Source organism: Ceratotherium simum, chromosome 37 (genome assembly GCF_057802395.1).
Source record: "Ceratotherium simum simum isolate JZ-2026a chromosome 37, ASM5780239v1, whole genome shotgun sequence".
Taxonomy (NCBI): domain Eukaryota; kingdom Metazoa; phylum Chordata; class Mammalia; order Perissodactyla; family Rhinocerotidae; genus Ceratotherium; species Ceratotherium simum.
Genome location: NC_141936.1, coordinates 29,128,620 through 29,200,708, shown reverse-complemented (window position 1 = coordinate 29,200,708; position 72,089 = coordinate 29,128,620). Strand labels below are relative to the sequence as shown.

Below are 72,089 nucleotides of genomic sequence, written 5' to 3'. Positions count from 1 at the left end.
CAAATGAAAGCAAATGCAGATATGATGATTTTAAAATAAGAAAGATCAATCAAGGAGTTAGTTCTAGGATGACAATCAGTTTTGGACCATGTACCCCAATACACTGAAGATGCTTAGGAGAATGGGGATCATTTATCTGTGTACAGATGTTATTGTCAAAACCCACGTAATTTCCCAAAAGATAAGTAACACATTAATGTTGTACTCAACTGAAGTCCCCACTATGGAACTAAGAACAACTCCATTCCAACAAACGAATGCCAAAATGCATGAGTCCTAATACCTACTAACTCTCTTATGATGTTACATTTCCAGTACAACAATCCAGTGACCATAGCTACTTTTAATATGTAGGATGGAACATTTCTGACAGTGACACTGTAGAAACTGGGCATTTTCTCAACTGCAACACCTCCCCATGCACTTCCTCAGAGCACCCACCACTTCTTTGTTCCTCAGGCTGTAGATGAGTGGATTGAGCATAGGAGTCACTATGGTGCCAAGCACAGCTCCAATTTGGTCTTGCTCAGGTGTATGGAAAGAGGTTGGTGTCATATATATGAAGATGGCCTGACCAAAGTAGAGACTCACCACTGTCAGGTGGGAGGAACATGTGGCCAGGGCTTTGTTCTTGCTCTTGCAAGAGCTCATTCTGAGGACACAGAGGAAGATGAGAGTGTAGGAGGCCAGGATGAGAATAAATGGGACCAGGAGAAACACAATGGTTGACACAAATTTCACCATCTCATAGGCTGATATATCCACACAAGATAGTCTCAGGATGGCAGGCATCTCACAAAAGTAATGGTTAATCTCCCTAGAACCACAGAGAGGAAAATTAATTGGGTAGATAGTGTGTACAAGGGCAGCAAGTGTTCCCCCAATCCAAGCTGAAACAGCCATCTGGAGACAGACCTTGGGGCTCAGGAGGACTGTGTATCTCAGGGGATTGCAGATAGCCATATAGCGGTCATAGGCCATGAGAGTCAGCAGGATGCATTCAGCAAGGCCAAGGGTTAGGAAGAAAAAGAGCTGAGTGGCACAGGCAAAATAGGAAATGTTCTTCCTCCCAGTGAAGTAGTTGATGACCATCTTGGGGACTGTGCTAGATATGTAAGCCAGGTCTATGAGGGAGAGCTGACTGAGCAGGAAGTACATGGGAGTGTGGAGGTGGGAGTCCAGCCAGATGAGGAAGATTAGTGTGGAGTTTCCACTACAGGCAATAGCATAGATGAGGAGGATGATGAGGATGAGGAAGTAGGGATGTCTGAACCAGGGAAAGAGCCCCAGGAGGATGAAGTCAGTTGATGTTTCATTCTTCTGGTCCAGGTCCATGTTTTTATTCATACTGAATACTTGTAGAAGCAAAATAGTATAACAGGGGAGGCAGTGTTTTGCTAAAATAATTTAATCTCTTGGTCAGCACCCTCATCTCTGTATATGTATGGCTAGGACTCTAAAACAGTATATTGTCATAAAAGATAAATTTAAAAAGTCCATCAAATCAAAATTCCTTTACCTAGAAATTATCAATGTCATATCCTACAGTTGGCTTGCTTTGGGTAAATGAGTATTCAGTCCGTTTGACTATAATAATCATTAACTTGACCATTATTCTCCTCATATATTTGAAATTTTTTATAAACTTTAGGCTGTTGAAATTCTTATATCTTGCATGTTGCTTTTCTGAAAGTCTTACTCTACACACCTCCACCTCAAAGGATATCTTGAACTTCTCTTGAGGCCCTCTTACAGCCATACTCAAGAAGTTTTAATTGTCAGCCAAATGAGGTAGGTTATTGATTCTATTTTACTTACTCACCTCTATAATTCTTATTGTATTCAGTTTCTCCTTTTTGTTCTTACTTATTGTCTTAGATTTAAACTTTATATTTTCACTTAAATAATTTTCTTATTCAATTAACAACTTAAAAGACAGCAACCATATTCCTTTATCCATTAATCTTTCAGTTATTGTTCATTGCCCATGGAATAAAAACTCCTTCAAAATACATTTAAGATGTTGATTCAAGTCTTGCAAATAAATTCTAAGCTCTCACATTTGTAGGATGTGACAAAGACATATATCTTCAATTATCTGATGATAAATATCTTATAATAATTCAATCCTGAGATCAATGAGTTGATTTCCTTTGTGAACCCTGATGATTCACATGTAATGTTTCTTCTCTTTTCAAGCAATAACAACCAGAAATTTTGCTTTCAGTATCACTTACATACTTGAAATACTTTGTGGTATCAAATCTTATATCACCAAGCCTTCCTTTATTTAAGACAATGAAAAAATGTATAATGTCTGACTGTCGATGGAAAAAGGGCAGAAATCTCATTGTCACACTTTCAAAGTAGAGTAATTATAAGCTTATGGCAATACTTTGACCCTGAGGAATTTTGTTTCCTTAAGTTAAAAGAGATCCTGTGCTGCTTTTCTGGGGTACCCTGAATCATGATGCTTCTCTTTCTGCCTATTTTTTTTTTTTTGACATATGTGCTTTCCTTAACATAGATATTAGTTCTCTGGGGAGTGAAATGGTGGGAGAATATCCTTGAAAATGATATTCCATGGTCTTCAATTATCACATGTAAAATATGACATTATGTCTACTGGTTTAACATACAGGGAGTCTTATTAACCATGGTAGATTCAGTTAATCATAGACTGGTAATGGAAAATAGACATAAACGCTAGAAAATAGTTTGTTCTATGAATGATAAAGTATTTAGCACTGTGCCTAGCATCTAATTGATGACCAGATTTTGAAGTGATTCCTGTCATTTCTTTGGGAAGATCTTGGTTTTATCAATATCTTTGTGAGCTTGGACATCGATAATTAGTACTAGGATTCAGTTATTTCATACACAAAATAAGAGGTTGACCTACTTGATTTATAAGGGCTCCTCTTATCTTTTTAAAAGTTATAATTAGTAAGTATTGATAAAACCATTGAAAACCTCCTTTATTACACTAAAATAATAATTTAACAACAAACTATGCATTAGCCAGATCAGATTCAGTCTTGACTAAATACACAAGTAATATACTATAAAAATCCTTGCAAAATATTTTCTGCCAAAATACACATATTTTTGTCCTCAAATGGTCAATATGGATTACCACGGTTTACTCAAGAAATAAAGAAAAAGGAAGTTTAATTCTGTGGGATATCTTAGCTAAAAATAGTGGCATTCTCCTATCTCCATCATATAAGGTCTGAAACTGAGTGATTAACAATCAAAGAAGCACTCAAAAATAATTTTTGTATGAATGGCAAAAGGCTGAGCCTATTAGAAGAGTGTGAACAGACTGCTCCCATCCATAACTCACTCTATTCTTATAAATGCCATTACACTCTTCTTCTGTAAAACAATGTTCAAGGAAAGGAGCATGGTCTTTGTCATGCAGGATCCATGCAATGCTTGTCCTAGCCTAGCATGGAATAATCCGAAAAGACGTACTGCTGGAGAACATGATTGTCTCCCCTGATAGCAGTATAGTGGAGGAAATACTATCAACAATGATAATTATAATAACAGTGGTTAACACTTATGGAGGTCTTACTAAATGCCAGAGTGCTTTGCATGCATTAACCAATTGACAGTTCATATGGACCCTACGTGCAGCCTTGAGGAACTGAGGAAGAGAGAGATGTAACAATGTGCCCTCATGATGTCACCTGTCAGGCAAAGGCTGAAGACATGAGGACTCAGGCAGTTTACAACAGAGAATACCTCCATCAAGACATTATTCTATCTCTCTAGTGATTTATGTATTTATCTAAATCACTAAAAATTTATTTTTAATTCCTACCTCTTCTAATTGTCAAAGAAACATACTCAACATATCATGACTTACTGCAAGAAGCAATCTTCCTTTTCGTGTGGTCTAAACTTACCTGTTCTTGCTTTTCAAAGGTTTCTGCCCAAATTTTTGGTGTGAAGTCTGGATGAAAACAGGACTTAACTTCCTGTGTGGAAGGCAATTGTTTTATTAATAGGTAAAAACATTCTGCTTTCCCTGCCTCCAACTCCCTAGTTACAGCTGCCTAGTGATCTTCAAGTAGCTGCTCCCACCCCCTTGTGCCCCATGGCTATTTGCATTCAGGTAGTCAATTCTTGTCTTGAGAAACCTAATTATGGACATTTTAAGATCCCCCAAAATGAATTAACTACCTTTCTGCTCCATTCCTGGGTTAGGTCTGAGATGAGCACGTGAGGACTCAGCATGATCTTCTGGATTAGATTAAGTCCTTTTATAGCTCTGTGTACCAGAGAACACAGAGCGTGCCTCATGAGAGACTATCCCCAGACTTCAATTAGTTATAGACCCAGAATTAGTGCAGGGCTTTCAGAAATCTATAAAAGATAATCACAGTCCAGTATTCCGTACTTTTTATTTACACAATAATACAGTTGGGGGTTTCTCAAAAAAATTAAAAAATATAGCTATCATATGATATATCAGTACAATTTCTGGGTAATAAATCTGTTGGATATGAGATCATTATCTATGAGATATATTTATTTTCATATTTAATGCAGTATTATTCACAATAGGGGAGATATGGAAACAACCTAAGTGTCAGTCAATGGTGAAACTGATAAAGAAAATGTTTATATATATATATATATATATATATATATATAAATGTTAGTTTCAGGTGTAAAACATAGTGATTCAATATGTGTATTTAGTGAGAAATAATCACCACAATAAGCCTAGTTAACCTCAGTCAACATACATACTTACAATTTTCATTTCTGTGATGAGAACTTTTAAAATCTACTCTCTTTGCAACTTTCAAATATGCATTACAGTGTTATTAATTGTAGTCCCCATGCTGTACATTACATCACTGTGACTAGTTTATTTTATAATTGGAAGTTTGCACATTTTGATCCCCTTTACCCACTTCACCAACCCCTCACAACCAGCCTCTGGCAACCACCAGTTTGTTTTCTGTATCTATGAGCTTCATTTTTTTTTTTAAAGATTCTACATGTGAGATCATACAGTATTTGTCTTTCTCTGTCTAAATTATTTTGCTTAGCATAATGTCCTCAAAGTCCACCCATGTTGTCATAAATGGCAAGATTTACTTCTTTATTATAGCTGAACAATATTCCATTGTATATAAACCATATTTTTTTTATCCATTCATCCATTGAAAAACACTTAAATTGTTTCTATTCTTTGGCTGTTGTAAACAATGCTGCAATGATCATGGAAGTGCATATACCTTTTTGAGTTAGTATTTTTGTTTTCTTTGTATAAATACCAAAAAGTAGAATTGCTGGGTCATATGAGTATTATATTTTTAATTTTTTTGAGGAACTTCCATACTATGTTCAGTAGTAGCTGCACCAATTTGCATTCCCACCAAGAGTGCACAAAAGTTCCCTTTTTTCCACATGCCTGCTAACACTTGTTATTTCTTATATTTTGGTATTAGCAATTCTAACAGATGTCAGGTGATATCTCATTGTGGCTCTGATTTGCAATTCCCTCATGATTAAAGACGTTGAGCATCTTTTCATATACTTCATTTCTTTAATAGAAAATGTCTATTTAGATCTGCCAATTTTTAATTGAGTTGTTCAGTTTTTTGCCATTGAGTTGCATGCATTTTTTAAATATATTTTATATGTTAATCTCTTTTCAGATATATGATTTGCAAATATTTTCTTCCATTTGGCAAGCTGCTTTTGTATTTTGTTGTTTGTTCCCTTTGCTATGCAGAAGCTTTTTAGGTCGACATAGTCCACCTGTTTATTTTTGCTTGGTTTCCTTTGCTTTTGATGTCAAATCCAAAAACAAGATCACCAAGACTGATGTCAAGAACCTTACACTAATGTTTTTTTAGGATTTTTAAGGTTTCAGATATTACATTTAAGTCTTTAATTCATTTGAGTTAGTTTTTTGTATGGTGCAAGTAGTGGTCCAGTTTTATTCTTTTGCATGTAGCTGTCTAGATTTCCCAACACTATTTATTAAAGACACTGTCTTTCCCTGTATAGTCGTGTCATAATTTAATTATATTGTCATAAATTAATTGACCTTACATGTGTAGCTTTATTTCAGAGCTGTCTATTCTGGTCTACTGATCTACGTGTCTGTTTTAAGGCCAATGCCTTACTGTTTTAAATACTACAACTTTGTGATATGGTTTAAAATCAGAAAGCATATAGCCTCCAGCTTTACTCTTCTTTCTTAAAGTTGCTTTGGCTTTTTGAGGTCTTCTGTGGTTTTCTGCAAATTTTAGGATTGATTTGTTGATTTCTGTGAAAAATACCATTGTAATTTTGATAGGGATTGCTTGAATCTGTAGATTGTTTAGTCTAATATGGGCATCTTAACAATATTTATTCTTCCAATCCATGAACACATTTATTTGTGTCTTCTTTGATTTTTTCGTCAATGTCATAGATTTCAGTGTACATATGTTTCACCTCTTGGGTTAAATTTATTCCTAGGTATTTTATTATTTTTGATGCAATTCTAAATGAGATTTTTTTTCTGATATCTTCTTTTTATTTTTTATTTTTTGTGAGGAAGATCGGCGCTGAGCTAACATCTGCCAATCCTCGTCTCTTTTTGCTGAGGAAGACTGGCCCTGGGTTAACGTCCATGCCCATTTTCCTCTACTTTATATGGGATGACGCCACAGCATGGCTTCACAAGTGGCATGTTGGTGCGCACCCAGGATCCAAACCGGCAAACCCCGGGCTGCCACAGGGAAGCATGTGCACTTAACCGCTTGCGCCACTGGGCTGGCCTCCCTGATATCTTCTAATTAGTGTAAAGAAATGCAGCAGATTCTTGTATATTGATTTTTTTTTTTGCTTCTGGAAGATTAACACTGAGCTAACATCTGTGCCAATCTTTCTTTTTTTTTTTTTTTTTTTGTTACGTGGGTTGCTGCCACAGCATGGCTGACTACTGGTATAGATCTGCACCTGGGATCTGAACCAGGAGCCGGGGCCAGCAAAGCAGAGCACGCCAAACTTAACCATGCCATGGGGCCCACTCCTATTGATTTTTTATTCTACAACTTTGCTATGTTTGTTTATTAATTCTAATAGCATTTTTGGTAAAATATCTATTGTTTTCTCTATATAATATAATGCCATGTGACAATAGAGGCAATTTTAACTGTTTCTTTCTGATTTGGATACCTTTTTTATTGTCTCCTTCTCTGGCTAGGACTGCTAATTCCATGTTGAGTAAATGTGTTCATCCTTATTTTCTTTCTGATCTTAAAGGAAAATATTTTAGCTTTTTACCATTGAGTATGCTGTTAGCTATGGGCTTGTAATATATGGCCTTTATTATGTTGAGGTATGTTTCCTCTATCCCATTTTGTTGAGAGTTTTATCATAAAAGCATGTTGGATTTTATCAAATGCTTTTCTGCATCTTGACATGATAATGTGATTTTTATCCTTCATTTTGTCAATGTGGTGTATCACATTGTTTGATTTCTGAATGTTGAATGATACTTGCGTCCCTGGAATAAATATCACTTGATCAAGTGTATGATACTTTTGTTTTTTTATTGTGGTAACCCTGGCTTATAACATTGTATAAATTTCAGGGCTACATCATTATACTTCTATTTCTGCATAGATTACATCATGTTCACCACCCAAAGATTAATTACAATCCATTAGCAGACACATGCACCTCACCATCCGTTTCACCCTCCTCCCTCCCCCCTTCCCCTCTGGTAACCACCAATCCAATCTCTGTCTCTATGTGTTTGTTTGTTGTTGTTTTTATCTTCTACTTATGGGTGATACTTTTAATGTATTGTTGAATTGGCTTTGATAACATTTTCTTGAGGATTTTTGTATCTATATTCATCAGGGATATTGGCCTATGATTTTCTTTTCTTGTGGTGTCCCTGTCTGATCTGGGTATGAAGGTAATGCTACCCTCATAAAATGAGTTTGGAAGTATTTCTTCCTCTTCTGGTTTCTGAAAGAGTTTGAGAAGGATTGCTGTTAATTCTTTGAATGTTTGGTAGAATTGACCAGTGAAGCCACCTGTTCCTTGAATTTTATTCATTGGGAGGTTTTTGATTACTGATTCAATTTCCTTACCAGTCATCAGTCTTTTCACATTTTCTATTTCTTCATGACTTGCTCTTGGTAAGTTGTGTGTTTCAAGAATTTTTTTTTCATTTCTTCTAGATTGTCCACCTTGGTGTAAAGATGTCATCATCTGGATGTCATGAGAGAATTCCTTTGTGTCTCCCCTTTAATCTACAGTGAGTAATACATCTGTAACCCAACAAATGCTACATTCAACAAAGCTGCCAAGAACATATGATGTAGAAAGGAAAGAGTCTTCAATAAATGGTGCTGGGAAAACTGGACAGCCACATGCAAAAGAATGAAAGCAGACCATTATCTCACACCATACACAAAAATTAACTCAAAATGGATTAAAGATTTGAATGTAAGACCTGAAACCATAAAACTCCTAGAAAAAAACATAGGCAATATGCTCTTTGACATCAGTCTTAGAAACATCTTTTTGTATATGTCTCCTCAGGTGAGAGAAACAAAAGAAAAAAGTAAATGAATGAGACCACATCAAACTAAAAAGCTTCTGCACAGCAAAGGAAACCATCAATAAAAGAAAAAGATGATCTACTAATGGGGAGAAGATATCTTCAAATTATATATTCAATAAGGGATTAATATTCAAAATATATAAAGAACTCATACAACTCAACCAAAAAAATGGGTTGGAGAGGATGAGGAGAGAAGGAAGCCCTCACACACTGCTGGTGGAAGTGTAAATTGGTGCAGCCACTATGAAAAGCAGTATGGAGAATCCTTAAAAAATTAAACATGGGGCCCAGGTGAGTGGCGCAAGCAGTTAAGTGTGTGCACTCCGCTCTGGTGGCCCGTGGTTCGCAGGTTCGTATCCCGTGCACGCACCATCGCACAGCTTGTTGGGCCATGCTGTGGCAGTGTCCCATATAAAATAGGGGAAGATGGGCATGGATGTTAGCCCCGGGCCAATCTTCCTCAGCACAAATAGAGGAGGATTGGCATCGGATGTTAGCTCAGGGCTGATCTTCCTCGCACACACACACGCGTGTGTACACACGCGTGCACAAGTTAAACATAAAAGTACCATATGATCCAGCTTTTCCACATCTAGATATTTATCCAAACACAGAAAACACTAATTCAAAAAGATATATGCACACCTATGAGCATTGCAGAATTATTTACAATAGCCAAGAACTTGAAATCTACCTAAGTACCTATTGATGGAAAAATGAATAAAGAAGGTGTAATATATATTATATATATTACATCTGTATGTGTGTACCTATATGTAATTACATGTCAGATATACATAATATGTATATTACATCTGTATATATACACATTACATCTCTATGTGTGTATATATATGTAATTAAGTTATATATAAACATAACGAAATACTACTCGGCCATTAATAAGATGAGATGTTTCCATTTGCAACAACATGTATGAACCTTGAGAATATTATGCTAAGCTAAATAAGTCAGATGGAGAAAGACAAACACCATATGATTCCACTCATATGAGGAAAAACAACAACAACAAAAAAATCAAACAAATGCATAGATACAAGGAACGGGTTGGTGGTTACCAGAGGGGAAAGGAGATGGGAGGAGGGTGAAAGGAGTAAAGAGGAAAATTTTTATGGTGACAAATGAGAACTAGACTTTTGGTAGTGAACAAAATATACAGAAGCAGAAATATAAGGATGTATACCTTAAGTTTATATAATGTTGTAAGCCAATGTTACCTGAATAAAAAATAAAATTTGTTGGCATATGATTGTTTGTAGTAGTCTCATGATACATTGTATTTCTGTGGTATCAGTTGTGATGTCTACTCTATCATTTCTAATTTTATTTATTGAAGTCCTCTCTTATTTTTGTGGTGAATATATCTGAGGGTTTGTGAATTTTATCTTTTCAAAAACCAACTCTTAGTTTCATTGATCTTTTGTATATTCTTTTTTATTCTCTATTTCACTTATTTCCACTCTGACTTGGGTGTTTTCTTCCTTTTACTAAAGTTAGGTTTCATTTTTTCTTCTAATTCCTTTAGTGGTGAAGTTAGGTTATTTGAGGTTTTGTTTCTTGACGTAGGCATTTATCACTAAATTTTCTTCTTCAAACTGATTTTGCTGCATCCCATAAGTATTAGTATATTTTATTTTCCTTTTTCCTAAGGTATTTTTCTAATTTCTGTTTTGATTTATTCTTTAATCCATTGGTTGTTCAGTAGCATGCTGTTTAATCTCCAAATAGTTGCTAATTTTCTAGGTTTCTTCTTGCAACTGTTCTAGTTTCATATCATTGTAAATAGAAGACGTTCTTAATATGACTTCACTCTTCTGTTTTTTTTTTTAATTTTTGCTTATTGCAGTAACATTGGTTTATGACATTGTAAAAATTTCAGGTGTACATCATTGTACTTCTATTTCTGCATAGATTACATCATGTTCACCACCAAAATACTAATTACAACCCGTGACCACACACACGTACCGAATTATCCTTTTCACCCTCCTCCCTCCCCCCTTCCCCTCTGGTAACCACCAATCCAGTCTCTGTCCCTATGTGTTTGTTTATTGTTGTTATTATCTACTACTTAATGAAGGAAATCATACGGTATTTGACCTTCTCCCTCTGACATATTTCACTTTGCATTATATCCTCAATGTCCATCCATGTTGTCACAAATGGTTGGATTTCATCGTTTCTTATGGCCGAGTAGTATTCCATTGTGTATATATACCACAGCTTCTTTATCCATTCGTCCCTTGATGGGCACTTAGGTTGCTTTCAAGTCTTGGCTATTGCGAATAATGCTGCAATGAACACAGGGGTGCATGTACCTTTATGCATTGGTGTTTTCAAGTTCTTTGGATAAATACCCAACAGTGGAATAGCTGGATCATATGGTAGTTCTATCCTTGATTTTTTGAGGAATCTCCACACTGTTTTCCATAGTGGCTGCACCAGTTTGCGCTCCCACAAGCAGTGTATGAGAGTTCCCTTCTCTGCACATCCTCTCCAACACATCTTGTTTCCTGTCTTGTTAATTATAGCCATTCTGACGGGCGTGAGGTGATATCTCAATGTAGTTTTGATTTGCATTTCCCTGATAGTGATTTTGAACATCTTTTCATGTCTCTGTTGGCCATCTGTATATCTTCTTTGGAGAAATGTCTGTTCAGGTCTTTTGCCCATTTTTTAATTGGGTTGGTAGTTTTTTTGTTGTTGAGATGCATGTGTTCTTTATATATTTTGGAGATTAACCCCTTATCAGAAGTATGGTTTGCAAATATCTTCTCCCAATTGTTAGGTTGTCTTTTCGTTTTGTTGATGGTTTCCTTTGCTGTGCAGAAGCTTTTTAGTTTGATGTAGTCCCATTTGTTTATTTTTTCTATTGTTTCTCTTCCCCGGTCAGACATGGTGTTTGAAAAGATGTTGCTAAGACCGATGTGGAAGAGTGTACTGCCTGTGTTTTCTTCTAGAAGTTTCACAGTTTCAGGTCTTACATTCAAGTCTTTAATCCATTTGGAGTTAATTTTTGTGTATGGTGTAAGGTAAGGGTCTACTTTCATTTTTTTGCATGTGGCTATCCAGTGTTCCCAACACCATTTGTTGAAGAGACTTTCTTTTCCCCATTGTATGTTCTTGGCTCCTTTGTCAAAGATTAGCTGTCCATAGATGAGTGGGTTTATTTCTGGGCTTTTGATTCTATTCCATTGATCTGTGTGTCTGTTTTTGTGCCAGTACCATGCTGTTTTGGTTACTATAGCTTTGAAGTATATTTTGAAATCAGGGAGTGTGATACCTCCAGCTTTGTTCTTTTTTCTCAGGATTCCTTTAGCTATTTGGGGTCTTTTGTTGTTCCATATAAATTTTAGGATTCTTTGTTCTATTTCTGTGAAAAATGTTGTTGGAACTTTGATAGTGATTGCATTGAATCTATAGATGGCTTTAGGAAGTATGGACATCTTAACTATGTTCATTCTTCCAATCCAAGAGCACGGAATATCTTTCCATTTCTTTGCGTCTTCTTCAATTTCTTTCAGAAATGTTTTATAGTTTTCGGTGTACAGATCGTTCACCTCTTTGGTTAAGTTTATTCCTAGATATTTTATTCTTTTTGTTGCAATTGTAAATGGGATGATATTCTTAATTTCTCTTTCTGCTACTTCATTGTTAGTGTACAGAAATGCAACTGATTTTTGTATGTTGATTTTGTATCCTGCAACTTTACCATATTCGTTTATTACTTCTAAAATTTTTCTGGTGGATTTTTTAGGGTTTTCTATATATAAAATTATGTCATCTGCAAATAGTGACAGTTTCACTTCTTCCTTTCCAGTTTGGATCCCTTTTATTTCTTTCTCTTGCCTGATTGCTCTGGCTAGGACTTCCAGTACTATGTTAAATTAGAGTGGTGACAGTGGGCATCCTTGTCTGGTTCCTGTTCTTAGAGGGATGGCTTTCAGTTTCTCACAATTGAGGATGATATTAGCTGTGGGTTTCTCATATATGGTCTTTATTATGTTGAGATACTTTCCTTCTATACTCATTTTGTTCAGAGTTTTTATCATAAATGGATGCTGTATCTTGTCAAATGCTTTCTCTGCATCGAGATGATCATGTGATTTTTATTCTTCATTTTATTAATGTGGTGTATTACGTTGATTGATTTGTGAATGTTAAACCATCCCTGCATCCCTGGAATAAATCCCACTTGATCATGGTGTATAATCATTTTAACATATTGTGGTATGCGATTCGCTAGTATTTTGTTGAGGATCTTTGCATCAATGTTCATCAGTGATATTGGCCTGTAATTTTCTTTTTTTGTGTTGTCCTTGTCTGGTTTTGGTATCAGGGTAATGTCAGCTTCATAGAATGAGTTAGGGAGCTTCCCCCCCTCCTCAATTTTTTGGAAGGGTTTGAGAAGGATAGGTATTAAGTCTTCTTTGAATGTTTGGTAGAATTCCCCAGGGCAGCCATCTGGTCCTGGACTTTTATTTTTGGGGAGGTTTTTGATTACTGTTTCGATCTCCTTACTGGTGATTTGTCTATTCAAATTCTCTACTTCTTCTTGATCTAGTTTTGGAAGGTTGTATGAGTCTAAGAATTTATCCATTTCTTCCAGATTGTCGAATTGGTGGGCATATAGCTTTTCATAGTATTCTCTTATAATCTTTTGTATTTCTGAGGTGTCTGTTGTAACCTCTCCTCTTTCATTTCTGATTTTACTTATTTGTGCCTTCTCTCTTTTTTTCTTGGTGAGTCTAGCTAAAGATTTGTCAATTTTGTTGATCTTTTCAAAGAACCAGCTCTTGGTTTTATTAATTTTTTCTATTGTTTTTTTGGTCTCTATTTCATTTATTTCTGCTCTGATTTTTATGATTTCCCTTCTTCTACTGATTTGGGGCTTGGTTTGTTCTTCTTTTTCCAGTTCCTTTAGGTGCATTGTTAGATTTATTTGAGATTTGTTTATTTGAGATTTTTCTTGTTTGTTGAGATAGGCCTGTATCGCTATAAACTTCCCTCTTAAAACCGCTTTTGCTGTATCCCATAAATTCTGGCATGTCGTATTTTCATTTTCATTTGTCTCCAGGTATTTTTTGATTTCTTCATTAACTCAGTCGTTGTTCAGTAGCGTTTTGTTTAATCTCCACTTATTTGTGGCTTTTCTGATTTTCTTCCTATAGTTGATTTCTAGTTTCATACCGTTGTGGTCAGAAAAGATGCTTGGTATTATTTCAATCTTCTTAAATTTATGGAGACTTGTTTTGTGGCCTGATATGTGATCAATCCTGGAGAATGTTCCATGTGCATTTGAAAAGAATGTGTATTCTTCAGTTTTTGGATGGAATGTTCTGTATATATCTACTAGGTCCATCTGTTCTAGTGTGTCGTTTAAGGCCAATGTTTCCTTATTGATCTTCTGTTTGGATGATCTATCCATTGGTGTAAGTGGAGTGTTAAAGTCCCCTACTATTATTGTGTTACTGTCTATTTCTCTTTTTATGTCTGTTAATAATTGCTTTTTATATTTAGGTGCACCTACATTGGGTGCATAGATATTTACAAGTGTTATATCCTCTTGTTGGATTGTTTCCTTGATCATTATGTAATGCCCTTCTTTGTCTCTTTTTACAGTTTTTGTTTTAAAGTCTATTTTGTCTGATACGAGTACTGCTACCCCAGCTTTCTTTTCATTGCCATTTGCGTGGAGTATCTTTTTACATCCCTTCACTTTCAGTCAGAGAAAATAGATTCTCTGCCCCCTTGTCTCGCTCTTCTCCTTCCGGGACACCTATAACATGGATGTTAGTGCGCTTGATGTTGTCCCGGAGGTCCCTTACACTGTCCTCACTCTTTTTAATTCTTTTCTCTTTTACCTGTTCAGCTTGGGTAATTTCTTCTAGTCTTTCGTCCAGCTCACAGATCCGTTCTTCTGTATCCTCTATTCTGCTTTTGAGTCCCTCTAATGAATTTTTCATTTCCAGTATTGTATTCTTCATTTCTGATTGGTTCCTTTTTATATCTTCCATTTCTTTGTTGACATTCTCACTGAGTTCATCTATTCTTCTCCCCAGATCAGTGAGCATACTTAACACTCTTAGTTTGAACTCTCTGTCGGGTAGGTTGCTCATTTCTGTTTCACTTAGTTCCTTTTCTGGGGTTTTGTCCTGTTCCCTTACTTGGAATGTATTCTTTTGCCTCCTCATTTTACCTCTTTCCCTGTGCTTGTGTATACGTATTAGGTAGGTCAGCTACGTCTCCTGCTCTTGGATAGGTGACCTTATGTAACTGATGGCTTAGGAGGCTTCCAGTGTGCTTCCCTCAGTTCTCAATGTTCCAGGGGTGACCCCTATGTGGGCTACGTGTGTCCTTCTATTGTGGCTTGTTAGCTCTCCCTATAGGCGCCCAGGGAGGCTGAGTTATGCTCCTGGCCAGCTGTTGTAATGCTCAGCTGCTTGTAGTTGTTGTGAGACCTTCAGTCTCTTTATCAGGTGTGGGGAGCCCCAGCACAGTTGGCTGCAAGTGCTAATACCACATTTGTGTTGCAGTATTTCTTTTAAGTGAGTAGGCCCCCAGCGTGGCAGGTTGTTAGGCTCAGGGTCTTACTATTGCTGTAAGCCTCTAGCCTATTAGGTCTCTTGTCAGCTCTCTGAGGATTGCAGCTGGGTGGGGCTTGCCTCAGGCACAGGAGCACCCAATCATTTCAGGCTTTGGAAGGTGGGGCAAACCTCTTATGTGGGTCTTTGAGAAGCACAATTCTTCTGCAGCTGACAAGCCCTGCCGCCCACAGGTCCACACACATAGTCAACACAGTCCTGCCCCGTGTGAGCGCCCCGACCTCCCCAAGTGGACCCAGTCTCTCCATGGCGGGAGCCCCACACGCTCCGCCACCGCCTCACACTCTCCACCCACTCCTTGTGCACACCCTGCCCTGCTCAAGTCGGCTCAGTTGCCAGGCTGCAGAGAATCCAGTCACCAATCTATGCAGGCCCACAAGTTTCCTGAGGGCTTGTTGTTGGGTGGGGCCAGTCTCTAGGGTGGGCTGCCTGCCCTGGCTGAGCTGGATTAAATCGGTGCTGTAGCAGGTGGGGCAGACCCTGGGCTAGCAGGCCCCAGGGAGAACTCCAATGGCGTCTGTGTCAGCATGCCCACACCAGGCCACAACAATGGCCGCTGCCAATCTCCCAGTCCCTGGAGAGGTCTCACCTCTCACCGAGATGCACTCAGGGCCTATTAGGTGAGTCTCTTTTCACCACAGCACTGTGCACCTTTCTTTCTGGTGATTTTAGGATGCTTTCTGAAACGGGTGAGTTTGCACGTGGGCCCTTTAAGAGCCAGTTTTAGTTTCTTTGTGAACCGGGTTTTTTTGGGGTACTTCCCAATGTTTTAGTAGCAGGCAAAGTCAAATATTATGCTGCTGGTCTCGATTGTGCTGGGTCCACAAAATGCCCACAGCAGGGGCGCTCCCCGGCTCAGGGCCCCGCGCCTCCAGGGAGGGCTGCGTACCTGTGGGCTGCTCCTGGCGGCCGTGAAGCTGGCGGCTTGTGAAGGCGGTGTTTTCCTCTCCAGAAGGGAGTCTCTGCCTCTTCCACCTCAGTTAGTATTGTCCATTGTTGCAGGAGTTCCTCTTATCCAGTTTTCAGTTCTGTCTCAGGGGTAATTTTTCCATGAGTAGTTGTAAATTGGCTGTGTCCACGGGAGGAGGTGAGTTCAGAGTCTGCTTACGCCACTATCTTGACTCCGCCTCTACTTCCAATCTTCTTAAATATGCTTCAATATGCCACTTCCTTTGTGGCCTAACATATGATCTATCCTGAAGAATGTTTCATATATTCTTAGAAGAATGTTTATCTTGCTGCTTTTGGATACAATGTTCTGTATATATGTTATTTACATCTGGTTTAACATGTCCTTTAAGGCCAATATTTTCTTATGAATTTTCTGTTGGATGATTTATCCATTGAAGAAAGCAGGGTATTAAAGTCCATTACCGTTAGATTGCTGTCTATTTCTCCATTTCAGTCTGTTGATATTTGCTCTATGTATTTAGTTCTTCCTTTGTTGTGTGTATATATATTTACAAATGTTATATCCTCTTTTTGGAATGACCTCTTTATCGTTATGTAACACTTTTCTTTGTCTCATCACAGTCTTTGTTTTAAAGTCTATTTTGTATGATATTAGTACACCTATCTAGTTTTTTGTTATCATTTTCCATCCCATCACTTCCAGCATATGTGTGTCCTCACATCTGAAGAGAGTCTCTTGCAGGCTGCATCTAGATGGAGCTTCTTTTTTTAGTTATTCAATGACTCTATGTTATTTGGTGGAAAATTTAGTCAATTTGTATTTAAAGTAATAAATGATATGTATGTACTCTGCCATTTTATTAATTTTTATGGCTATTTTCTATTTCCTGTGTTTCTTTTTTTTTTTTTTTCTTTTTCTTTGTGGTTTGATGACTCTTTAGTGGTATGCTTAGGTTTCTTTCTCTTTATCTTTTATCTTCTATAGACTTTTGCTTTGTGGTTACCATTAGGCTTACATATAACAACCTATATTTATAATAGTCTATTTTCAATTCAAAACAACTTAAATTTGAACACATCCTGAAGCTTAAATTTTACTCTCTGCTCTCCACATTTTGCTTTTGTTGTTAAAATTTACATATTTTCACCTTGTGTCTCACTTAACAAATTTTTGTAGTTACAGTTACTTTTACTACTCCTTTCTTTTAACATTTATACTAGCTTTATGAGTTATAAATCCACCACGTTTACAAGTTTAGATGATTTTGTGTTTTACTATATATTTATCTTTACCGGTGAAATATATTTTCATATGTTTTTCTGTTACTAATTAGTGATCTTTCATTTCAGGTTTAAAAAGTCCCCTTAAAATTTCTTGAAAGGCTAGTTTAGTGGTGATGAACTCTTTTAACCTTTATTTGTCTAGAAAACTCTTTATCCCTCCTTCAATTCTAAAAATCAACTTTGCCAAGTAGACTATTCTTGGTTGGAAGTTTTTTTCCTTTCAGTACTCTCAATACTTTGTTCCACACACTTCTGGCCTCCAAACTTCTACAAATATACTGATTGTTTTATGGGGGTTCCTGTGTACATAACAAGTTGATTTTCTTTTGCTGCTTTTAAGAATCTCTCCTTGTTTGTAACTTTTGAAATTTTAATTATAATTTACCCTGGTGTGGGTCTCTTTGGATTTTAGGACCCCTATAATGTGAATGTTAGTCCACTTGATGCTGTCCTTTTAGTTCCTTAAGCTACCTTCACTTTTTTAATTCTTTTTTTTGTTTGTTTCTCCTGCTCTGATTGGGTAAGTAGCACTGCCTTTCTTTCAGTTCACTGATCTAGTTTTCTGTTTTATCTAGTCTGCTTTAACAATTCTCTAGTGTTTTTTTCAGTTCAGTTATTGTATTCTTCAGTTTTGTGCCTTCTATTTGGTACTTTCTCATATTTTTCTTTGTTGAAGTTCTTGCTATTTATCCATTCTTGTCCCAAGCACAATGAGTATTGTTATGACCATTATTTTGAACTCTTTGTTAAGTGAATTATTTATCTCTGTTTCATTAAGAACTTTTTCTGAGTTTTTTTTTATTTGTAATATATTCATTTCTTGTTGGTTTCTATGCATTAGATAAAACAGCCACATCTCCAAGTCTTGAAGAAGTGTCCTTGTGTAGGAATTGAAACTTATTGTTCAACCACATCTTAGTTTTGGGTTGTCTCAAAGCTTTGTGATTGTCCAAGCATCTTATTTTATATATTGTGGATCCCAGTAGCTGAGGATGTTTCAACAAGTGTCAGTGCCCCAATGAAGGGAATCTCAGTCAGTACCTAGATTCAGGCTGATTGGAAGCCAGACATTCAAGCAACCACTTGAAGTATGAAAATATTTCAATACTCAATTCTAAGACCCGCTGGCCACCAGAACCAAGCAATCTAGATGTGTCTTCTAGGGAGAATTTGCAAAAATAAAGGTGGTAGATGAGCATGCATTTCTGGGAGATACCGGTGACCTGAAGTAAGACAGAGGGAGAACATAGTGATGACATCCACTAGCCTCCATCCCCAGAAAGCAGCTCATAGGCCCCAAGATATAGGCAAAACCAGAAGCCTTCCCCTCAAGCCGTATCTCCAGGACAAACAAAAAGACCTTCTTCACAGAATGACTAGAGATGTGTTTCAATCTGCTGCATGTGTTATGGCCTGGTGCTGGTAGTCAGCTAAGAACTCTCTGTTTGTTACAGTCCCATGGGACCCAGGAATGCAAGTCCTGCTGGCCACCAGTGCCAAGAAATCAAGAGGAATTCTCTAGGCTGCAGCCACAAAAATCAGGGCCCCAGACATATATACAGGCTCTTCTCTGGGAGTTACTGGTGCTCTGGATCATGGCAGAGGGAGTATGCAAAGATATCACGTGCCCTCTTAGGTCTCTGGAGAGGATTACACTGGTCTCTTAGATGCGTATTTAATTAGAAGCCTGCCCCTCTGGCCACAGCTATGAAGACAAACTAATAAGTCTCTTTTACAGAAAGACCGGGTGCCTCAGTCTGTTGCCTGTTGTTTTGCCCTATGGAGTGGTAGCCAGTTAAGAGCTCTTTCTCTTTTTGTTACAGTCCTGTGGATTCCATGAGCATAAACTCGTTGGCCACCAAAGCAAGACAATCTAGATTGTCCTTTCATGGCAGTCACAAAAATTGGGATGCTAGTCAAGGATATAGGCTACTTTTGGAAAGTTACTGATGAGCTGGAGTGAAGCAGAGCAGGAGGACAAAGATGACACTTGCCGGGCTCTGTCCCTGGAGGCCTCTAGATGTGTGTTAAATTAGATGCCTGCCACTTTGGCTGATGCCTTAAGATAAGCAAATATGCCTCTTTCACAGAAAATCTGGGCACTTTTCACTAATCTGCCTCTGCCCTGGGCTATGGGAAGGGAAAATGGCACATATGAGCCCTTTACGAATCATTTATCAGTTTACTATAACCTTGTGCATCTTGTAAATATGAGCCCCTTTGGCTTCAAAACTAGATGTTTTGGGGCTCATTTCTCAGGTGCAAGTCTTAAAAGTTAAGGTTTCCAGTGTGGGGTTCAAGCACTTCACTGCTCAGGGAGAAGCTCCAGGTTTTGAGTTCACTGTCCATTGTGGGTTGCTGTGGCAGGGCTGGTGTTTGTGGTGAGATTGTGTCTCAACCTCTCCTACCCACTTCAATGTGTTTTTTTTTTCCTCCTCATTTACTTTATATGTAGAAATGACTCACATAGTTTTTGGTTTTCTTTCTGTTTTCAGAGGAAATTGTTGCACATGTAGCTGCAGATTTGGTGTGACTGTCAGAGGAGGTGAGTTTCAGATCTTCCTACATTGCTATCTTGAACTGGAACTATTCATTCTTCTTTAAATGTTTCATAAAATTGATCAGTAAAACCATTTGATCCTGGACTTTTTTGGTTGAGAGAATTTTGATTACTGACTCAATCTGTTTACTACTTATAGGACTACTCACATTTTCTACTTATTTATGATGTGGTCTTGGTACATTGTATTTTTATAGATATTTATCCATTTCTTGCAGGTTATCTGTTTTGTTGCATAATTGTTCGTATTGGTCTCTTATGAGCCTATATATTTTGGTGAGATTATTTTTAATGTCTTCTCTCGTTTCTGAATTTATTTATTTGAATCTTCTCTTTCCTTTCTTAGTAGTTAAGTTAAACATTTCTCAAATTTGTTATGTTTTCTAAAAGCCAAGCTTCAGTTTCATCGATCTTTTCTATTTTTTTCCTTGTCTCTACTTCATTTATTTCTGTACACCAAGTGAAATAAGTCTGACAGAGAAAGGCAAATACTGCACGATCTCACTTATACGTGAAATCTTAAAAAAAAAAAAAACCTCTCAGAGACTGGATTGATGTCTGCCAATGGCAGGGGGGATGGTGGGGAAAAGGAGTAAAAGTGGTCAAAGGGCACAAACGTCCAATTATAAGATAAATGACTTCTAGGGATGTAACACAGAGCATGGTGGCTATAGATAGCAATACTGTATTGTATATATGGAAGTTGCTAAGGAGTAGGTCTGCAAAGTTCTTAGGAAACACACACAAATTGTAACTATGTGAGGTGACAGATGCGTTAACTAAAATTATTGGAGTAATAAGTTTGTAATATTTACATATATCAAATCATCACATTGTAAACCTTAAACTTACACAATGTTAAAAGTCAAATATATCTAAATAAAGCTGTAAAAGTTTCAAACAAATTAAAATAAAAAATCAATTAATGTGATACACTTCATTAACAGAATGAAGGATAAAAATCATGATTATCTCAATAGATGCAAAAATGTTTGATAAAATTTAATACACTTTTATGATAAATATTCTCAACAAACTAGGGTTGGAGGAAAATTACTTCAACATAATAAAGGCCATATATGAAAAGCCCTCAGCTAACATCTCCTCAGTGATGTAGAGCAGGCACCAAGAGTCATCACCTTGCTAGAACTTCCTCCCAGGGGAAATTAAAGAAAACAGAAAGACCCCAACAGCATTCACCTTCAAGGATCACAATAGCTCTAGCCACCATTGCCACCCACAGGACTTCTACAGTTTTGGTCAGAGATGTCGCCTGCAGTCTGTGTCAATGTTGACCTCGGCTGATGGGACTGCACAATGTCTTGTCCACTATGCCATCCTGTAAACCGAAGGCACTGCACAGTACCCACATGGCATGTTCACAGCCAGCTTCACTTGAAAATTTTTTCCACTGAAGCTAGTCCAAAAAGGCTGGAAGAGGTGCCTAAAACTGCAAATGCACAAAAATCAATGCAAAGCCACCAGAAGTGTGAAAAATAAAGGAAACATGACACTGCCTAAGGAACACAATAATTTCCACTAACTGACTCCAAAGAAATGGAGATATATGAATTACATGAACTAAAATCAAAAATATTTAGTTTAAGGATGCTGGAGGAAATTCAAGAAAACACAAATAAACAACTCACAAATTCATGAAAACAATGCAGGAACAAAACAATAATTTAAACAAAGAGATAAAAATAATAAAATTCACCAAACATAAATTCTGGAGAAGAAGAACGCAGTGAATAAAATGACCAACGCAATAGAGAGCTTCCAAAGCAGTTGCAAACAGGCAGAAGAACAAATCTGCAAACTTGAAGATAAATCTCTCGATATTATCCAGTCAGAGGAGAAAAAAAAGAAATTAGAATAAAAAAGAGTGAAAAAGCCCCTACATAAATTATGGGACACTATAAAAAAGCATTATTGAGGGCAAGGTCCAAGATAGCATCATAAGAAGACTCTAAGCTCACCTCCATCCACAGACGCACCAAACCTACAGCTACATATAGGAAATTGAGACTCCCATCTTAAAGAGTGCAAGTGTCCTCTCACTCACAGACCGAGCAAAAAATCCCAGCAGTTTGTAAAGTGCCTAGACTACATATGAAGGAGATTCATTTGATAACCAAATATCATTGGCTGGAGGGACGGGAGACAGTTGAAATGAGCCCTGGGGATAAAAGCTCTGTCAGAGGGCCGGCTCTGTGGCTTAGCGGTTAAGTGCGCGCGCTCTGATGCTGGCGGCCTGGGTTCGGATCCCGGGCGCGCCCCAAGGCACCACTTCTCCGTCCAGCGCGAGGCCGGGTCCCACGTACAGCAACTAGAAGGATGTGAACCTATGACATACAACTATCTGCTGGGGCTTTGGGGGGAAAAAAATGAATAAATAAAATCTTTAAAAAAAAAAAAAAAAAAAAGCTCTGTCAGATATCATTATTGCACTCCCCATCTAACCTGCTACCACAAGAAGATGACCTTAGACAGGACCCTGTCTCCACCTAGCTAGGACAGGCAGAAGTGAGTGGTTGTGGCACTATCTCACTGTCCTGCTGAAACTGGAGAGCATGGTTGGTTGCAACACTCCCCTACTTTTTGGCTGGGGCTGACAAGTTCAAGCATTCATGTCATTCTCCCACTACCAACCTAAAACCAGCATGCGCACACAGACAAGGCACTCTCTACCTGCATTGTTTTTAATTGATGTCTTAATAGTTTATAACATTGTGAAATTTTGGGTTGTACATTTTTGTTTGTCCATCACCATATATGTGTCTCCCTTCACCACTTGTGCCCACCCCCTACCCCCATTGCCCCTGGTAACCACAATACAGTTTTCTCTGTCCATGTGTTGGTTTATATTCCACATATGAGTGAGATCATACAGGGTTTGTCTTTCTTTTTCTGGCTTATTTCACTTAAGATAATACCCTCCAGGCCCATCCATGTTGTTGCAAATGGGACGATTTTGCCTTTTTTTATGGCTGAGTAGTATTCCATTTATATATACACCACATCTTCTTGATCCAATCATCATTTGAGGGACACTTAGGTTGCTTCTCCTTCTTGGTTATAGTGAATAATGCTGCAATGAACATAGGGGTGCATAAGCCTCTTTGGATTGTTGATTTCAGGTTCGTTGGATAGATTCCTAGTAGTGGGATAGCTGGATCATAGGGTATTTCTATTTTTAATTTTTTGAGGAATCTCCATATCGTTTTCCATAGAGGCTGCACCAGTTTGCATTCCCACCAGCTGCGTATGAGGGTTCCTTTTTCTCCACATCCTCTCCAACATTTGTTGTTTTTTGTCTTGGTGATTATAGCCATTCTAATGGGCATGAGGGGATATCTTAGTGTTGTTTTGATTTGCATTTCCCTAGTGATTAGTGATGTTGAAGATCTTTTCATGTGCCTATTGGCCATCTGTATATCTTCTTTGGAGAAGTGTCTGTTCACTTCCTCTGCCCGTTATTTGATCGGGTTGTTTGTTTTTTTGTTGTTCAGTTGTGTGAGTTCTTTATATATTATGGAGAGCAACCCCTTGTCAGATGTATGTTTTGCAAATATTCTCTCCCAGCTGGTGGTTTGTCTGTTCATCTTGATTCTGGTTTCATTTGTCTTGTAGAAGCTCTTTAAAATCTGATAAAGCTCCACTTGCTTATTTTTTCTTTAGTTTCCCTAGTCTGGGTAGGCATGGCATCCGAAAAGATTCCTTTATGACTAATGTCAAATAGTGTGTTGCCTATATTTTCTTCTATGAATTTTATAGTTTCACATCTCACCTTCAGGTCTTTGATCCATTTTGAGTTCATTTTTATGAATGGTGATAGCAGATGATCCACTTTCATTCTTTTGCATGTGGCTGTCCAGTTTTCCCAACACCATTTATTGAAGAGACTTTCCTTTCTCCATTGCATGTTCTTAGCTCCTTTGTCGAAAATTAGCTGTCCGAATATGTGTGGTTTTATTTCTGGGCTTTCAATTCTGTTCCATTGATCTGTGTGTCTGTTTTTGTACCAGTACCATGCTGTTTTGATTGCTATTGCTTTGTAGTATGTTTTGAAGTCAGGGATTGCGATGCCTCCAGCTTTGTTCTTTTTTCTTAGGATTGCTTTAAATATTTGAGGTCTTTTGTTGCCCCATATGAATTTTAGTATTCTTTCTTCTATTTCAGTGAAGAATGTCATTGGGATTCTGATTGGGATTGCATTGAATCTGTAGATTGCTTTAGGTAATATAGACATTTTAACTATGTTTATTCTTCCAATCCATGTGCATGGGTTGCCTTTCCATTTCTTTATGTCATCATGAATTTCTTTCAATAATGTCTTGTAGTTTACATTGTATAAGTCTTTCACCTCCTTGGTAAGATTTATTCCTAGATATTTTATTCTTTTTGATGCAATTGTAAATGGTATTATCTTTTTGAGCTCTCTTTCTGTTAGTTCATTATTAGCATACAGAAATGCAACTGATTTTTTTTAGATTGATTTTGCACCCTGCAACTTTGCTGTAGTTGTTGATTATTTCTAAGAGTTTTCCAATGGATTCTTTAGGGTTTTCTATATATAAAATCATGTGATCTGCAAATAGTGAGAGTTTCACTTCTTCGTTGCCTGTTTGGATTCCTTTTATTCCTTTTTCTTGACTAATTGCTCTGGCCAAAACCTCCAGTACTATGTTGAATAGGAGTGGTGAGAGTGGGCAGCCCTTCCCCATTCCTGTTCTCAAAGGAATGGCTTTCAGTCTTTCCCCATAGAGTATGATGTTGGCTGTAGGTTTGTCATAAACAGCCTTTATTATGTTGAGATACTTTCCTTCTATACCCATTTTCTTGAATTTTTATCATAAATGGATGTTGTATTTTGTCAAATGCCTTCTCTGCATCTATTGAGATGACCATGTGGTTTTTATTCTTTGTTTTGTTGATGTGATGTATCACGTTGATTGATTTGCAGTTGTTGAACCATCCCTGCGTCCCTGGTATAAATCCCACTTGATCATGGTATATGATCTTTTTAATGTATTGCTGTATTCAGTTTGCCAATATTTTGTTGAGGATTTTTGCATCTATGTTCATCAGCGATATTGGCCTGTAATTTTTCTTCTTTGTATTGTCTTTGTCTGGCTTTGGTATCAAGGTGATGTTGGCCTCATAGAATGTGTTAGGAAGTGTTCCATCTGCCTCTATTTTTTGGAATAGTTTGAGAAGGATGGGTATTAAATCTTCTTTGAATGTTTGGTAAAATTCACCGGAGAAGCCATCTGGTCCTGGACTTTTATTTTTTCGGAGGTTTTTGATTATTATTTCAATCTCTTTACTTGTGATTGGTCTATTCAGAGTCTCCATTTCTTCTTGGTTCAGTTTTGGGAGGTTGTATGAGTCTAAGAATTTATCCATTTCTTCTAGATTGTCCAATTTGTTGGCATATAATTTCTCATAGTATACTCTTATAATCCTTTGTATTTCCATGGTATCCATTTTAGTTTCTCCTCTTTCATTTCTAATTTTATTTACTTGAGACTTTTCTGTGTTTTTCTTAGTAAGTCTGGCTAAGGGTTTGTCAATATTGTTTATCTTCTCAAAGAACCAACTCTTTGTTTCATTAATCCTTTTTACTGTTTTTTTGGTCTCAATATCATTTGTTTCTGTTCTGATTTTTATTATTTATCTCCTTCTGCTGACTTTGGGCTTTGTTCTTTGTCTAGTTATGCTGGGTGTAATTTAAGGTTGCTTATTTGGGCTTTTTCTTGTTTGTTAAGGTGGGCTTGTATCACTATGAGTTTCCCTTTCAGGACCACATTTGCTGCATCCGATATGATTTGGAATGGCATATTATCATTTTCATTTGTTTCCAGATAGTTTTTGATTTCTCCTTTAATTTCATCAGTGATCCATTGGTTGTTCAGTAGCATCTTGTTTAATCTCCACATTTTTGTCACTTTCCCAGTTTTTTTTTCGTGGTTGATTTCAAGCTTCATAGCATTATGGTCTGAAAATATGCTTGTTATGATTTCATTCTTCTTAAATTTATTGAGGCTTGCTCTGCTTCCTAACATATGGTCTATCCTTGAGAATGTTCCATGCGTGCTTGAGAAGAATGTATAGTCAGCTGTTTTTGGATGGAGTGCTCTGTATATGTCTACTAGGTCCTTCTCGTCCAGTTTATCATTTAAGTCCATTATTTCTTTATTGACTTTTTGTCTGGATGATATATCCATTGATGTAAGTGTGATATTGAGATCCCCTACTATTATTATGTTGTTGTTAATGTCTCCTTTTAGGTTTGTTAATAGTTGCCTTATGTAGTTTGGTGCTCCTATGTTAGGTGCATATATATTTATAAGTGATATGTCTTCTTAGTGGAGTGTCCCTTTTATCATTATATATTTCCCTTCTCTGTTTCTCTTAACCCATTTTATCTTGGAGTCTACTTTGTCTGATATGAGTATGGCAACACCTGCTTTCTTTTGTTTGCCATCAGCTTGGAGTATTTTGTTCCATCCTTTCACTCTGAGCCTGTGCTTATCTTTAGAGCTGAGATGTGTTTCCTGGAGGCAGCACGTTGCTTGGTCTTGCTTTTTAATCCATCCTGCCACTCTGTATCTTTTGATTGAAGGGTTCCATACATTTACATTTAGGGTAATTATTGACGTATGAGGGCTTAATGTTGCCCTTTTGTCTCTTATTTTCCAGTTTGTTTGCATTTCCTTGTTTCTTGTCCCATTTGTTTCATACTGCCAATTCAGTTTGGTTATTCTGTCTTATGACTCTTTTAGTTTTCTCTCTGTTTATCATATGTGATTTTATTTTGATTATTTGCTTAGTGGTTACCTTGAAGTTTGTATAAAAAATCTTGTGTATGAGATAGTCCATTATCTGATGGCCTCTTATTTCCTTATACTAAGTCAATTCAATCACTTTCCTCTTCCCCTTCTAAGTCATTCTTGTTATATGTTATTCTATCTTGTGTTGTGGGTGTGTGTTTACAGTGATGAGGTTATATTTATTTTGGTGAATTCCTTCCTTTAATCTTTGATTTTGGTATTTAAGTGGTTGCTAACCTATTCTGGTAAAGATTTACTATTTTTCTGATTTTGTCTACCTATTTTTCTCCTTGCTCCAAGCTTTATATTCCCGTTCTTTTCTTTTTTCAGGCCTGAGGGCCTTCTTGAGTATTTCTTGTAGTAGGGGTCTCGTGGCCATGAACTCCCTTAGCTTTTGTTTATCTGGGAAAGTTACTATTTCTCTATCATATTTGAAGGATATTTTTGCTGGATAGAGTATTCTTGGCTGAAAGTTTTTGTCTTTCAGTATTTTGAATATATCATTCCAGTCTCTCTTAGCCTGTAAAGTTTCTGTTGAGAAATCCACTGAGAGCCTGATGGGAGTTCCTTTGTACATTATTTTTTGTTTTTGTCTCACTGCCTTTAGTATTGTTTTTTTGTAATTGACTTTAGCCAACCTTACTGCTACATGTCGTGGAGTGGGCCTTTGCCTGTTGACATATTTGGGCAACCTCTTGGCTTCACTTACCGGTATTTCCTACTCCTTCCCCAGATTTTGGAAGTTCTCAGCTATTATTTCCTTGAATAGGCTCTCTGTCCCTCTTTCCCTCTCCTCTCCCTCAGGAATACCTATAACTCTTATGTTACATTTCCTAATATAGTCAGATATTTTTCAGAGACTTTCTTCATTTCTTTTTAGTCTTAGTTCTCTCTCTTCTTCCATCTGGAGCATATCTATATTCCTATCCTCTATAATGCTAAATCTTTCCTCCATATTGCCAGCTCTGTTCTTTAAAGATTCCAGATTCTCCTTTATCTCCTCCATTGTGTTCTTCATCTCCATCAGTACTGATTGGTTTTTCTTTATGATTTCAATCTCTTTTGTGAAGAAACTCCTAATCTCATTGAATTATTTGTCTGTGTTGTCTGGTATTTCATTGAGTTTTTTTATGATAGCTATTTTGAAATCTCTGTCATTTAGGTTATGGATTTCTGTGACTTCAGGGTTCATTTCTGGATGCTTGTCATTTTCCTTCTGGTCTGGTGATTTCATGCACCTTTGCATTGTGGTTCCTGTATTGGCTTCATTTTTCCTCATCCTGGAAATATCTGGTTGCAATTTCCACCTGCCACCACCATGTGGGGGTTAAGGGCTGTGTAATCTGAGGCCCCTGCACTCTGCCTCAGCTGTTCACTGTGATCCACCAGCCACTTAGTCTGGTCTGGTCAGCTGAGCTGCAGTGTCCAGTATGCGGGGGGAGGGGGTCTCTCTTTTGCCCACTGGGTCGCTGGTGTGGGGGGCTTCTCACTCACCCCTCGTTATCTGCTCTCTTGGGATGCTCAGATGTTGATGGTACCCCTGTAGCAGTTCTGAGTCCTCTGTGTGGGAGTTTCCCACTGGCTGAGAGACCCCAAAGAGCTATGGTTTACCCACAGACAGCCACCCCTACCCCATCTCTGGGAGCCGCGAGGACCGGGATCGCTAATCTGATGGGGAGGGAGAGGAGTTCTCCTTACCTCTCCCCACTTCCTCAGGGGGCCCAGCACATTCCACTCTCAGATGTGTGGCAGTGTGGATCTTTCTGAGATTTCTTTTCACTGTCTAGGAGTCCGTTGTTGGTCTATGACTATTCCTTTTGTTGTGTCTTATTGGGGAAAGAGTTTATGGGAAATCTCACTCTGCCATGATGCTGACTTCACCTCTGGCTGCATTTTTGAAGCAAGTGGGGATGCACAGTCAAGACATTATTGCACTTCCTTCCTGCACTGTACAGACAACAGACTAAAACACAATGCTTTTTCCAGTGAAAAAGGCCTATTTACTTAACCTGGAGCTTCAGAGTGAGGGAAAGGGAAACACATACCTAGATGTTAAGGAGGTGCTCCCAGAGAACATAAGCAGGGACATGTCATCCTTCTGCACCCTCTTGGCCTCACTACAGCTTGATGAGACTTCCCATACAGGAGCTTACAGACTCATCTGGAGTCCCAGTTTCTGCATAATTTCCCAGGGGACACCTCCAGATCTCCTGGTCTGGGGGCCAGCAGGCATAAAGATTGTGGCCCCAGAGGACTATATATATTGTATACATTAAAAGCTGCTGTCTGAGGGTCTGGCTTCCAATCAAGCTGAAATTAGGTGCTAAATGAGATTCCTGCCCTTTGAACCCTGTGAAGTCTTGGAACACCCTCAAAAATGGGGGCATATCACGAATAAATCAGGTGGTCAGGACAATTACAAAAGTTTGAGAGACAACTAGGAGGAAGGACAAAGTTGAATGAGAAGGATCATCACAAGAATTAAACAAGGCCACCTTTTTAAGATTGACAAAGTAGCTATTTTGCCTAATACATAAAAACAAACATGAAGAATCAAGGAAAATGAGAGGAGAGGGAAGTATGTTCCAAATGAGAGCACAAGACAAATTCCAGAAAAAGACCTTAGGGATATGGAGATAAATAATAGACCTAATAAGAAATTCAAAGTAATAGTCATGCAGATGCTTACTGAACTCGGGAGAAGAATGGATGAACATTGAGAAATTCAACAAGGAGATATAAAATATATATAAAAAAAGTTTCCAACAAAAGTAATAGAGCTGAAGAATACAATAACTGAACTGAAAAACACACTAAAGAGATTCAACAGCTGACTGGATGAAGCCAAAGAATGGACCAACAAACTGAAAGACAAATCAATAGAACTTACTCAGACAAAGCAACAAAAAGACAAAAAAAATTTTTTTAAATAAAGGTAACTTAAAGGACTTATGAGACAACATCAAGCAAAACAACATTCATATTATAGGGATCGCAGAAGGAGAAAAGAGAGAGAAAGGGGTGGAAAACTTATCTAAAGAAATAATGGCTGAAAATTTCCATAACCTGGGGAAGAAAACAGACAACCAGATCCAGAAAGCCCAGAGAGTCCCAAATAAGATGAACCCAAAGAGATCCACACCAAGACATATTATAATTAAAAAGTTAAAGATAAGCTTGGAAGCAGCAAGAGAAAAACAAATTTCTATATATAACGCAAACCCCATAATGCTATCAGCAGATTTCTCAGTAGAAACTTTGCTGGACAGAAGAGAGGAAAAAACCAAAAAACTTCCAAATAAGAATACTCTTCACAACAAGGTTGTCACTCAGATTTAAAGAGAAAGGGGTTTTCCAGACAAGTAAAAACTAAAGGAGTTTATCACTAATAAGCAAGCCATACAAGAAATATTAAAAGGACTTCTTTAAGCTGAAAAGAAATGGCACTATTAATAACAGGAAAGAATACAAAAATAAAAATCTCACTGGAAACGGTAAATATATGGTAAAAGAAGTGGATTTATTACTTATAAAGCTACTAAGAAGGTTGAAAGACAAAAGTAGTAAAATTAACTAAAACTACCGTAATTACTTAAGAGATTAATAAAATGAAAAGATGCAAAAAGTGACATCCAAAAACATAAAACATGGAGGAGATTAAAAATGTAGAGTTTTGGAACATGTTAAAATTTAAGTTGCTATCAACTTAAAATAGACTATTATATACATGGAATGATATATGTGAAACTCATGGTAATCACAGACACAAAAAACCTTATAGTAAATACACAAAAGAAAATGACAAAGTAATCTAAACATAACACTATACAAAGTCATTAAAGCACAAGAGAAGAAAGAGAAGAGGAAAGGGATGGGGGGATCTATAAAAACAGCCAGAAAACAATTAACAAAATGGCAATAAGTACATATCTATTAATAATTATTTTAAATGTAAATAGACTAAATTCTCCAATCAAAAGACAGAGTGGCTGAAGAGACAAAAAAAAAAATCTATACACTGCCCACAAGTGACACAATTTAGATGTAAGGACACACAGAATGCAGGTGAAGTAATAGAAAACTATAACGTGCAAATAGAAACACAAAGAGAGCTGCTGTAGTTATACTCATATCAGACAAAATAGACTTTAAAACTAAGTTTGTAATAAAAGACAAAGAGGAGCACTACATCATGATAAAAAGGTCTAGCCAGAAGAACACGTAACATTTATAAATATACATGCACAACATAGGAGTGCCAGAATATACAAGCAAACATTAACAGACCTAAAGGGAGAAACTGACAGCAATACAATAAAATTAGGTGACTTCAACACCCCATTAACATCTATGAATAGATCATCCAGACAGAAAATAAATAAGGAAACATTGGCCTTAAACTGCATATTAGACCAAAAGGAGCAGAATACACATTCTTCTCAAGTGCACATGAAACATTCTCAAGAGTAGATCTCAGGTTAGGTCACAAAACAAGTCTCAATAAATTCAAGAAGATTGAAATCATATCAAGCATCTTTTCCAAGCACAACGGTATGAAAGTAGAAATCAATTCCAAGAAGAAAACTGGAAAACCCACAAATGGGTGGAGATTAAAAACTATGTTACTGAACAATTACTGAGTCATAGAAGAAATAAAAAGAGAACTCAAAAAATACCTAGAAAAAAATGAAAACAGAAATATGGCATACCAAAATCTACGAGATACAGCAAAAGAGGTTCTAAAAGGAAAGTTCATAGCAAAGCCGGCCTACATCAAAAAACAAGAAAAATATCAAATAAGGAATTTAAATTTACACCTAAAGGAAGGATAAATAGAAGAACAAGCAAAATCCAAAGTTGGCAGAAGGAGAAAAATAATAAAGATCAGAGTGGAAATAAATGAAATAGAGACTAAAAAAGACAATAGCAAAGATCAGTAAAATGAAGGGGTGGCTCTTTGAAAAGATACACAAAATTGACAAAACTTTAGCTAGACTCATTGAGAAAAAAAGAGAGGAGGATCAAATAAAATCAGAAATGAAAGAGGTGAAATTACAACTGATAGTACAGGTATACAAAAGATCATAAGAGATTACCACAAATAATTATGTGCCAACAAATCAGACTACCTAGATTTATCCAATAAATGGATAAATTTCTAGAAATTTAAAATCTCCCATGAATGAATCATGAAGAAGTAGAAAATCTGAATACACAAATTATTAGCGAAGAGATTGAATCAGTAATTAAAAACCTTCCAACAAATAAAAGTCCAGGACCAGATGACTTCACCACTGAAATCTACCAAACATTCAAAAAAGATTTAATGCCTATCTTTCTCAAACTCTTCCCCAAAATTGAAGAAGAGAGAAAGGTTCCAAACTCATTATGAATCCTGTGTTACCATGATACCAAAACAAGATGAAGACATGAGAAAAAATAAAACTACAGGCCAATATCCTTGATAAACATAGACTCAAAATCTTCAACAAAATAGTATCAAGCTAAATGCAATAATACATTAAAAGGACAATGCACCATAATCAAGTGGGATTTATTCCCAGTTGGTTGGTTCAACAATCACAAATCCATCAATGTGATATACCATAATAACAAAATGAAGGATAAAATTATGTGATTACCTCAATAAATGCAGAAAAGGCAGCTGACAAAATTTGACATCCATTTATAATAAAAATTCTCAACAAAGTAGATATAAAGGGAATGTATCTCATCATAATAAAGTCCATATATGAAAAATCCACAGCTAATATTGTACTCTTTTCCATCTCTAGCATAAATAACTAGAAACATTCTCATTCACTTGTGATGGGCAATAGTATATATCTATAGTCTTATCCAGGGTAATGGGTGTCTTTAGTCCCCCATCATTATCTGTTCCTAGAATGGAGCATATGGACAACACGTATAATATCATGATGCTCCACTAAATCAATGTCATTGTGCTAATCACAGTGGCTGAGAAACAATCTGCAAGTGTGATGGAGGCTGTAGATGTGCTCAAGGATGTGAGATAAACAGTGAAGATTCAGTGGCTGAGCATATCAGTAAAAGTTTTAAGAGACAAGTATCCTGTGGTATTAGAAGATATCTCCTCCAAAGCAAGGGGCAAATTATCTTGCACTTCTCATCATAAAGAAGGAAAGATAACACCTGACAGGTCTCTGTGGTTTTGGAAGCAACATTTTCCACATCTGTAAAGACTTCTCCAGTCAATAACCTGGGTGACACGCAAAGTGGCAAGTATGATGGGGATATATCTGGAAAGGACTCTGCAGTAGGTCTTGGCTGAAATGCAGTGGCCCTGATGCTCATGCTCGAGTCCTACAGATCCAAAGTTATTGATGGTGTTAGTGGTGGAAAAAGATACTAAATGCAGTTTGTGGCAGACCCCAATAGGATAACTACCACGTAGACTTCCAAAATTATGGATCCAACCTATATCCTGGAAACTTAAACCTTGTATCTGTTTAGGATCATCTTGAAAAGTGACTTTTCAAACCTTGCAGTTCACATCCTTCATTCAGGCTCTCTCTTACATGTGAGGAAAGACTATTCTTGCTGAACTCAGTTTCCCAGTTGCTGTTAGGGAACATCGTCCTATGAGAAGTTTTAAACTTTTCGCTACACAAGGAAGAGAATCTCTATAATCTCAATTCACTTAAAGCACACTGTGAAGAAAAACTCTTGCTTGTAGTTGTTAATGATCTTCACTGAAAAGTACCTTTTCAAGCATTACAGCTCATGGCCTTCACCCAGGCTCTGTCTCACAGTAAGTGAAAGAATGTGCTTACTGAACAGAGGTTGCCATTAGCGGTGCATAAAATCTTCACATGAGAATTATCATCATCTTCACTACTGCTAGGAGAAAATATCTATAACTTCCATTGACTAAAAACACAGTGGGGTGGGAACCTCTTCCTTTGAGTGCTTAAGTGACTGTTCAAGCATTGCAGTTTGTGGCCTGTACTCAAGCTTTCTCTCAAAGGTAATTAAAGAATGCCCATGCTGAACTCAGCAGCCCTCTAGCTGTAAGTCAGATCTTCCTGGGAGGGCTTTTAAAATTTTGCCACAGCTGAGAGAGAATAACGGTATCACCCATTGAATGAAAGCACAGCGTGGAGAAAAGCTTTGCTTCTACCTGTTTAGGATCATCTTGAATAGTGCCATTCCAAAAATAGCAGTTCACAGCCTTCACTCAGGCTCTCTAATATGTAAAGAAAAAATGCTTTTGCTGAACTCAGACTGCCAGTAGGTGTTAAGGAACATCTTCTTATAAACCTTGTAAATATTTTGCTACAAGTGGGAGAGTATATCTATAACATCCACTCCATGGAAGTACTATGTGAAGAAAAACTCTGGCTTGTAGACGTTTAGGATCAACTTGAAAACTGCCTTTTCAAATGTTGCAGCTCTTTGCCTCTACTCAGGATTTCTCTCTGACGTAATGCCCCTGCTGAACCTAGGTTGCCAGTAGTTGTAAGGGATATCTTCCTAAGAGAGCTTTAATCTTTCGCTACAACTGGTACAGATTATCCATAACATCCATTCCGTGAAAGTAAACTGTGAAGAAAAACTTCTGCTTGCAGCTGATTAGGATCATCTTGATAAGTGCCTGTTAATACACTGCAGTTCAATCCGACATATGATTGTCAGATTGAATATGGTGTGCTGAACTCAGCTTGCCATTAGCTGTAAGTCACATCTTCCTATGAGGGCTTTTAATCTCTTCACTATAGCTGTGAGAGAATATCTATAACATCCATTCAATGAAAGGACAGTGTGGAGAAAACATCCTGACTGTTGGTGTTTCAGAAAATCCTTATATGTAACTTTTAATACACTGCAGTTCAACCTACATTCAGGCCCTCACTAGCATAGCATGAACCAACATTATTACTGAACACAGCTTGCCAGTATATGTAACATCTTCTTAAGACAGGATTTAAACATTTAAGTACAAATGGGAGAAAATATCGACAACATCCATTCAATGAAGGTACACTGTGGAGAACTCTTTCTTGTTGCTATTTAGGATCATCTGGAAAAGTGTCTTTTCAAACATTTCTGTTCATTGACTACAATCAGGCTGTCTCCCACAGGCAATGAAATAATGTTCTTGCAGAACTCAGCTTGCGATTAGCTGTTAATTAACATCTTCCAAAGAGAGTTTCCAAATTTTCACTACAACTGGGAGAGAATCTCGCTAACATCCATTGAAAGGTAGTACAGTGTGGTGGAAACCTCTTTCTCTCAGATGTTTTGGATGATCTTGAAAATTTCCTTTGTGCATTGCAGTTAATGTCCTTCACTCAGGCTCCTTATGAGACAGAAGAAAAGAATGTTCTTGCTGAACCTAGCTTGCCAGGAGCTGTAAGGAACATCTTCCTATGAGAGATTGCAAACTTTTCAATCCAGGTGGTGCAGAGTCTCGTTAACATCCGTTCAATGAAAGTTGACTGTGGAGAAAACTCCTGATTGTAGCTGTTTAGGACCAACTTGATAAGTGACTTTTAATACACTGCACTTCAATCTGCATTCAGGGACACACAAGCATATCATGACGAATGCTATTGCTTAACACAGGTTGCCAATATCTGTGAGCAGAATCTTCATATGAGAGGTTTTAAACTTTCAGTACAGCTGGGAGTGAGTAGCTATAACATCCATAAAATGAAAGTACAGTGTGGAGAAATTCTCTCGCTCATGGCTGTAAGCATCATCCTGAAAATTGCCTTTTCCAACATTGCAGTTAACAACCTTACCCCAGGCTCTTTCTCTCATGTAATGCAAGAAAGTTCTTGGTGAACTCAGCTTGCAAGCAGCTTTAAGGAGGATCTTCCTCTGAGAGCTTTTAAACTTTCCACTGTAGCTGGGAGAGAATATCTATGACATCCATTCCATGAAACTACCCTGTGGAGAAAAATTCTGCCTGTTAGCTTTCTAGGATCGTATTGTAAGGTGCTTTTTCATCTTTTCTGTTCATGACCTGCACTCAGGCTTCCTTCCCAAGGTAAAGAAAACACATCACTGCTAAGCCTAGTTTGCCAGTAACTTCTAGGTACATCTTCCTGTGAGAGCTTTTAAGCTTTTCACTACAGCTGAGAAAGAACCTCTATAACATCTATGCAATGGAAGTACACAGTGAAGAACACCTCTTCTTGTAGCTGTTTATTATCATCTTGATGAGTGACTTGTAATACACACTGCAGTTCAAGCCTACATACAGACTCTTAATACCATATCATGAAAAACACTATGGCTAATCTCAGCTTGCCTGCAGCTGTAAGTAACATATTCCTATCAGAGCTTTTAATCTTTTCACTATAACTTGGAAAGAATATCTTTTACATCCATTCGATGAATGTACACTGTGGAGAAAATCTATTCCTTGCAGCCACATCTTAGAATACGGTAATGGGAGGGGAAGTGGTGGCAGTATGGCACAGGGAAAAGCTTGAGTTTTGGAAAGTCTCCTGAATTCTAATCCTAGATCCATTACTTGAGATTTGTGATTTTACATTTGTTTTTTAATTCCACCTATTAACTAGGGATAATGATGCCTAATTTGCTGAGGATTTGTAACCAATTTCATGAAGTTGAAACTGAATTTTACAGTTTATTAGTAGGATTCCCTTTAACATTTTTCATCATTACCCCTTCAAAACACTGCTGTGTCATCTCAAACCTCCCTACGACTCATTAACATCTCAGACAGATCTGATAGTTTTTCCTTTCACTCAAAAGCACAAAACAAATGATTTCCTTTTCTACGTATTAAAAAGTCAAATTCACTGTAATATTAGACTATATACCCTTTTCCAAATTAAAATATCCTCCCTTCCCCATCTTGGGTTCTGGATCCTGTAGTGACGGAGGGGAGAAAATCAGATTCTCTATTTATTGCTGTGTCTCCTTTCCCATTCTGTAGCTTCTGTGCACAACCAGTCCAGGATCAAATGCCAGGATGGAAAGAAGAGGGGAAAGAGGGCAGAAAAGATTGACTGGAAGAGTTGGAATCTGGAAATAGCACTTTCTAATGAAAGATGCAGGATTGCTTATTCTTTCTTTCAGGGCATACTTTTGTAGGTTCCTCAGAGCCAGAGTGCACCTCAGTCCCACCAACCATGACCCCTGAATTCAATCTATTAGTTTTTTTTGAAGCTGATGTCCCTCTGGCTGTAATTTATGGCTCCTTGAGCAGCTCCCCAGTTTCTGGCCTTGACTCCTGAACTACGATTATTTCACGCCCCCAGGAGGTTGACTTGGGGGAGCTCCTTTTTAAGATAACTCAGAACCTTCCCCCTTCCATGAGGCCCGTATCTGGCTCACAGGAAAACACAGGTGCTCCTGAGCCCTCTATCTCTGGAAGAGTGGGCTCTGTCACTTCCCTGGGTAAAGGGAAAAGACTGGTACATTGACAATTCTCTCCAAAGAAATCCTCCCCAAATTCTCTTCACCTCCTCTCCCCAACTTCCTCTCCTCTAGGTTGAGAGAGATAAGAGGTGAATGATCCAGTCTACTAATGCTGGAGGAGCTAATGTGGGATACTCCCACCTCCTTAGCAAGATGTCCACACACTCTACTTTAAAATTCAGCACAGTTATGACTTCCTACGTTGTGTAGAAGCTTTTAGTCTGATGTGGTCCCATTTGTTTATTTTTCTTTGTTTCCCTTACCTGAGTAGACATGGTATTTGAACAGATACTGCTAAGATAGTGGTCAAACAGTGTACTGCCTATATTTTCTTCTAAATGTTTTATAGTTTCAGGTCTTACATTAAAATCTTTAATCCATTTTGGGTTAATTTTTGTGTATGGTGTAAGATAATGGTCTACTTTCATTCTTTTGCATGTGGCTGCCCAGTTCTCCCAACACCATTTATTGAAGAGATTTTCCTTTCTCCATTGTATGTTCTTGGCTCCTTTGTCAAAAATTAGCCATCCAGGGCCGGACCCGTGGCTTAGCTGTTAAGTGTGCACGCTCCACTGCTGGCAGCCCGGGTTTGGATCAGGGGCGCACGCCAGCGCACCGCTTCTCCGGCCATGCTGAGGCCGCATCCCACATACAGCAACTAGAAGGCTGTGCAACTATGACATACAACTATCTACTGGGGCTTTGTGGGAAAAAAATAAATAAATAAAAATTAAAAAAAAAAGAGATATCTTTCTAAAAAATATATATATATATATATATATATATATATTAGCCATCCATAGATGTGTGGTTTTATTTCTGGGCTCTTAACTCTTTTCCATTGACCAGTGTATCTGTTTTTCTGCCATTACCATGCTGTTTTTTCTTTTTTTATGTGTGAGGAACACTAGCCCTGAGCTAACATCCAATGCCAGTCCTCCTCGTTTTGCTGAGGAAGATTGGCCCTGGGCTAATATCCATGCCTGTCTTCCTCTACTTTATATGGGATGCCGCCACAACATGGCTTGACAAGTGGTGCATTGGTGCATGCCTGGGATCCGAACCTGTGAACCCCTGGCTGCTGAAGTGGAGTGCGTGCACTTAACCCCTGCACCACCGGGCTGGCCCCACCATGCTGTTTTGATTACAACAGCTTGATAGTGTAGTTTGAATTCAGGGAGTGTGATACCTCCAACTTTGTTCTTTTTTGTTAGGATTGCTTGGCTATTCAGGGTCCCTTGTTTTTCCATATAAATTTTAAGATTCTTTATTCTATTTCTGTGAAGAATGTCATTGGGATTCTGATTAGGGTTGCATTGAAAGAAATAATCAACAAAACAAAAAGACAATCCACCAAGTGGGAGAAACTGTTTGCAAGTCATATGTCTGACAAAGGGTTAATTTCCAAAATCTATAAAGAATTCATGCAACTCAACAACAAAAAAATGAACAACCTGATCAAAACATGGGCAGATGATAGGAACAGATATTTTTCCAAAGAAGATACAAATGGCCAACAGGCACATGAAAAGATGTTCTACATCACTAATTACTAGGGAAATGCAAATTTCAAACTACAATGAGATATCACCTCACACCCATCAGAATGGCTATAATTAACAAGACAAAAAGTTAAAAATGTTGGGAGTATATGGAGAAAAGAGCATACACTGCTGGTGGGAATGCAAACTGGTACAGCCACTGTGGAAAACAGTATGGAGATTTCTCAAAAAATTAAAAATAGCAATACCATATGATCCAGCTATTCCACTACTGAGTATTTATCCAAAGAATATGAAATCAATAATTCAAAAAGATATATGCACCACTATGTTCATCACAGCATTATTCACAATAGCCAAGACAAGGAAGCAACCCAAGTGACAATCAAGGGGTGAATGGATAAAGAACATGTGCTGGATAGATAGATAGATAGATAGATAGATAGATAGATAGATAGATAGATAGATAGATAGATAGACAGATAGATAGATAGATATAGATATAGAACATAAAGTATATATATATATACACACACACAATGGAATACTACTCAGCCATAAGAAAGACAAAATTGTGTCATTTGTGACAATATAGATGGACCTTGAGGGTATTATGCTAAGTGAAATAAGCCAGACAGAGAAAGACAAACACTGTATGATTTCACTCATATGTGGAAGATAAACAAATACATGGATAAGGAGAAGAGATTGGTGGTTACCAAAAGGGAAGGGGATGGGGGGAGGGCAAAAGGAATAAAAGAGCACGTGTGTATGGTGACAGATAAAAACTACACTATTAGTGGTGAACATGATGCAGTCTATTCAGAAACTGATGTATAATAATGTACACCTGATATTTACACAATATTATAAGCCAATATGACCTCCATAAAATAATTTTTATAACTACTTTTTAGTAGTTATATCATTATAGCTAGAAATGAACTATTTAGAAATTAGATGTAAATAATTTTTATTGAGATATTGTTGACATATAACCCATTGTATTAATTTTAGGTGTACACCCTAGTGATTTGATATGTGTATATACTGTGAAATGGTTGCCACGATAGGTGTAGTTAACATCCATCACCACACTTAGTTACAATTGCTTTTCTTGTGATGAGAATTTTTAAGATCCACTCTTTTAGCAACTTTTAAATATACAATACAATATTGCTAACTACAGTTCCCATGTTGTACATTGCATCCCCTGAACTTATTTATCTTATAACTGGAGGTTTATACCTTTTGACTCCCTTCAGCCATTTCTCCCACCCCTCATCCCCGGCCTCTGGCAATCACCAATCTATTCTCCATATCTAGGAGTTTGTTGGGTTTTTTTAAGATTCCACGTATAAGTGAGATCATACAGTACTTGTCTATTTCAGAAAGTAAATTTTAAAAGGACTCTTAGAAATATATATTCTAAAGAAAGAATAATTCAAAATGTATTTACATAAAGAAACTAAAAATAGTTATGTGATAGGTACATGGGAAGAATTAAAATATTGATTTCCATTTAAATCAGTAACTAAAATTCAAAAACAATTAGAAAATATAAATATTAGGCTTATGGAACAAACGTTAACCAGTTCTTCAAAGAAAAGAGCTTTAACCAACCATCAGGAAGATGGTAAATATGATCAGAGGCAGTCTGCACACCCTGACCGGAGGCAAACGTGTGTTGTATATAGAGTGGTGAATACAATGCTGTCCATACAGAAACTGAAATATAACATGTACACCTGAAATTTACACAATGTTATAAGCCAATATGACCTCCGTAAAATAATTTAAAAAATAAAATAAAATTCAGCAAGTTCTTTCACCTAGTAGTTTGGAGTGGTTTGTCCTTGATTTGGGGAAGTTTGTTAAAACTCTGAGACAATATTTAGCATCCTGCCATAATTTAAATCAGATAATAAACTTTAGATACCTAGTTTGCTTCTTGCTATAATAAAAGCTCAATAAATAGAGGTTATTTTACCCTTGTCATATTGACTGAGGTGTTTTTCACCTGGGACAATCGCTAAGTGTTGCTGCATGTAAAAATTTTGATTTCTATGTTATTACTAGACACTTCATCACCACTACTGTAAAAATATCTTACAATGTTTTAGTTGACAGTGAGATTTCCCATTAACAGAGAAAATGCACATAATCGCAGTTCCGCTTTATATTTCTACGGTAATGAGTTACAGAATAAAGACCTTTTATTTTTGCTTTGCATACATAATAAAACTGTTAAAAATAACAGTTCAAGTTAATTTACCCAAAATTACACACTGCAATTTAAATAATATTTGTATTCTGCACTTTATAATGCTCTCAGTTTGTAGAAAAAAACAATGAAGTGCAAGGAGACATGAAAACTCCTTTCTCAATTGTATCTTGGATTAGAAGGAATAGGAATACCAGATCTCTAATGAATTATCTAGAGCCAGCCCTGGTGGTGTAGTGGTTGAGATCCAGGGCTCTCACCACTGTGACCCAGTTCATTTCCTGGTCAGGGAACCACCAGTCTGCTGGTTGTCATACAGTGATCGCTGTGTGTTGCTGTGACGTTGAAAGGTATGCTACCGGTTTTGGTGTTGGTCACCCATTGTGGACAAGTTTCAGCAGAACTTCCAGAATAAACAGACTAGGAAAAAGGACCCCAGCCACCTACATCTGAAAAAATTGACCATGAAAACTCTGAACAGCAGTGGAGCATTGTTTGATATAGAACCGGAAGGTGGGAGGATGGCACAAAATGATTGGGCAGAGTTCTGCTCTGCTGCGCACAGGGTCAGCAGCAGTCAGAATTGGCTAATAGCACAACAATGAATTATCTGTGTGATAAATACACAGTTATTTTTTGTAAAATGACTAGAACGGTGTCTTGGCACATAATGAGCACTACTTGTTTGCTATTATTATTGGTGCTTGTATTAGTTTGAGTCCTCCAGAGAAACAGAACCAATAGGATGTGTGTGTATATATAGAATGAGATTTAAGGAATTGACTCATATGAATATGGAGGATGGCAAGTCCAAAATCTGCAGGGGGAGCTGGCAGGCTGGAGACCCAGGGGAGAGCGGATATTACAGTTCAAGTCTGCAGACCATCAGGCTGAAGACCAAGGAAAAGCCAATGTTGTAGTTCAAATCTGAAAGCACTCTGCTGCAGAATTTTGTCTTGCTCAGGGAAGGTGAGTCTTTTTATTCTATTCAAGGATTCAACTGAATGGATGAGGCCCACCCTCATTGTGGAGGGCAATCTACTTTACCCAAAGCTCACTGATTTAAATGTTAATCTCATTCAAAAACACTCAGGGAAACATCAGAACTATGTTTGACCACATATCTGGCCATTGTGGCCCAGTCAAGTTGACACATAAAATTAACCATCACAGTGCTCCACTTTTCTTTATGCTGTCACCCACTAGTGCCCCGAGGAACTCAAGGGTGAGTTTGGAAGCACTTAACTGTTGTTATGTTAAGGAGACAACCAGTAGCCACCTTGAAGCTAACTAAGCCTCCATACAAGAGCTGCGCCCATGACCTTGGCGAAGATCTCTTCAAGAGGATATTAAGCCTCCTTACCATAATCTGCAGTGTACCCGCCTCTCCATTTGAAATATTCATTCCCCAACCAAATAAAATTTCCTCCTTCCCTTTGTTCTGGGACACCATGACTTTGGAAGTGATTCCTCATGGCCTCCTATTTGCTGCAAATACATTTTACTTTGTGAGACAACTTCTACTGGTGTAGAGTCTTATTTAACTCACCAGGAGGTGAGCCCATTTGGTTTGGTAACAATGCCATGGTAAAATAAAGAAAAATTATAATTGTTCAGCACACTGAAGCAATTGAGAGAGAAGTAGAGTATCTAAATGGGGCTTGTTTAGAAATTTCATTGTTTTTTAAATATCATATATAATAGTAAAAATAAAATACACAATAATAGGGAAGATGCTTTGAATTTGTATAAAAATTACAAATAACCTTTTTCAAAATTTTTGAATAGGTAACTTGAGTTTACCTCCATAAGCACAACAATTGTAACAGGTTTACAGTTGAAATTATTACAGATACTTCATAATGAATAGTTTATAATAATTGTTTGAATATTAATTTTTACAGCATTCATATATTTAAAGGAGCTGAAATCCAGTTTGAAGAAACGATATTAAAGCTGTTCTTCATTTTCTCTTTTTGATAAATGCAATATTGAGATTTGTTGTTATAATGAAAATGGAATTTAAATCCAATCTAATATTTGCATATTAAGTATTTCAATATCAGATGAATCTTAATTTGCTGAACATTCATGGGTTGTTAGATAGTCATGGGGCAGTCTAGACATCAGTAAAATGACAATTAGTGGAAAGGAATAGACATAGCTGATAAATATGAAGGCAGATTTGGGAGCCCTCATGGAGCTGCCTTTGCCAGGACACCACCCCAGGCCCAGCTCTCTACCAGCTCCCGCCTGACCTCACCTCCACAGACTCCTGGAGCATGTGCTGTCCTGCAGCACCGTAGATCCGTGTCCACAGTGGGGCTGTGGAAGCAGTCGTCCAGGTGCCTGACTTAGGCCAAACTAGCATCTTGTGGTGAAGCAGAGACCAGAGCAGTGGATGTGGGGGTTAGTCTCTGTGGGATGCATGGGGCCTGTCATCAGACCTGCTCCATGTGGGCTGCCCATGGTAGAAGCTTACCAGGCCAGGGTGGCCTGGTGCCCCATCTTCATCTCCATATTTCTTGGCACATCTATAATTTGCATGCTGATTGAAAAGCTCTTTTTGTTCACCACTGTTCCCCTAGAAGAATGCCTGATACAGAGTAGGTGCTTAGTAATATTTGTTGAAAGAATGACTATAAACTGCCCAATATTTTATATTAACATATTCATCTTTATCTCAATATAAAATCTTTACTTTGTCTTTGCATGTCTAAAAAGCTGACTGATATTCATAGCAGCACTATTCACAAAAGTCAAAATGTAGAAACAACCCAAATGTCCATTGAGGGATGAGGGGATTATCAAATGTGGTATAGCCATACAACAGCATGTTATTCAGCCTTAAAAAGGAATGAAATTCTGACACATGTTACAACAAGGATGAACCTGAGAGATATTATGCGAAGTGGAATAAACCAGACACAAAATGACAAATATTGTATGATTCCACTTATAAGAGACACGAAGAGTAGTTAAACTTATAGAAACAGAAAGGAGATTAGTGGTTCCCAAGGGCTAGGGAAAGGGGTAATGTGGATTTATTGTTTGATGAGTACAGAGTTTCAGTTTGGGTTGATGAAATAATAATTCTGGAGATGGTTGGGTGACAATGTAAATGTACTTAATACCACTAAATTATACACTTAAAAATAGTAGAATGGTAAATTTTATGTTATCTTTACCATGATTTAAAAAAAAAGCTGACTGTCAGGGTTTGTATAGAATAAGGGAATATGTCCATCTCAAAGAAGGACACAGTTCTGTACTTTAAAAAAAAAAAATAAAAGAGAACTTCAAAATGATTTGAAAGTGGCTTCTTATGACTTTCACACTTGAAAGTAAAAGTTCTAGGGCCCAGGTGCCCCTAGCTACAGATGGAATGATGAACAACTGAAACAATAATTTTCCCTCCATTGAACATTTAAGCCCAGTGAATTGTCATCTTATGTCCTTTATGAAGAAATATTTTTCAGCTACTACCAATCTCAACCAAGTTTCTGTAAAACCAGGAAAATATTATTTTTTTTCTCATTAAGAAATAAAATAAAATGCTATATACATGTTTAAAAGCACTACACAGGGAAGAAAGATAAAAAAAGGGAAAAAAATAAATCATCTAACTTAGTAGCAGTTATATTTGCGTGGTGAGAACATACACAACTTTTTAAAAAAATTTCTCTCTACATTTCTGTATTGTTCAAGTTATCTATAATGAGTGTGTTTTTTTAAAACATCTACTTAAAAACAACCCTGAAATTCTCTTCAGAATGTCCACTTAATTCTCTACTGTCCTCTTCAAAAATAGTAACTGTCCTCTTATTTATTTTTAATTGAGCCTGGGATTTTAGAAGAAGCCTGTTTCAACCTATCTATTATGTATTATCAGTAAATAACACTGTTTGAAACATTACCTTGCCAATATATGGACCTCAAATATTTAATTTACTATTTAATGCTGTAACAGATTCATTCACCACTTCGGCCTCATATCTTAATTTGCCTGGTTTTAAACCTGAGGCCCTATGTCACAGATTTTGCACTTGATAAGGTATTTCTAAGGGCTCATGAGAAGTTCTAGGCCTGTGGACCCTTTGATGGGGAAGACTACACAGTGCGGGCAGGGAGAAAGAGTAGAAGTGGGGAATCAAGATGGGGCTGGAGAAGTTAAATGCTTATAATTTTTACATAATTTTGTTTTGTAAAATTGAGATCAAAGTAATGTTCTGGAAAATATGTAATTAGCAATGTGAGAAGCCTGGGTGCATAAGGACCATTGACAACATTGATGAAGGACCATCAATCTTGTCTACACAAGATTAAGAATGTATTGGTCTGGGAAGATCACTGGATTTGAAGTCAAAGAGCAGAGTTTTAGACTTAACTTTGTAAATAACTTTCTTTATGACCTCCAGAAGCTGCCTTGCTTCTAGGAAGACCTCATTTTCCTCATTTATAAAACAGAATTATAACCATTTGTGAGCAATGAAATAGGGTTATTTATTACAGTTAAAATAGTATACAAATTTGTTGGTGTTTATTAGTATTAATCAAAATAATCAGAAAGATATAGTCTTTATCCTCAGAAAATTCCCAATCAAATAAAGCATAGCTAAGGTGTAAATGACTAAAATGTATGACAGAATACAATAGCCATGAAAAGCAAATATGTGGTTTGGCGGAGACTCAGAGGAAACAGGAAGGAAGGAAGGAAGCTCCGTATTGGATTAGGGCAGTGAGTGGTTTCTTGGAGGAGGTGATCCTTGAGGTTGACAGTGAATGTAGGATTTGGTCATCTAGCATCATGAGAAGGATACCAGTTGGAGAGGACGGCACAGGAAGGGCCTGATGATGTGACAAAGAAGGGGTCTGATTTAGCTGGGATTATAAGAAATGTGGAGTAAAGTGGTAGGAGATATGGATATAAAAACAGTTGGAGTCAGATTATGGCCTAATTAGTTTGGGGAGTTGGGCCATTATTCTTTCTTAGGAATAGGCCAAAATTTATAATGTAGGGCTACCCAATTGGAGAGGTGTCTTTGTGTAGGATTGTCAGGAATGAAAAGTGACTAAAGGTGAGGAGACCTAGTAGCAGCTAGGTGCAATAGCCTGGATGAGAATGATAGTGATGACTAAACAGTATCAACAATTAATATGTATTGAGTTCTTGCTATGTTCCAGGCACATTATGTGCATTATCTCCTTTAATTCCCCACTGCAAGTACTATTATTTAACCTACTGTTACAGTTGAAGGAACTAAACTTCAAGAGTTTTAATAACTTGCTCAAAATCAAGAGCTGTGTTCAAACTTAGAGGTGTCCTCATGCAAGACACATGTTCTTCAACAGAGCAAAGATTTGAATTACAGCCCTTCTTACAGCTTATGATTTTTATAAATTAATTTAATCTCCTGAGTTTGCCAGTTTTTTCTGAGTTGGAATACATTTTTGTTTTGTAGGGCAAGAGATCAAACCCCAGGAAGACAGGATCCAAATAACTGATAATGTTGGAAAGTAGCCCTCCCATCTTACGTCAGTTTACAAAAGCATTGCCCATTGCCGAGGTCAGTCCTTCTCTGCTGCCTGACCTGGATCAGGCCCCAGGAGCTACCTTTCACAGCTGAATAGCAATTATCATCCAGGAAGTTTTGTTATTTAAAATTGCCTCGATTAATTAGTTCCTCTGAAACTTGTTTAGGAGTGAGGCAAATAATTTCTTTCAAGTTTGGTAATTGCCCGTCTCTGCGCACCCAATCAATCTGAATGATGCCCAAGGCATCTTGTTAGAAAGAGGATCAGTAGCCATGTTGGGCCTTGGGGCCTCAGTATCACACTGGCAAGAATAATTTAAGTTAGCATTTTGCTGTAATGACTTCTCTGAAGAATTAACTACTGATCGCTTAGGCTTCAAACTCCTATATAGTTTTTTTGAGTCACAGAAATGTTAGAATTGAAAACTACCTTAGAAATGATCTGGGCTGAGCCCTTTCTTTGTCAAGTAAGAGAGCTAATAAGCAGAGTGAGAAATTAATCTACTCAAGGTCATGGAGATAGAAGCACAGTAATGTTAAGAACCTGGTCCTCCTGATATTTAGAGCAATTACTCCTTGTAAGATACTGTTATATCTGCTCATCAAAAAAGGAAGGAAAGAACGAAGGAAGGAAGGAGGGAAGGAAATGAGGAAGAAAAGAAAACTCAAATACCTCTAACATTAAAAGGGAATATTAAACATTTTATGATTAACCCATGACTATTCCCAAAGGAACTTCCATTAAAAAAATAAAGACAATTATGTTCTTGTGGGATTTTAGAAATCTACTCAAGGTCGTGGAGGTAGTAGAGAAATATAGGAGATTTTTTTGAAAAGAGAGTCAGTGCTTCCTGGTACTTTCTGATGAAGTCAATCGGGGAAGGAAATAGTTTTGAGCAGTCAGGGAAATAATGACACTCGCTCTCCTTTTCCTCTACTTTGTTCTCATTTCTCCCCAACTTTTTAAAATGTGGCTGGCTCTTTCCTATGAAATATATTAGATTGATATAATGTTCTGAATAGATGTAGCTATACCACACACACACACACACACACACACACACTTGCAGCAAACATATGGCAAAGCAAACATTATACTATACTAGAGAGGTCCTAAAATGATGAAATGATAAGTGTAAGTAGATATTACAATGCTAAGGTTTAATGTAAAAATGAGAGGGTTGAAATAAAAAAGGCATGTAGAATTACACATATGCTGGTCTTACAGCATATGCAATAATCAACTCAAAACTATTAAAAATTTATATATAAGACCTGAAACCATAAGAACTCCTAGAAGAAAACATAGGGGACAAGATCCTTGACATTTGTCTTGGCAATGATTTTTTTGGATATGGCACCAAAAGCACAGAAAACAGAAGCAAAAATAAGCAAGAAGAACTATAGCAAATTAAAAAGCTTTTGCACAGCAAAGGAAACAATCAATATAATTACAAGGCAACATACATATTGGGAGAAAATATTTGCAAACCATAGATCTGATAAGGAGTTAGTATTCAAAATACATATGTAACTAAAACAACTCAAGAGCAGAAAAACCAAACCACCTGATTAAAAAATGGGCAAAGAACTTGAATAGACATTTTTCCAAAGAAGGCATACAAATAGACAATAGGTATATAAAATGATGCTCTACATCACTATGCAAATCACAACCACAGTGAGATATCACCTCACATCTATTAGGATGACTATTATCAAAAAGACAAAAGATAACATATATTGTCAAGGGTGTGGAAAAAAGAGGACCCTTGTGCACTTTTGGTGGAAATGTAAATTGTTACAGGCATTATGGAAAACAGTATGGAGTTTCCTCTAAAAACAGAACTACCATATGACCCTACAATCCCACTTCTGAGTATATATGCTAAGAAATGAAATCAGTACCTTGAAGAGATATCTGTGCTCCCGTGTTCATTGCAGTGTTATCCACAATAGTGAAGATATGGAAATGATCTAAGTGTCCATCGATGGATAAGTAGATAAAGAAATTGTGAGATATATATATATAATATATATAATTTGCTTTAAAAATGAAGGAGATCTTGTATTTTGTGACAACATGAATGAATCTGGAGGATATTATACTAAGTGAAATAAGCCAGACTTAGAAAGAAAAATATGTTCACTGATATATGGAAGCAAACAGTCAATTTCATAGACGTAAAGAGTAGGACAGTGGGAAAGTTGGGGGAAATGGGGAGATGTTGGTCAAAGGATACAAGGTTTCAGTTATGTAGGATGAATAAGTTCTAGAAATCTAATGTATGGTATGTGACTGTAGTAATAAACATTTTATTTTAACTGGAAATTTGCTAAGAAAGTAGATCTCACATGCTCTCACCACGCACACACAAATGATAATGACGTGAGGAGATGCATATGCTAATTGGCTTGACTGTAGTAATCAATTCACTATGTATACTTAAACCAAAACATCATATTAGGCATCTCAAACATACACAATTTTTATTAATAAAATAAAATTTTGAAAAAACATGGAATATTTCTCTCTTTTATGTAATGAAAAATACAAGTAATTTGCTGTCTACATTTGTAATAGTTATACTATTTATTGTTTGGTTTATGCTTTTATATTGAAAAATAAGGGGAGAGAAGTCAAGATGGTGGTGTAGGTGGACTCTGAACTCACATCCTCCCGCGGACACAGCAAATTTACAACTGCTCTTAGAAAAATTACCCCTGAGAGAGAACTGAAAACTGGATAAGAGGAACTCCTGCAACAAATGACAATCCTAATTGAGGTGGAAGAGGCAGAAATTCCCTTCTGGAGAGAAAAAATGCCGCCTTCACAAGCCGCCAGCTTCCCAGCCGCCGGGGAGCAGTCCAAAGTTACACAGCCCTCCCTGGAGGAGCGGGGCCCTGAGTCTGGAGGGCTCCCACTGTAGGCATTTTGTGGACCCAGCACAATCTAGATGAGTGGCATAATTTCTGACTTTGCCTGCTACTAAAACATTGGGGAGCACCATCAGACAACCTGGTTCACAAAGAAATTAAAACCGGCTCTTAAAGGGCCCACGTGCAAACTCACCCGTTTCAGAAAGCAACCTAAAATCACCAGAAAAAAAGATGCACAGTGTTTTGGTGAAAAGAGACTCACCTGATAGGTTCTGAGTGCACTGCAGTGAGAGGTGAGACCTCTCCAGGGACTGGGACATTGGCGGCAGCCATTGTTGTGGCCTGCTGTGGGTGTTCTGACACAGACGCCATTGGAGTTCTCCCTGGGGCCTGCTAGCCCAGGGTCTGCCCCACCCACTAGAGCACTCACCGATTTAATCCAGCTCTGCAAAGGCAGGCAGCCCACCCTAGGGAATGGCCCCACCCAACAACAAGCCCTCAGGCAACTTGTGGGCCTACATAGATTCCTGACTATTCTCTGCAGCCTGGTGACTGATATGACTTCAGTGTGGCAGGGCATACACAAGGAGCAGATGGAGAGTGTGGGGCAGTGGTGGAGTGTGTGGAGCTCCCACTGTGGAGAGACTGAGTCCACTTCAGGAGGTCGGGGCATGCACACGGGGCAGGACTGTGTTGACTGTGTGTGTGAACCTGTGGGCAGCAGAGCTTGTCAGCTGCAGAAGACTTGTGCTTCTCAAAGACCCACATAGGGGGTTTGCCCCACCTTCCAAAGTCTGAAACAACTGGGTGCTCCCAGGCCTGAGGCGAGCCCCTCCCAGCTGCAATCCTCAGAGAGCTGACAAGAGACCTAAAGGTTGGAGGCTTATAACATTTGTAAGCCCCTAAGCATAACAACGTGACACACTGGGGGCCTACCCAATTAAAGAAGTACTGCAGCACAAATGTGCTATTAGAACTTGCAGCCAACTGTGCTGGGGATCCCCACACCCGGTAAGGAGACTGAAGGGCCCACAACAACTACAAGCAGCTGAACATTACAACAGCTGGCCAGGAGCATAACTCAGCTCCTGGGAGCCTACAGAGAGAGCAAACACACCACAACAGAAGGACACACGTAGCGCACATACGGGTCACTTCTGCATCATTCAGAACTGAGGGAAGCACACTTCAGGCCTCCTAAGGTGCCACTTACATAAGGTCACCTATCCAAGAGCAGGAGACGTAGCTGACCTAACTAATACATAGACACAAACACAGGGAAAAAGGCAAAATGAGGAGGCAAAGGAATACATTCCAAGTAAGGGAACAGGACAAAACCACAGAAAAGGAACTAAGTGAAACAGAAATGAGAAACCTACCTGACAGAGAGTTCAAACTAAGAGTGTTAAGGATGCTCACTGATGTGGGGAGAAGAATAGATGAACTCAGTGAGAATTTCAACAAAGAACTAGAAGATATAAAAAAGAACCAATCAGAAATGAATAATACAATACTGGAAATGAAAAATTCACTAGAGGGACTCAAAAGCAGAGTAGAGGATACAGAAGAACGGATCTGCGAGCTGGACGAAAAACTAGAAGAAATTACCCAAGCTGAACAGGTAAAGGAAAAAAGAATTAAAAAGAGTGAGGACAGTCTAAGGGACCTCTGAGACAACATCAAGTGCACTAACATCCATGTTATAGGTGTTCCAGAAGGAGAAGAGCGAGACAAAAGGGAAGAGAATCTATTTGATCAAATAATAGATGAAAACTTCCCTAACCTAAGGAAGGAAACAGACATCCAGGTACAGGAAGCACAGAGAGCCCCAAACAAGATAAACCCAAAGAGGCCCACAGCAAGACACATCATAATCAAAATGTCCAGAATTAAAGATAAAGAAAGAATCCTAAAAGCCGCAAGAGAAAAACAAGTTACATACAAAGGAAACCCCATAAAGCTATCAGCTGACTTCTCAGCAGAAACCTTACAGTGTAGAAGAGAGTGGCAGGATACATTTAAAGTGCTAAAAGGAAAAAACTTAGAGCCAAGAATACTCTACCCGGAACGGTTATCATTCAAAAGGAAGCAGAGATCAATAGATTCCAGACAAGCAAAAATTAAAGGAGTTTGTCACCAAGAAACTAGTGCTACAAGAAATGTGAAAGGGACTGATTTAAGGGGAAAAGAGAAGACCACTAATAAGAAAAATTATCTATTTCCATGATAAGCGGGTAATGGATACAAATGCACAGAAAGGAGGTTAGATATGACATCAAAAACATAAAATGAGGAAGGAGGGGAGTTAAAGAGTAGAGCTTTCAGACAGAGGTCAAACTAAAGAGACCATCTATTCTGTTTAGAAGGAGAAAGGAACAGAGATGGACTACTAAAACACTGAGAAAAAAAAGTTAAAAAAGGAAGTAAGTACATACTTATCAATAGCTACTTTAAACATCAATGGACTAAATGCTCCAATTAAAAGGCACAGTGTGGCTGACTGGATAAAACAACAAGACCCATATATATGCTGCATACAAGAGACACACTTCAGACCTAAAGACACTCACAAAATGAAAGGGAAGGGATGGAAAAAGATACTCCACACAAATGTCAATGAAAAGAAAGCTGGGGTAGCAGTATTCATATCGGACAAAATAGACTTTAAAACAAAAACTGTAAAAAGAGACAAAGAAGGGCATTACATAATGATCAAGGGAACAATCCAACAAGAGGATATAACACTTGTAAATATCTATACACCCAACATAGGAGCACCTAAATATATAAAGCAATTATTAACAGACATAAAAAGAGAAATAGACAGTAACACAATAATACTAGGGGACTTTAACACTCCACTTACACCAACAGATAGATCATCCAAACAGAAGATCAATAAGGAAACATTGGCCTTAAATGACACACTAGAACAGATGGACCTAGCAGATATACAGAGCATTCCATCCAAAAACTGAAGAATACAAGTTCTTTTCAAATGCAAATGGAACATTCTCCAGGATTGATCACATATTAGGTCACAAAACAAGTTTCCATAAATTTTAGGAAGATTGAAATAATACAAAGCACCTTTTCTGAACACGAGGGTATGAAACTAGAAATCAATTACAGGAAGAAGATTAGAAAAGCTACAAATACATGGAGACTAAACAAAATGCTACTGAACAATGATTGTGTCAACAAAGAAATCAAAGGAGAAATCAAAAAATACCTGGAGAAAAATGAAAATACAACATGTCAGAATTTATGGGATACAGCAAAAGCAGTTCTAAGAGGGACACTTATAGCAATACAGGCCTATCTCAACAAACAAGAAAAATCTCAAATAAACAATCTAACAATGCATCTAAAGGAACTGGAAAAAGAAGAACAAACAAAGCCCAAAATCAGTAGAAGAAGGGAAATAATAAAAATCAGAGCAGAAATAAATGAAACAAAGACTGAAAAAGCAATAGAAAAATTAATAAAACCGAGAGCTGGTTCTTTGAAAAGATCAACAAAATTGACAAACCTTTAGCTAGACTCACCAAGAAAAAAAGAGAGTAGGCTTAAATAAGTAAAATCAGAAACGAAAGAGGAGAAATTACAACAGACACCTCAGAAATACCAAAGATTATAAGAGAATACTATGAAAAACTATATGCCAACCAATTCGACAATCTGGAAGAAATGGATAAATTCTCAGAATCATACAACCTTCCAAAACTGGATCAAGAAGAAGTAGAGAATTTGAATAGACCAAACACCAGTAAGGAGATCAAAACAGTAATCAAAAACCTCCCCAAAAATAAAAGTCCAGGACCAGACGGCTTCCCTGGTGAATTCTACCAAACATTCAAAGAAGACTTAATACCTATCCTCCTCAAACTCTTCCAAAAAATTGAGGAGGGGGGGAAGCTCCCTAACTCATTCTACGAAGCCGACATTACACTGATACCAAAACCAGACAAGGACAACACAAAAAAAGAAAATTACAGGCCAATATCACTGATGAACATCGATGCAAAAATGCTCAACAAAATACTAGCAAATCGCATACAACAATACATTAAAAAGATTATACACCATGATCAAGTGGGATTTAGTCCAGGTATGCAGGGATGGTTCAACATTCGTAAATCAATCAACGTAATATACCACATTAATCAAATGAAGTATAAAAATCACATGATCATCTCAATAGATGGAGAGAAAGCATTTGACAAGATACAGCATCCATTTGTGATTAAAAAAACTCTGAATAAAATGGATATAGAAGGAACGTACCTCAACATAATAAAGGCCATATATGACAAACCCACAGCTGATATCATCCTCAATGGTGAAAAACTGAAACCTATCTCTCTAAGAACAGAACCAGACAAGGATGCCCACTCTCACCACTCATATTTAAAATAGTACTGGAAGTCCTAGCCAGAGCAATCAGGCAAGAAAAAGAAATAAAAGGGATCCAAATTGGAAAGGAAGAAGTGAAACTCTCACTATTTGCAGACAACATGATTTTATATATAGAAAACCCTAAAGAATCCACCAGAAAACTTTTAGAAGTAATAAACGAATATGGTAAAGTTGCAGGATACAAAATCAACATACAAAAATCAGTTGCATTTCTATACACTATCAACCAAGTAGCAGAAAGAGAAATTAAGAACACCATCCCATTTACAATTGCAACAAAAATAATAAAATACCTAAGAATAAACTTAACCAAAGAGGTGAAAGATCTCTACACTGATAACTATAAAACATTGCTGAAGGAAATTGAAGAAGACACAAAGAAATGGAAAGATATTCCGTGCTCTTGGATTGGAAGAATGAACATAGTTAAGATGTCCATACTTCCTAAAGCCATCTATAGATTCAATGCAATCCCTATCAAAGTTCCAACAACATTTTTCACAGAAATAGAACAAAGAATCCTAAAATTTATATGGAACAATAAAAGACCCCAATTAGCTAAAGGAACCCTGAGAAAAAAGAACACAGCTGGAGGTATCACACTCCCTGATTTCAAAATATACTACAAAGCTATAGTAACCAAAACAACATGATACTGGCACAAAAACAGACACACAGAACAATGGAATAGAATCGAAAGCCCAGAAATAAACCAACACATCTATGGACAGCTAATCTTTGACAAAGGAGCCAAGAACATACAATGGAGAAAAGAAAGTCTCTTCAACAAATAGTGTTGGGAAAACTGGACAGCCACATGCAAAACAATGAAAGTAGACCCTTACCTTACACCATATACAAAAATTAACTCCAAATGGATTAAAGACTTGAATGTAAGACCTGAAACTATGAAACTTCTAGAAGAAAACTGAGGCCGTATGCTCTTCGACATCAGTCTTAGCAACATCTTTTCAAGCACCATGTTTGACCAGGCAAGAGAAACAATAGAAAAAATAAACAAATGGGACTACATCGAGCTAAAAAGCTTCTGCACGGCAAAGGAAACCATCAACAAAATGAAAAGACAACCTAACAATTGGGAGAAGATAATTACAAACCATATATCTGATAAGAGGTTAATCTCCAAAATATATAAAGAAAACACATGCATCTCAACAACAAACAAACTAACAACCCAATTAAAAAATGGGCAAAAGACCTAAACAGACATTTCTCCAAAGAAGATATACAGATGGCCAACAGGCACATGAAAAGATGTTCAACATCATTTACTATCAGGGAAATGCCAACCAAAACTACAATGAGATATCACCTCACGCCCGTCAGAATGGCTATAATTAACAAGACAGGAAACAACGTTTTGGAGAGGACGTAGAGAAAAGGGAATTCTCATACACTGCTTGTGTGAGTGCAAACTGGTGCAGCCACTATGGAAAACAGTATGGAGATTTCTCAAAAAATTAAGGATAGAACTACCGTATGATCCAGCTATTCCACTGCTGGGTATTATTCCAAAGAACCTGAAAACACCAATGCATAAAGGTACATGCACCCCTGTGTTCATTGCAGTGTTATTCACAATAGCCAAGACTTGGAAGCAACCTAAGTGCCCACCAAGGGACGACTGGATAAAGAAGCTGTGGTATATATACACAATGGAATACTACTCAGCCATAAGAAACGATGAAATCCAGCCATTTGTGACAACATGGATGGACATTGAGGGTATTATGCAAAGTGAAATAAGTCAGAGGGAGAAGGTCAAATACCATATGATCTCACTCATTCAGTAGTAGATAATAACAACAACAAACAAACACATAGAGACAGAGATTGGATTGGTGGTTACCAGAGGGGAAGGGGGGAGGGAGGAGGCCGAAAGGGATAATTAGGCACATGTGTGTGGTGATGGCTTGTAATTAGTATTTGGGTGGTGAACATGATGTAATCTATGCAGAAATAGAAGTATAATGATGTACATCTGAAATTTATGCAGTTATGAACCAATGTTACTGCAATAAACAAAAAAGAAAAAGAAAAATAATATGTGTTCATGATAAATATTCCAGTAACATATACAAATGAATACACAATAAGAAGTGATCATCACAGTCCAGACCTCCAGCTTCCTTCTCTAACATGGATCAGTATTAATAGTTCTTGTGTTTCCTTCCGGAAGATATTTATCCATTTACAAGAATATACATGAACATGTCTTTGCACACCCAGGCAAATGGGAAGATATTGTACACAATGTTCTGTGTATTGTTTGTTTTTAATTTACAAAATAACTCAGAGATGATTCTGTTTCAGTACATTAATTAATTAATTAACTAACTCAACAAATATTTGTCAAATGTTACTGTCCTATGTGCTGTGCAGAGGACTATGCTAGGACGGGATATGATACATCAGTGAGCAAAAACAGATACGGAGCCAGCCTTCTTGAGGTTTTTGGTTTAGGGAAGAGACAGGAAATATATAACTGCAATTACATGTAAATTTTCCCATACAGTAAGTACTGTAAAGTAGGAATTCTTGGTCATGGATATTTGGAAGAGTATGAATTCTAAAAAAGCCTTGAGAGCAGCAGAGCCTGGCTAATGGAAGGGGCTTCTTGTTGAGCACATGTATGGATACACTAAACATGTGGTATTAGTTGTACACACCACAGGTGGCAAAAATTCTCCAGGAAAAGTATCTTTTCCCTGCTAAGTTGAAGTAGAAATTTATTTGTTGGCTGTCCATGCATGGTTAAATAATTATATAAAAAAGCAAATGTTTTAAATATATCACTCAAAAACAGTCATTAATTATATCTAATATATTTATAAAGATGGGCAAACCATCTTAAAATCTTTATTTGTATTATATAGTTTACATTAATGCATTCCTCTTACTGAAAAGAGTCAAAATCTCTGAAGACTACAGAGGAAAAATGAAAACCCCCTTCAAGCTTCCCCTTCATGTTCAGCACCTTTCAAACTGAACATTCTTCTCATGAGATAACAACCACCTACTCCCACCTTTCTTGTGTGTGTGTGTGAGGAAGATCAGCCCTGAGCTAACATCCATGCTAATCCTCCTCATTTGCTGAGGAAGACCAGCTCTGAGCTAACATCTATTGCCAATCCTCCTCCTTTTTTTTCCCCAAAGCCCCAGTAGATAGTTGTATGCCATAGCTGCACATCCTTCTAGTTGTTGTATGTGGGACGCAGCCTCAGCATGGCTGGAGAAGCGGTGCGTTGGTGCGCGCCCGGGGTCCAAACCCTGGCCGCCAGTAGCGGAACGCACGTACTCAACCGCTAAGCCACGGGCCGGCCCTCTCCCACCTTTTTTAATAAACCATATATTTTTAGAGCAGTTTTAGTTTTACAGTAAAATTTATTGGCAAGTAGAGACAATAACTCATTTTTAGCAGATTTTTTCCCCTTTCCATTTGCCTGCAAAACATATTGTATTATAATATCTGCTTGCAATTCCATTTTCCACAATTAAATTATCTTCCTTGAAGGTAGTGGTTACATTTTTGTTTGTTTTTGATTTTTAACAGTTGTGTGATTGTGAGAAGGGCAAAGACCCTCTCAACGTTGTTCACTGCTGGATCTCTAGTGATTAGCACGTAACTGGATAAATTGTCCATAGTCACTGTTCAGTAAATATTTGGCCTGTGGCCTACATGGGGCCTGAAATATTTCTGTTAGATTCTATTTCTGGTTAGATCTAAAGTAAGCACCATCAAAATAAAAGAAGGAAAATTGGCGGAAAATAATTTCAATTATTTAGCCACTAATCTATGAACACTGAGAAAATCCTCCTTCCACTACCATTAGAATGGAGCTAGGAAGGATCTCCTGGCAAAGGGCATCAGCCGGACACAGATATCTGGAAATGCGGCCGTGGACACATATACCTGGTACATGGTACACTGTGAGCTATATGGGCAAGAGAGATACAGACTCCTTCAAAGGATAGAAGAGGTTTTGCCACTTGTCACACTCTCTCTCCATCTTTCTGCCCCGAGAAATGAAGCTATTTCATAAGAGCAAAGTGCAGAAGAGGAGTCAACCATTCAGAAATACAGAAGGTCTTTATTATCTGATGAAAAGAGATACCAGGAAAATGTCCATTGATGTGAATATACTAACATAGAAAACAAAACCAACATTTTCTAGTATATTATAATAAAGTGTTTAATTGAAATGGATCCTGGAAAATAAAACAAAGATCATGAAACACTATACAGAAATTCAACTATGTACCAGTTCATACATATAGGTAATAAGAAATTAAGTATTGAAAGGGGCATAACTTTTTCAATGGTTCACTATGGTTATTCATGACTCATTCATAAAGACAGTTATTTTCACAAAATCCATTGGAGAACTTCACCAATTTTCTCAAAAGTTTCTCTTAACTTATGTATCTCAATTCTCCTTGAAACTCTATTAAAATGTAATCTATATTGGTTTTTCTTCAGTTGCTAAACGGCCACATGTCAGATCTTCAGAGCTCAATGGATGTATCGGCACTCTGAACATTCATCTAACATGACAATTTCACTGTCACCAACTTTCATTATGTCTACATTGTATTGTCAGAGGATAACATTAAGAAATAAACAAAATTCTGACCTTCAAATAAATTGGCATCTTGGTTGATCATTTATCTATTGTGAAGCCAAGAGGTACGTTTAAGTGTTCAGTGTTTTCTAAGTTGTTATTTCCTTGAACACTTTCTGCGTTTTTATGTGTTTCTCAACATAACCACAGAGTGATTAGGATTTGGAACATACATATTATAAAACCTTTATTTTTATTCCATTTCCTCACTCCCCCAGGCTCAGGGTCCCTTGCATTGGGGAATATCATAATAGAGCTCCCTTTTTTTTGGTGGGGGCTGATGCTGTTGCTAATTTTTCTCCCCACTTTCCCATTTCTTATACTCTCTTCATAGTACCAATGGGTGGAAATGCATGAATAATTAGATAGCGATTTTACATTACCAGAAACCTGCAATTTCTGAAATTTTAGTGTCCTATCTCCCCCAAAAAGATATAACAAGCACATCACAGTTAAAAATAGAGAAATTAAACAATAGCATTTACATTAACTCTAAATTTATATATTGATTATTATGTATTCCAAACAAGGTTCTATTAACTTATTTATCAAATTATTCGGAGAATGCTTAAACACAATTGTTGTGTTTTTTTCTGTTTTTTAAAACAATTTCATTTCTTAAAAAGTGTTATATCTTACAAAGTTTTCTCAATTGTATGATGTTTAGGAAAGTTCCCCACTGCTCTAGATGGGTTTTATCTCTTTGATTGTTCGAAGTTTGAATGAGATAAGAGCCATAACATGCTCAATCCTGTGCCTGGCATTTAGCAAGCACTTAGAATTCTAACTATTCCTTTCTTAGGATTTGACAGTGGGGGGACAAGTGTGGAGCAAACCCTGAGTTCTTGGGGTTAATTCTGCTTTGTACAGAGTGTACTGGGTTGAGGATCAGTTGGTACAAAGTAGGGGGCATGATTAATTCTGTTTGTGTAGAGGTATAGGGAATGCCAAATGTTTCAGGTTAACTCTGGACTTGAATTGTGTGGCATGAATAGAAGCAAGCCTGGTGGAGTAGCATGCAAAAGCATTGCAAGCACAAGGAACAGCATGCACATATCTAGAGAGGTGGTCATGGTGGAGGCTTTTCTAGATGACAGTACTAGAGCTCTGAGGGTCTGCACCAACAGCATGGTGGTGGTGAGTATCAGAAGATGTGGCTAGAGAGGAAGGATATAACTTACGAGCCTTTTGTGTCTTGCAAAGGAGCTTGACCCATTACCTTGTGAAGTTGCCGTATTGGTCTTAGCTTGTTGAGAGGGAGAGGTGATTTATAATAGGATCACAAACAACAGCAATAACATTTTTACCTCATTTAGTTTCTACTTGTAGAAGTGCCAACAATATAGCCTTAATCTGTCTAGTCATTTTTGTTTTGAATCTCCCCTATCATGCAATAGTCTCTAATAAATTGCAGAACATAGTCAGTGAGTCTGAATCTGTTCCTTTTTCCAATGCTTCCAAAAACTAGTGTCTGGCCCCTGGTGCCCAACACAGTTGACTGAGTGGCTCTGTCCTCTTGCATTTCCTGTGAGATCCCTAGCAATCCTAGGTCATCTATGATGTTCTCTGCCTCTTGCCTTACATTAATTCCTCCTCCATTCTGTCCTTCAAGAGTGGGCATACATACATGAGCACTGGGAAGGTTGGATGGAGGGAGGGGTCTCCAATCCCACCTGGAGTGGTGGTACACTCTAAGTCACAGTGTAGGGGTGATCTGTAGGTTTTACATAGAATCAAACATACAGCACTTTGTCGGACATAGTATTGTTTCTTCCTCTTATTTCGAGGACTCAGATGTGAATCCTTGAGTATTCCATCAAAAGCCAATCTTTTTTATTGACAAACAAAAAATTTTATATATTTAAGATGTAGATAGTGTTTTGGTACATCACGAAATGATTATCGCAACAAAGCTAATTAACACATCCATCACTTCACATAGTTACCATTTTTTTGTGAGTGGTAAGAGCACTTAAGATTTGCTCTCTCAACAAGTTTCAAGTTTAAAGTACAGTATTATTAACTATAGTAACCATGCTGTACAGTAGATCCCCAGAATTTATTCATCTTATAACTGAAAATTTGTACCCTTAGACCAACATCTTCCAACTTCCCCCGCTGCCCAGCCCCTGGCAACCACCATTCTACTCTCTGCTTCTAGGAGTTTGACTTTTTTGATTTCATATGTAAGTGAGATCTTACAGTATTTTTCTCTCTGAGTCTGGATCATTTCATTTAGCAACACGTTCTCTAGGTTTGTCCAGGTTGTCACAAATAGCAGGATTTCCTTCTTTCTTATGGCTAAATAATAATGATTTAATCCTTAGTGTTCTACAAATCACCTCTGCCCCCTTGCCCTTGGATCAAGTCTGCACAATTAGACTCCCTTTCCCCAATGAGTGCTGTCCAAGGAGGCTCCTTGGTTCTGTGTGAAATTACATTTATGGGCCCAGACTTCTGTCTTTCCCTCTATTCCCTGAAACAACCAGAATTAAAATAGGTACACAGCTTAAGCTCACCCATAGACATACCTGTTTAATTCTATCTCATATATTTTATTGCACTTTTTTGATGATAGATGCTTGTTTCTTCCACTAGGCTGTTCTTTCCTTGAGGGCAGGGCCCTGCCTTTTTTACTACTTGTTCCCAGTGACTGACATATAAGTACCTGACAGATACGGAGGATATTGTAGTAGATAAGAGAATGTGTTTTGGAGATGAGATGACCTGGATTTGAAATTTTTCTCTCTGTGAAAGTCATTTGCTGTGTGACCAGCACAATTCATTCATAACTATTCCTATTCTTCAGTTACCTCAGCTATAAAATATTCCTGTGGCTGTTATAGTAATTGTACCCACCTGAGCTCTAATGATGATATGCTTTCCCTTAGTTGCAACTCTGTAGGATTCCTTTATTTTCCTTGAAATCAATAAACCCGATTTTGTGACAGCATCTCTGACTGTCATTTCTAGCCTACTGAAAACAGTCACACAGAGATTTTCAATGATCTCACTAATGCATTTCCTCCTTTGGGCTCTTTCAAGTGATATATTTAGAGCAGTGGTTCTCAGAGCATAGTTTAGGGAACTTTGGATTTTCTTGAGATACTTTCAAGGGATCTACAATCTCAATACTATTTTCGTAATAGTCCGAGATATTACAGATGTTGGCTCCATAATTCACATTGAAATTAACTTTGAAAATACTATTTGTGATTTGGTATATTATCAAAGAAGAGTCTTACAATTATCTCAAAAGGGTATTTGAATATTGTTCCCTTTTCTATGGCATATCTGTTTAAGGCTGAATTTTGTTCATATACTTCAACCAAAACAACATAACTCAAGAACCTGAATTCAGAAACACATGTAGGAATTCAACTGTCTTGTATAAGCCAGAGAGTTTTAAAAATTTCAAAAATATATAACAGTGTCACTCTGCTAACTATATATTTTTGGGATGGAAATATAGTTATCTGTATTTATTAATATATTATTCATATTAAAATGTAATGTGTTAATATTTTAAATAAATTAATAAAAAAATTAAAATTTCTGTTTTTATTTCTGAAATGGTAAGTTTTGAGGTATATAACTCATATAAACAGAAAACTCTTTGAGTCCCTGATACAATAGTATAAAGTGTCCTGAGATCAAAAGATTTGGGGACCGCAGGTTTAGTAGACGGTTAAGTCGGTTGCACATAATTGATCTACAGCAGCATACCTGTCTCTCTGATCTTTTTGACTCCTTCCTTTACAAAGGATGTAAGGGATGATCTTGCCTCTCATTTGTATTGATTACAGGCCTCTGTTGATGTTATTTCTTGGTTTATCTTCCTTTGTTCAATTCCTCAAGTACCTATTTCCCACGAGCTCCTCAGACCCTGACGATCAGCACAGTCCCACCTCAGGGGTATACAAGTGTCATCTCAGAGCAGTCTTTTTACTCTCATATGGGATGTGCCTGGATCTGTCTCTCTCTCGGACCTGGAAGCAAAGAGGAGTGTTGAGCATAGGGACAGAGATGATACTGATATTTCTTGCAAGACAACTGTCATTATAAAGTCATTAAAAGATTTTTCCCCCTGAGAGAGAGGAAAGTGGCTGTTTTCAAAGAAAAGAAAATTTCAGAGATATTTGTGTTCCAAGTTTCCACCACCAACTCCTCTATGTATATTAGTTCCCAAATATCTCTCAGATCTGACTTTATCACTAAATTCATTGCTATCACCCAGTCCACGTGCTATCAGCAATGGGTTTTTGAAATAGTCATCTGAACCTCTCTGCCTTCTATTTTTCATGTTGTAAAAAGAGTTTTATTTGAATTTTATTTGACCACAGCATGCATTTGATTAAAACCCACCAGTGGCTCCCAAGTGCACTTAGAATATACTCCAAATCATTAACATGGACACTCAGTCCTATGCTGTCTGATCTCGCCCACCTATCCTGCCTAATTCAGTGTGGCTGTATTTATCTCTCCAGGGTCCAGCCACTCTGAACTTCCTTCCCTTCCTGGAATCCATGGTGCTTTTTCTCAACTGGGATCTTTGCATTTCCTGTGACCTCTGCAAGACTACTTTCCCTTCCCTCTCTGCCGCTGCCACCCCTGCTGTCATCACTTACTATGACTAGTGACCTCCTATTATTGTCGTTCAGTTTTCAGTTTAATATAACCTCCTGAGATACAGCTTCCCTAAGGTCCCACTCTATGTCAGATCCTGTAGTAAAATCTTATGACACCTTAATATTATGACTGTGCAATACTAGTCATAATTTATAAGTATAAATTTATATAATTATTTGATTACCTCCCCCATGAGGCCATAACTTCCACAAGGGCAGGCACTGTATCTCCCTGTCTTTGTTTTATTTTTATTTATTCTTTTGCTTGTTTTTTTATTTTTTCACTGATATTTATTTTAAAATTTTATATGTGTTATCTCTTTCAATCTTTACAACAACTTTATGAGGAAGACAAATTATTTCTGTTTTATAGACAGGAAAAGTGGGGCTTGGTGAGTTTAAGTACACTGCCCTTGGTCACACAACTAGCAAGTTGTAGACCTGGGGTTCACTCTCAGAGAGTCTCTGACATAAGCTTGTTTCTTGACAAAACTAAGCTCACCTAAGACCTTACCTTGCTCCACAGTTTCTCCTCCAAGTTCTACCTCAGTGCCGGGTACCTAGGTGTTGCATGATGAATATACTTTGAATGAATAAATATAATCATGTTCTTACGTAGACATGAAGCTTCCTAACTGTATGACTTGAGATCAGTCTCTCAATTGCAATTTCTCAAATTCTGTCTCTCAAATCATTATTTGTAAAATGGGCGCTTTTTATTAAGTGATAGTCAACGTGTCTCGGTACTAAAATTGCATGGCCTTTTCATTACTGTTATTATTATCACTATGGACTGCAAATAATTCTTGAGTATCTACTGTGTGTTGACATGCCTGTTAGTTATTCCTTTTTGCAGGTTTCCCTTTTATCTAAAATACGTGAATGAAACTCACAAAGCAAGAGGGCTTTACAGATTAATTGGACCAATTATATTCAAGAAGAATGATTTCTCCCTACTGCTTTCCAGAAAGAGAGCTGAGCATCATAATTGGTCACTTAGTACTAAAATATCAAATGAAGATCCTCTTTGCTTTTAGCAGCATATCCCAAAAGGATGCTAAGGCTTATATGTTCTCCAGTATTGTTACCATTGGAAATAGAATTCCTGTGGCATGAATAGAAAGCACTTTTTATTCTGAGGTAATGTGAGAAATTCCAGACTTCAGTTGAAATTCAAATGAAGTGAGTCTTTTTGTTCACTAAGTATTTTGTTAAAGTAGCCAGAGGGAAAAGTTCAGTAAATCACAATAGGGACAAAAGACAAAATAATTCTTAACATAATCAAAACATAACATAATTCTACTTTGTGAGATAGAATCAAGTTTTCCTTCCTATAATTATATTTGATGAAGGAGGCTGAAATGTCTCCAAATACTTTTTCTTCCAGCCTTATTTTCTCTTTTGATGAAGCAGACAATGGGATGTGTACTTGATGGATGTTTTCATTCTCATAAATCCTCTGTAGCTGTAAGTGGCCCACTGTTGTCTCTTCTGTTATCTTGGAAGAAATTTACTAGTCCTTAGAGTAGGTCAAGGATAGAAAAAATAAAATGGGTTAATATTATCATGAGATGTTTACTATGTTGACTATTCTATGTTAGGCATTGCATGGTACAGGAGCTCCTTAAGAGAGGGAGTGCAGAAATAATATAAGATCTAGAGATACAGATAAATCTTTGGGATCACACTGTACACTTGTAATTAATATGTAACTCGAGAAGCCCCCTATTAACATATCAGACTGAATGACAGGAAGGGCAGGTGCGTTATGCCTGGAGAGGACTAAGAGTTCACTGAGAGTTCAGCTCCTTCTGAGTCGCCACCCCCAGAGGCGCCTGCCTCTTAAAGAGGCCCCCTGGTGAAGGAAGGCGTGTGGTGGATGGGGAGGAGAGATGTTTTCTGGGGGGAAGGGTCTGAGTGTCCCTCCAATCCAAGAAAGCACGCAACCAGCTTTAAGTCTACAAGTTACTGGCAAGTAAATGTAACTCAAAAAAATTCTGTTTTGTGTCTACACACATAATAAGACCATTCAATATGTTATGCATTTTATTTTACTTATGGTCTTTACAAGAGACTTTGGGAGAAATGATTTCAAATTAGTATCAGGAATGGTAATATACTGCCCATCATTTTGGTTGGTTTGTTTGTCTTTTGGATGCCGCTGATTGCATATATGGGCTGCTAGAAGGTTTTGATCAGATCTGCTGTCTGCACAGAGCAGTGGATTGGGCTGGTTGGTGTGCAACAGGTTTATCCTTGCTTCCATTTTATGTCCAAGGCTTGTTTTTCCTTTTCACATTTTCCTAATTTATGTTATTAACCTGTGTCTTAAGTCTCACACCAAGATACAATTAACCCTTTTTTTGTAAAAACATTGATATACATCTTCATATACATAGACATTCACACTTAAGTTTATTTAAATTTTTTAATAACTGTAGAGGAAAACAAGATATTAGGTAAGGAAAATCTCTTGCAATTTGCATTCCCAATAGTAATTCTGCAAACAAGCCCAGCAATTGCCCAACTTGTGTAAAAGCCACATATTAACGAAGGAGAAGTTTCTGCATGAGAACGCGTGAAACTCTAGGGAGTCAATAGGATGCATATTTGGAAATACTTGGGAGGTAAAGTAAATAATCTGAAGGACAGACTACAGAGATGAAGAAATCATAGGTAATGCAATATATATTCTCATCTTCTAGTTTTCACCGTGGTTAATCACATCTGTGATCTCATAAAATCTCACTGAACTAAGAAAAGTAGGTGAGAAAATAGAGTTTGGGAGGTTATAATTTTATTTAAAGTTGGCAACAGCCAGCTAAGATCAGAGCCAGGTCTTTTGGTTCTTGGTCTTAAGCTGCTTCCAGGAATACACTTTGTTAAAATTGAACTTAGCATCTGACAGCCTTAAAATTCTCAGGGAATTGAAAAGTCACTTATCCCAATCCTTTTTTGCTTATTATGAGTAATTCTACTTTGAAAATAACAATGGCATGAATTTTTATTTTAGAGTTAAAAATTATAGATTCTTAACATCACATAGATACAGTACCAAGAGAGAAATTCTTCATTTTTCTAGCAGAATTTTAAGTCCACCACTTAGCATATGACCAAAATTAATGTTTTCCTTTAGCATAAGAGATTTTTAAAGTCTTGGATTTTATAGCAGATATATTACATCCCCTGTCAATTTAGAACCCTGGCAATCATTATTTAGCCCTTTTTTGATTGTTGTATGTATGTTATAGTAGGGGCCTCCTGAGTTGGAACATAGATAAGTAGAGAGGGCGTTTCCCCCATTGCTGGCAACAGTCCAGTCTCCTCCTTCTACCTTTAAAAGAAAGAAGACTATTAGAGTTTGAGTTCCATAATTTCCTATATTAACAAATTACGACAAACTTGGTGGCCTAAAACCACAAAATTTTTTTTTCCCTCATAGTTTTGCAAGTCAGCAGTCCAAACTCAATACAACTGAGCCAAAATCAAGGTGTTGGCAAGGCCTCACTCCACCCAGAGGCTCCAGTGGAGGATTCATTCTTTGTCTCCTCTGGCTTCTTGTGGCTGCTGGTATTCCTTGTGGTTGTATCACTCTGATCTCTGCTTCTGAAGTCCCAGTGCCTCATCCTCTTGTGTCTGTAGTCAAATCTCCCTCTGCCTCCCACATATAAGGATATTCATGATTGCGTTTAGGGCGCACCCTGATAATCTACTCATCTCAAGACTCTTAGCTTAATAGCTGTTTCTCTTATAAAGTAACATTCACAGGTTTCAGGAATTAGAAGATAAACATCTATAGGTGCCATTATCCAACCTACTGTATTCCCCAAATCATTTAGGTTTGCCAGCTTAGTTTTCTATTGCTTCTTTTGGTTTTGTTTTACTCTTGATTCTATAGGAAATTCAACCACATTATGAACACAATTATCAATTGATTAACATTTTCACTTTCCTTGAGGGTAGATTTGAGGATACTACAGGTCCACAAATTCTTATTATCTAAGTAAATCTATTCTTTAATTCAAGTTATACATTTTCTTCTTTATGCAAAACTGTGTTCTTGGTTTTGTGGAAAAAAAGTTGAATAAAACATAATTATTTCCTTCAAAGAAATTACTGTAAAATGCACTTCCAAGGATATTCCTAAATATGGTTAGAAAACATAAGTGTGCTTCCTCGTGTAATTCTCTGGAAAAAGACAAAAGTATTCAAAGAGCTGAAAAGAAATCAACAAATCCTTCCAAATTTCCTTCTTTTATGTCTTCTGTATGGTCCACAATCACCCTAAGAACAAATGGAACAGAAGATATATAAATCACCCCCTCCAAAAAGTAGAAAAAAAAGTTTTAAAATATAAGGTGGCATGCACTGTATGTGTGCATAATTCCTGATCTTTCAAAGCAGCATAGAATGATTTTTCAGTTATCCAACAGCATAACTATGGCTCACAATGAACAACCTATCAGTTGGGGGTTTTAATCATCGAAAATGGCAAAATATGGTGGAGTTGATATGCTGATAAATAAACAAATATTACAGAAATAAACATGTTTCCTTGGCTGTGTGTGCAGCCCAGTTGTTCTTTTCTTGTCTTGCTGCCTACACTGAGTGCATTCCTACATAGGGTGTCTGATCCAATGTTTTGTTTTTGTGACTTTGCTCCTTACTGAATATTACATGCTTGGTGCCATGGCCTACGACAGGTACATGGCAATCTGCAATCCCCTGTATTACAACAGCAGAATGTCCAGGCCACTTTGCACCTGCCTGGTCACTTTCCTCTACCTCTGTGGTTCTATGCTGTGCACAATGCAGGTAACATAGACCTCTCGCTTCTCCTTTTGTGGACCCAACACTATCAAACATCTCTACTATGCTGACACATCCCTCTTAATGTTGACATGTTCTGACACTTACACAAAGCCATGCACTTTTTCCTCAGTCACTTATCTTTTGTAGATGTGTGGTTCTCCTCTAACATCACTCCTAAAATGTTGGAAAATTTGGTATCTGAGACCAAAACCATTTCCTACCCTGGTGTATAGTGCAGTGTTTTTCTCTTTGTTGCCTTTGTCCATGTGGAATTCTTCATCCTTGCTGTGATGGCCTTTGATAGATACATGGTAACTGGCAACCCTCTGCTCTATGTCAGCAGAAGGTCAAGGACTTTCTGTATTCAGTTGATCTCTTTCCCTTACATATATGGCTTCTTTATTAGTTTGATATCCACATGGTAGACCCATGGTTTGCACTTCTGTGGGAACATTGAGATCAACCATTTCTACTGTGCAGACCCAGCTGTCATCAAAACGGCCTGTGCGGGAAATTTCATTAAAGAATACACTATGCACACATTGGCAGGTCTCAACTTCTCGTATTCTTTATTAGTCATTGTCATCTCCTACATATTTATCATTATTGACATCCTAAGAATGCCCTCAGCAGAAGGAAGAAAGAAAGTCGTCTCCATGCGTGATCCTACTTGACAGCTGTCACCATATTTTATGGAACTCGCTTCTTCATGTCATATTTGACTTTAAAATTAACACATTATCACTGATATATAACAGAAGTCTTATCCTTTGGCTTTTTACCATATTGCTGCCTCATTAACAAAATGCTTTTATTTGAAACACAAGAAAAATTTCAGGACACAAAAATCTGAGTTTGATTACGAATACACAAAATCTCTAATCTTCCTTGTTCGGATTCAAATTCTCTTTATTTTCTTTTATTTAACAATATATTATAAGGACATTTAAAAATGAGGGTAGATTTTTCACTAGAAATGTAAAATTATGCCTTAATTTATATGCATATATGCATATAAATATATATATGCATACACATGTATACATCTATATGTGTATGTATATTTGTGTTTGTATCTTTGTGTTTGTGTGTGTTTCTGTGTAGTCAGCTTGATCAGTACTTTCCAGAACTTTCTAATTAAGAATTTCCTTCATGACAAAACTCCTAGTTATGTAAAATTACCAACATGAGTGCATCATTTATAATATTGCATACTAAATATTATATGCTTTTTGTACTATATTATTTCCCCTTCCGCCACATTTAAGTTTATAACTCCAACCTGCCTGCTTCACCAACAACAGAACTCCTTTCTCTATTTAGCTATATCTTGATCATAGATTGTAAAACTTAGTCAATTTGAAAGTTAGAAAATGTCCTCATTTTTGTAATGTAAATATGCCTAAGTACAAGTGAAGTCAAACATTATAACATATTCTTTGGGCATTTGAACTATTTTAATTTTGTTTTGTTTTGTCTATTTTTCTGTTGGACAATTCATATTTTTTGCAATGAAGTAATTGTTTTTCTAATAACTCTCTATTTTAAGAATGTTATTTCACTGTACATTAAGTTCCATGAGAGAAGAAACCATTTGTGTCTTGATCATCACTGTAATACCAGCATCATAAACTCTGCACATAGTAGGAATTTATTAAATATTTGTTAATTACGTCAATGGACTATCTATTATATATGCCACATCTTTTATTTAAAGCTATTGTCTTCTAATTTAGTTTATGATGTTTTAAAATATATTTATATTTTTAATGATTGTGTAGTCAGAGCAACTAAACTTTGTCTTGGCAGTGTCTTCATTAGTGTTATGATACAAAGATCCTTTTCCAAATGTAGGGAGGAAGAGTGATTTATGCTGTCCTCAAATCCGATCCTCTCTTCTTTTTCAGTGAAAAACAAAACAAAACAAAAAGCTAGACATATTTCTCAGCTGCCCTTGCGGTTTCTGTCGCCAAGTGTCTGAGGTCTATCTAAGAAAGTATAAGTGGAAGTGTAGTTGACCGCATCCAAGCCTGGCCATAAAAGTCTCTTTTGGTTCATTGTCTATTTTATCTTTTATTTTTCTGTCTGTTCACCAGTTCCAAACAAAAGTCTGTGAGGCCCCAGGGGATACTGTGGAGTCATAGGAAAAAGTTTGGCTCCTTGAATCACTGTAAGGAAGGTCTCATGCCAAGGTCTGCATTTGCCTGCTCTATGAGTGAGAAATAAACTTCTGCTGTGGTGAGCCAACAAAATTGAAGAGATTGTTATGTCCACTGGTGTTATTTTAACTAGTATGAACAGACTGCATAACCATTCACATAAAAGCTCATGTAATGCATTCACTTTTAAAATATTTACACTTAATTTAAATCATTTAGAATTAATTTTTATATATGGTCTGAAGCAAGAATATAATATTAATTTTTGTAAAACGTTAACCACCATTATTTATTTAATAATCTCTCTTTCCTTACTAATTTTAAAATGCCAATAACATTATATATAAACTTGTTTCTCTTTCCTTTGGTCTATTTCTCAGCATTCTTACCTGTTGTTTAATTAATTCACTCATTTATCTAACAAGTATTAGCTGAGTGCCTATTATGTACCAGGCACAGTTATAGTTACTTATTATTGAACAAAACAGAAAAAGAAATCCTTGATCTCATGAGGCTTATATTGCAGTGACATGACACATGCATAAACAATCATAACACATAAGTAAGTCACGTGGTATGTTAGCGATCCTGCGCAAAATGTAGAAAAAAATTATTCTAGGATAGAGCAAAGGAGAGACTCTGGCTTAAGCATGAGAGTGAAGGTAGATTTTGATAAGGTGATAGCTGAGCAAAACCTCATGAAGCTGGTTTAGAGATTAACCATGCTGGTGCTTGATGGGCAGTGCTCTAGGCAGATGGAAAAGCCAGTGAAAAGGCCTCACAATGCAAGCACTCAAGGAGTGTTCTAAGTACAGATTGGAAACCTTTGTGGCTGGAGGCCTGGGCAATGAGAAAATTAACAAAATATGAGATCAGAGGCATAACAGGGTAAGAGTGGCCAATTATCTAAGATCCTGTGAGCCATTGGAATGCCTTAACTCTGAGAACAATGGGAAGCTGAGGGAAGATTCTAAGCTAAGCAGCAATATGAAGTGACATGTTTTCAAAGGGCCACTTCAGTTTCTGAGTTTGGAATGGAGTATGGAAGCACTAGGGTGGGAGAAAGTTAGATAATTTAGGCAAGAGAGATGGTTGCTGGGACCTGTGTATAGCAGTGAAGGTGGTGAGGGGTCCTCTGATTCTGGAAATATTTTCAGTATAGATCTTATGCTCCATAAGGTAGAGCTGCTGTTTGGAAGTGGTAGTCCTCCACAAATTCCCATCACTCTTTTGTCTAGGTACTACAGTGTGAATAGTTCTCACCAGTGGAATGCAAGTATAATTTATACATGAAACTTCTAGACTGAGGTGTTTAAAAAATATAGATGGCATCCCTTTCCTTTCTTCAACATCTGACAGCTGGATATAGATGCTCAAGGTGCCTATGTAAAATGCACATTGTTGAGGGCAGAGGACCTGACAGCTTGAGATTTTGAATGACAGCATTAAATAGAATCCCCTACCATGATCTGGAATAACTGTTTATAAATTTTATGAGTCAGAAACAAAATTCATAATGTTCTATGTTTTCATACTTTCTCTTTTTGTCGATTGTACTAGCTAGTTTTAAACGCCCCAATCACAGATCTTCAAGGACTGTATCTTTGATTTTATTTTAGAATCAACTGTACTGTTTTCTGTTGTCAAGTTCTGCTTTTATGGTTATGGTTATCATTTTTTAAATGTCTTTTATTATTTTGACATTTGGAGTTAAATGCTTGAATGATTTAAATGATTGCAGTTAAAAGCTTAAATGATCAGTTTACTCTTTTTCTTGTTTAGTAATGATAACTATTTGCAATTATATTTCAGATTTGAACCATATAATATATATATATGTTTTAATTTGTCATCAAACATTCATTTTTTTCTTTTCTTTTCTTTTCTTTCAGTAACATTGGTTTATAACATTGTGTAAATTTCAGGTGTACATCATTATAATTCGATTTATGCATAGATTACATCATGTTCACCACCCAAATACTAATTACAATCCGTCATCACACACAGAACCATAATATATTTTGAAATGCATAA

General features: G+C 37.2%; 1 protein-coding gene, 1 long non-coding RNA gene and 1 pseudogene across 2 annotated transcripts; 2 read left to right on the top strand and 1 right to left on the bottom strand.

The window, feature by feature from the left end:
- Positions 1 to 399: 399 nt before the first annotated feature.
- LOC101394723 (olfactory receptor 2T27-like) lies at positions 400 to 1,335 on the bottom strand. The gene has a single exon (XM_014785493.2). It carries the CDS (start codon positions 1,333 to 1,335, stop codon positions 400 to 402), a length of 936 nt encoding a protein of 311 aa, XP_014640979.2.
- A 14,286-nt stretch (positions 1,336 to 15,621) lies between these two features.
- LOC147912326 (uncharacterized) lies at positions 15,622 to 58,459 on the top strand. Its single transcript, XR_015550055.1, has 3 exons — positions 15,622 to 15,842; positions 19,914 to 19,963; positions 58,312 to 58,459. It is a non-coding gene; the product is annotated as an uncharacterized LOC147912326 (long non-coding RNA).
- Positions 58,460 to 68,006: 9,547 nt separating this feature from the next.
- Positions 68,007 to 68,641, top strand: LOC101394986 (olfactory receptor 5M3-like; annotated as a pseudogene).
- Positions 68,642 to 72,089: the final 3,448 nt, after the last annotated feature.

What these genes read in the sequence shown, in the direction of transcription:
- LOC101394723 (XM_014785493.2), bottom strand. Translation starts at nt 1,335, where the DNA reads ATGGACCTGGACCAGAAGAATGAAACATCAACTGACTTCATCCTCCTG.